This window comes from Nicotiana tabacum, chromosome 12 (assembly GCF_000715075.1).
Source record: "Nicotiana tabacum cultivar K326 chromosome 12, ASM71507v2, whole genome shotgun sequence".
Classification (NCBI taxonomy): domain Eukaryota; kingdom Viridiplantae; phylum Streptophyta; class Magnoliopsida; order Solanales; family Solanaceae; genus Nicotiana; species Nicotiana tabacum.
In genome coordinates this window covers 19,493,630-19,565,718 of record NC_134091.1, presented here as the reverse complement: position 1 = coordinate 19,565,718, position 72,089 = coordinate 19,493,630, and the positions used below count along the sequence as shown (strand labels likewise).

The 72,089-nt window shown below is 36.7% G+C and overlaps 3 protein-coding genes across 4 annotated transcripts; 1 reads left to right on the top strand and 2 right to left on the bottom strand.

Moving 5' to 3' along the window:
- Window positions 1-3,003: 3,003 nt before the first annotated feature.
- On the bottom strand, window positions 3,004-6,445 carry LOC107824387 (bZIP transcription factor TRAB1-like). Of its 2 annotated transcripts, XM_016651129.2 has the most exons (5): window positions 6,321-6,445; window positions 4,577-5,747; window positions 3,697-3,768; window positions 3,591-3,620; window positions 3,004-3,349 (listed from the first exon to the last, which is right to left on the bottom strand). In XM_016651129.2, exons 2-5 carry the CDS (start codon window positions 5,702-5,704, stop codon window positions 3,275-3,277), a joined length of 1,305 nt encoding a protein of 434 aa, XP_016506615.1. In that variant the 5' UTR covers window positions 5,705-5,747; window positions 6,321-6,445; the 3' UTR covers window positions 3,004-3,274.
- A 38,878-nt stretch (window positions 6,446-45,323) lies between these two features.
- Window positions 45,324-50,246, bottom strand: LOC107824386 (protein DCL, chloroplastic). Its single transcript, XM_075226203.1, has 3 exons — window positions 49,447-50,246; window positions 48,325-48,439; window positions 45,324-45,832 (listed from the first exon to the last, which is right to left on the bottom strand). Exons 1-3 carry the CDS (start codon window positions 49,857-49,859, stop codon window positions 45,656-45,658), a joined length of 705 nt encoding a protein of 234 aa, XP_075082304.1. The 5' UTR covers window positions 49,860-50,246; the 3' UTR covers window positions 45,324-45,655.
- A 17,547-nt stretch (window positions 50,247-67,793) lies between these two features.
- On the top strand, window positions 67,794-69,999 carry LOC107824382 (uncharacterized). Its single transcript, XM_016651125.2, has 4 exons — window positions 67,794-67,970; window positions 68,639-68,738; window positions 68,853-69,289; window positions 69,610-69,999. Exons 1-4 carry the CDS (start codon window positions 67,794-67,796, stop codon window positions 69,997-69,999), a joined length of 1,104 nt encoding a protein of 367 aa, XP_016506611.2.
- The last annotated feature ends 2,090 nt before the right edge of the window (window positions 70,000-72,089 follow it).

Sequence of the window (72,089 nt, the reverse complement as noted above, 5' to 3'; positions counted from 1 at the left end):
ATATCTCTTGACTTTGTTATGCCTTGAGATATAAATAGTGAGTACTTTGGTTGTGACGCTTAGGCTCAAGTTTTTGACTCTTGTATAAGTATCTTAAATTGTATGATCTTAAATTTGCTTAACTGATTTGACTAGAGTGTCTTGATGAGTCCAATCGTGAGTGATTTATGTGCCATGTATGTGTGAGATTTGTGTGTTATTCTGTGCATTGTATTTGATGTCTAGAACTTGCCCCGTGTATTTGCAAAGCGAAATAGTAGTGTTGTCTAGTCTTGGAAGTGATATAGGCGTTTCTTTATTGAGCCAGATATATATAGTTTACCCGCCTAATTGTTATGTATCGTAGCTAACCCCTTTTAGCCTGTAATCATGTTTCTTTAGCAATCATATTACAAGCCTTACCCATTTATTTGAATTAACCATCTATTTGAACCTTTTCACCTTTCATGAGCACTTGAATTGTTATGAACTTTGTAAAAGTTAAATTGTGTGGGTAGTTGGTTTGGCTTTTGAGTGGAACTAATGAAATAAGGAGAAATGTGCATTGTTTTGAAAAAATAAAATAAAAGCCACTTGAATTAAAAAAATAAAGGAAAAAAAAATAGTTGAATTGCTGTGAAAAAATATTCCTTGATAGTGGTGACTCTTGATATAATTGTGCTTAAAGAAGTATGGAGTTAATATACATTGATGTGAAGGTGGAGTTATGATTTGACATAAGTGTGGGGTTTAAATGTTAAAGTGTACGTATTAAAGTACTTAGGGTGGTGTAGTCACTATTATATCCAAATGTATCCTACCCGACCCGCAGCCTACATTACAACCAATTAAAGTCCTACTTGATCCTAAACTGAATGAGCTCGATTAGTAGAGTAGTATATTATGGGCAAGCCTATGGTGTATCTTTTGTGGCATATCAATATTATTTCTGAGAGTGAGTGAATTCTTTCTATCTTGAGTTCCTAATTGTTCTTAAATTTTATTGTGTGTGGAACTAATCTCTTTTGTTGTGTGAGGGCACTTGATTCATGAAGGAAATGTAATGTCATTGACCTCTATGTTAGAGTAAGTGAGTGAGTTGTGAATAATACGTGGTACTTGTGAGTCAAATTTTGAGGTGAAGATATTACACCCTTGTGCTTAGTCTATTTTAAAGATTCTTGGTGTGATAAGTTAGGAGAATTGTTTAAAAATGTCGTATCTATATAAAGTGTAGTTTGATTGCTCGAGGACGAGCAACGTTTAAGTGTGGGGTATTGATGTTTTACTATAATTACATATTTTTAGTGCATTACTTACTTTATATTTTGGGACTTTAATGCTAAACTATACTATATTTGTGCTTAATTGAGTTTATTTTATATGTAGGTACGTTGGAGGCTGAATTTTGAGCGCACGGTGAATTAATCTTAAATAGTGTCTTTATGATGGAGGACGATTGAAGAGACAATGCAAAGGAATTGAAAGAACGAAACAGAAACGAAAACGAGAAAGGAAAAGGAAAGGTTAGGCAACTAGCACTAACTCTATGAGAAATCAGAACATTGAAATGAAGATAAGCAGTTGGGCGACGCGAGCTTTCTAGCTCGCGGTGGAGCTGGCGACGCACGGGGTAAAGCGAGAAGGAGCTTGCGGCGCACGGGCTGAGGCGAGATGGACCAGGCGTTTTGCCTCGCGAGCCGAGGCCCGTGGCGAGCGTGTTCCGGATTTTTAAAGCCTATTTTATCTCCTATTTGATTTTGGACTTGGTTATTTCATTTAGGTCTCTTCCCTACACATATAAATAGTCATTAAACATCATTATTAGAGAAGTTTTTGCGACCGGAGGCAAGAACATCACGTGGACAACTTTTGGAGAAGAAAATCATCGAGTTCTTCATCCCTTTATCTTTTCCTTGTAATTTGTTTATACAAAATACTTGGAAAATTGTTACTACGAATATGAGCGGCTAAAACCCATAGTTCTGGGGTTATGATTTAGCCATGAATATTGTTGTTTTATGTTGAATTAACCTTGATTACAATTCACTAATATATGGTTATTTCTTCAATTCTGTGATTAATTACTTAATTGTCTGGCCAACAGTTAGGTCCTATTTACTATCTATGCTATGCTTGGGAAAACCATGTTTAGATTAGAGAAGAATTGAAGAGAGCATGATCTTAACTCTTAGGGAGGGGAGCGGATTTGTGGTTAGGATAGGAATATACCTAGTCACCGTGTTTAATTAAATATCGTAATCTTAATGCGTTCTTGATAAATTGATTCCATAGGAATATAGGCATTGATCTATTTTGAATAGACGAGTAGTACTTCAGGAGAAGGCTATGAGAGTAATTGTTCGATTAATTAGCAACCATGAATGAATTGTACGAAAGGGAGAGTTAACTAAAACACAATAGGATTGGTGAATCGATCACAACCCTGAAATATTTGTCTCTACTAAATACACCACAATTTTACTACTTGATAATTTAGTTACTACTTAGAATTATAGTTTAGTATAATCACATTCTTGAACTCGATTTTGGCTTGACCGAATAACAATCTTGGTGATTTTAGTAGGTAGTTGATACAAGTCTTTATGGGTTCGACATCCGACTTATTATTTTATTACTTGTACGACCACGTATACTTGCGTGTGCATTTGAAGCAACATCGATCACCAATGCGCTTGAACCTAGAGGTTTCAAACACCCACATCCACCCCATAAGTTTTTAGTTGATTTGCTGAAAATTATCTGAAAAAATAATTCTTTTCTTAAGTCGATGGTAGTTTCACCTCAAAATTTATGTTTTCTCTTTTCCTGAAAATGTCGTGTTCAGACTACACAAAGATGCTTGTCCAAATTAGCAATCACAGAAAACTCTTCACTCCAAAACGCCCCGCAGAAAAACATTTGGGTTTGGGCAACATCTGAATTCCTTTCTCACTTTTTAATTACTTTGAAGTCGTTAACTTTCAGCCTGTCAAAGCAGTACGCTGGATTCCAAGTCACTTCTACAGAACACATTACAAGAGGATATGTTAATAATATATAGATGTATTTTCATGTGTATCTGCTATCAACTAAGTATTTCTACATTCTGGCTCTAATTTATGCATATGATGCCCAACAAGGGAGAATTAAGAAATTAACAGAATGAAAAAGCTACAGCAAAAAGACAACTCTTCTCTTCTGAGCTACAGTTGACACATATTTCCTTTATGAACAGACACCTACTATAAGTTTGTAAATATGGCTAATATCGCTAATCTCTGAACCCCTTTCTTTACCATGGACCAGTCTGTGTCCGTCTTAAGCATCGCCTTTTAGCTCCCTTTTGAAGGTTCATCATTTCCATAACCTGTATCACAATAATGCAGTAACTTCAGTTGTTAGATCCAAAATGGCTATGCTAACTCAATTCGAGAAGAAAACAATGTGATCATAGAGGTAGAATATCTTTGAGCTTCTACAGCTAAAACTTGGACAATTTCGATCAGTGTGTGCTGAATTATCTGACTATGTTTATTAAGGCAAAATCGCGTAGACAAGAAAAAAGCACGAGGGGTTTGACTTGAAAGAGGAAGAACAACTTTATATACCTGATTCTTCTGAATTTCCAACATTTCTTCCTGCAACAGAACAATCTAGTTAGTGGTGAACCATTGAGACAGACAAAAGTTGCAATGTGATTTCATATAAGATCACCTGTTTCTTTTGAAGTTCTTCGTTTTCTTCTTTTAGTTTTGCAACTTCTGCTTCTAGCTCCATAGTATACGCCTAGAGAACGAGTTAAAATTTGTAATCAGTGACCACAAGAGTGTTCATCAGATTAAAAATTGAGGAATTGTTAAGTGCATATGCATCCTTTGAAATTTAAGGAATTCGATGTGCTAGTTTTTGGTCATTTCTACATTTAGGAAGACAAAAGCACAGGAGGCAGAACTATTTAAAGGTTACAACTTATAACAGTGTTAGTCATACAAATTTTGGTTGCTTTGTGTAGCACAAGTTGCATTACATTTTATTAAACCGAATCTTTGAACCTTTCAAATCTTGTCACATTACATCTCAAATACCATTCTGCTGCATACGATATCCAATCTTTTTTAGAGTTAAAAGATGCACCTCGAAGTATAATAAAGCAGATCATTAATCATCAAATGGATGTGGTTAAATGCACCAAATAATGATATTAGCATGTGGTTAGAGAAACAGGTTAAGCAAAGTTCATGAGGACTTAACTAAGGAAGTTATAAGAAGATCGATGGAAGTATGATTAAGTTTTCTGAATAACACAACGGATGGTGTTTCTCCCCTCTCAACTAGAGCACACAGCTACATCTAAGAAAGAGTATATCAACGGATGTTTCCGAACATACTAATCAGACCTATTCAAATCACAATCTTGAAGATATCAAGATAAAAATTTACAATTTTACAGGAAGAGAAATCTACTGAAATCGTATAATATTAAGATTATACACATTAAGGACAGATGTATTGGTTTCTGGTATACACATAGCTAGAAATACAAATGCATGCAGACACCAAAGGTATATCCTATGTGTGAGATTCAGAATATTACCTGTTTTCTAGCTCTTGATCTGGCAGCTGACTCTCTATTTTTTATCATTCTCCTCTGCCTCCTTTCAACAACCTTCTCCACAGTACTGTATTTTCGGCCTCTTATACCACCATTAAAGACATAGGGAAGTGGAGATACAGAAGGTGTATCTCCATTGCTCTTCCCAAGTCCATCTGATGAAACAGCTGGAGATGCTGTCGCAACAGTAACACCTCCGGCTCCTAAACCAACCATACCTATTCCTCCACCCGTTAAAGCAGCACCTTGGACGAAATTAGAATTGATCGCCGGATCAGAAATACCAACCATTCCTCCCCTCATTCCAGGACTGCCCAACTGACCACTATTTGGTATAGCCATAGGGGCAGCATATGCCAAAGCAGGCTGCTTAGGGAAAAGGGGTTGCTGATGTGGCTGTTGTTGCTGTGGTTGTGGTTGTTGTTGTTGCAGTTGCTGCGCCCTTAGCTGTTGTTGTGTTGATCTAACCCCATTCACATTCAGTGGCAAATTAGCAGCCTGAATACCAGTTTCACCCGTGTTCCTATTAGTTTGTTGATGTTGATATCCAAATCCAAGCCCCGTATTATTTCCAGCATAGGACAAATCAGCAAAGATTCCTCCAACATTATTCGATTTCGCGACTAACTGTGCATCTTCCCTCACAACTCCAGCTCTAACTAAGAACTCCTCAAGTGTTATCTCCCCTAAAGTTTGTTGCCTCTGAGGCAAATTTGTTGGCACCCCAACACTATTTCCATCTTTTCCACCACCATATTCCTTTGACATATCCCTCCAAACTTCATCAACAGTCTTATGACTCAGTGTTCTGGGTAAAGTCAAAGATCCTTGCCTTTGCAAATGCCCACTTTGAACACCACCAACTTCTTGCCCATTAATCCCAGACCCTCCCATTGTTTGACTTTCCTCAGCATTCCATATATTCTTTAGCAACTCATCCATATTCATTGAACCAAAATCCTTTCCGCTCCCTCCCGTCGTGCTCAAAAACTCATCGAACGTTAATGAATAGATAGATGGCTGCCGCGGCAACTGAAAGTTCCCCGGCTGCTTCCCACCCTCACCAGGTGGCTCATTTCCAAAGTTCTTGAAATTAAAATTACTCCCCATTTCACTAAAAATAATAGTCTCCAATCAAACTTCAAAACTCACTCTGTTATTCAAGAATCACAAAAACTATGTCAGATCAACAAGTTATTTCACTTCCCTCTAAGGCCTTTTCACTAAGATGCTGTTCAACCCCTCACACAAATGTACATATATCTACATACACACAGTTTTTCACAAGTGTATAATAAAACTGAAAGCAAATATACCTGGAAATAGATACAAAATGAAACTGAACCTAAACTTCACCAACCCCTAAAAAGAAAAATAATTAAAAACAGAATTCTACTTGAAATTCACTTCATTTCCACTTAGTTGACTGAACTTTCAGTTCACACCAATAACCCCAGAATACAAAGTACAAACTCCACACCAACCAATTCAACAAAAGCATAAACTTTAAATATCCACTTCAAATGTACAAACTCAAGTCAAAAATCACAAAGCTCAAAACCAGAAAGCTGAAAACTTTGAAGGTAAGAAACCAAGAAAGCTAATCAATGACTACTTATCCATAAATAGAAAATATTTAAGGAAGCACCAATAACAAGAAAGAATAAAACTTTTCTTTTTTTGAGAAATTTTTTAAATGGGAAGAACAGTGTGTTTTCATGTTTACCTTTTCTGTTTTTCTGGATATATTTTTTTCTTTCTAAACTTGCAGACTACTAGACGTTTCTTTCTTCTTTGGCTGCGAGTGGTTCTTAGAAGTGCCAAGTGTCTCACTAGGACTTTTTAATAAAGCAAAGGCCGGTAACCCAAAATATATAGTTTCGGATAATAAATTAATGGGCGTGTGGGGCCCAAAGGTATAAAACTTGGGCCAATTATTAATGGAGTAGGAGATGGTTGGTGTGACTTTAGGCCAATAGTGGAAAGAAAGGTGGGTTGATCAGAAACCGTCCACGTAGAAGGAAATGAACGGTTGAGATGAGTTTATTTGGTTTTTGTCAGATAGGTGGGATGGGATAGGGATGCACGCCCAAAAGTGTTTGCAGTAATGACCATTTCCCTTGTGTGTAGGGCAATTGGTGTTTAGGAATTGGTTAATACTATAATAGGGAAGTGACTTTATGGATTTCATTAAATTTGGCACTTTCTTATTGGCTAATTGTGGTTGAGATCTTGATTGAAGTTCAAGTGCTTTTATTACCAAGTTTCTTGAAGAATAATTGAATAGTTAGTGGTCGTTTAATTACCTCATTTAGGAAAATAATTTTAGTATAAAATTCGGAATTATTTTATACTGTGTTAGATTGGCACTTTATTTCTGATAAAACACCAGGATAACTTAAAGTGAAACCAAAAAAAGTAACAAAATAGTTTGGCGAACATTATTGTTGCATTGCAATCTCTTCATTATAATCTCCGCATAATATTGTCCACGGAGAAAAGAGTATTGTGATGTTTTTGACCAAACTTATTTATATTATTTGTTATTACAGCCTATTATTGTTTCACTAAAAAAGATACGAAACAATTTAGAGAACTTTTTACACTATTAACGTAGCTGTTTGCCTTCTTTCTCAATAAACATGGTAATTCTTACTATAGATGGCTATGTCCCTAGTTTTGAGGAAGTAAATAAAAAAAGTTATTTTCATTATGTACGACTGTACATATAATTTATGGAGAATGTCTATGGATGGAATATATATATGGATAAAATTGTTTTTATCTATTCATAGTGTAACAAATTTTACATAATTAAGTCAGCTAAAAACTCAATTGTGCGATGAGTAACATTTTGGAATTGTTAAAATTATATTGAACGGTAAACATTTTACATACCATTTGTGATGGAAATTGGAACTCTCTGATTGGTATTCTAGACGATTTCCAAGTTATTTTAGCTGCTTAACAACATCAGATATAAATGCTAACTGCAACAGTGCTAACTACCTTTCTGGAAATCAGATTAAGAACGATACGAATTAAATTATTGCACATCAAATGCTTATAATCAGTGTTTTAACTTTTAATTAGAGGAAAATCGTGCGAATTTAACTCAAATCGAATAATATTATGCCATGTTAAAAGTGTCATTAAGCTGGATTAACCTAACATTATGTTACCAAACTTTAAATTAGGAAAAGTGCATATTATATAAGGCAAATTAATCAGAATAAAACATTTCTTTTCCATGGTTGTTCTGGAACGTTTAGATCCGCTTGTATTATAATGAGTTTGAACTCTACCTTTTAATCATATCTGCACAAAACTATTTTCAAGTTAAGACTACAACTTTTCTTTAGACATGATATATAAACACAATCAATCATTTGGAATTTTCTCTAGACCTATCTCTTCTTGAGTACGACATGTGAAGTTCAAGACACATAGACATGTGTTAGCCTTTGCAAACTTTCAACTTAAAGTGCAAGGCCATATAATGATATAAAACACTCGTTATAGTAAAAGAATATTCTTGGGCAGATGTCCAAAAATGGGTAACCTAATTAAGCAAAGAACAAACTCAATTAATGCTAGCACAATATGGGTCTTCTAAAAGTGTCTACTCACCCAGACAAGAAGACATTTTCTGATTTTCCTTACCAAACAGACATGATTTAAAGGTTTGTGTTAAAAGTACAAGACTAGATTAAATTAAGCTTAAGTAGTATCTGTTTTTGTTAAACTTAAAGTCAAGCATTTGAGGGCTTACATAAGCATTACCTAAACTAGAACTTATCTAAAAAAAATGTTATTTTCCTTGTCAATCTCTTAGATGTGGTTTCCCATTATTGTTAAAGAAGCATTATTTTATAATCAATCACACCAAGATACTGACATGACACTCTCTAGATGGCACCTTTACTTTAATTTGAGTAGTCTATATATGGTCAGATACTCAGAATCTGTATTCACTTTCTTGAATTAGTATATATGTATATAATTAATCTTTAAGAAACTGAAAAAGTACATGATCTTAAAATGAAAAAAGATAGGTGGAGGGGAAGCAAAACCAAAAACTCCTACATAGAGTGCACTTTGAGAATATAGATGGCATACCATCAAATCTCTATGTTGTTGATTCAATTAGTTTGAGTAAATATGCTATTAGAGATGATAGTTTTTAATAAAGTATTTAAAAGATTTTTGAATACACAATTGACAATCAAAATAACGAACCACAACAACAAACATAGTGTAATCCCATAATGTGGGGTCAGACGGGGTAATGTATACACCGACCTTATTCCTATCTTCTGAAAGTAGAGAGACTGCTTCCAATAGATTCTCGACACAAGGAAAGAAGAAAAAGAAGCGGTAACTATTGGAAAAATTGGATTATTATGAAAAATAAAAGGTTTAGCTTGAGGCGTGTCAAAGACACTGTCTTTAAGGATATTTCACTCAAACCGTGATAAATAAAATTAGACGTATCCCCCAGGATTCAACAAGCTCTTCTAATACAAACTAGGAGCAGAAACAACAAAGATTGAATAAAAAAAAACCAGCACAAAAGAAAAGAAGAAGAAAATGTTCACTCTTGTTTCTCTGCTATTTTTCCCTTCCTTTCCTTCAACGTGAAAGTAGAGTATATATATATATATATATATATATATATATATATATAGATAAGTGAGCGGGGTATTGTTGGTATTATTAATCTTGATAATGCAAAGTCAAAGATTTCTTTGTGGTCCCTTTTTCTTCTTTACTTGTTTGTCTTTTGTGAAAGATAACATGTCCCTCATTAGTCGTGGAAAGTAATTTCCTTCTCTTTATATTGAATTGCTCTTTGTTGGGCTTGTAAAAAGCTAGTAAAAGGGAGTGGTCTCACGCACATAGAAAATTAGTCCTGAAGACAAAACGGGTCGATTTGTGAAAACCCAGCGAAATTGGATTAAGAGTTTAATAACTCAACCTCACATTCCTTGCAGTCTTGCACTGTATGCACACACACCATTGGAAGAGACATAATTTAATAGTGCATATTTGATCTACTAATGACTTGTTATTACCAATATGAACCTACTTCATGGGATATCCAATCACATAGGTTGGGTTACCATCATTGTTGATACATCTCAAATTGGCAGAAGTTTCAATCCCTCGATGTTTCACTTACAAGTCAAAAGATCGGCCAAATCCTCTTTTGTCTACACTTAATATGTATAAAAATTTCTCTATAAGCAATTGCTTTATCACATTATGTCTCAAGAGAATGTGTCTACTCTTCCCATTGAGAGATTTATTTTCTTACAATGGCTATTGCGCCTCGGCAATCACAATTCATCGACACAAATATTGTCGGCTTAATTCCTAGTGGAATATTCACCAAAAGGTTGCTTAATCAACCTCATTGCCAAGCAATTTCAATACTGTAACACCCCACCAAAAGGTGATCACACAACATCTGAATCAAAGATTCAATATCATCATTGTATCCTTTTAATACAATAAAAAATCCAGATACAGAATACTAACTCATAGTATTTCCCGAGTAAGGCACAAAATCATCTCAAATGAAATGAAACTTGACTTCTATACAAGTGCCTTTTGAAACATCTTTAACACATATTCAAATACCAAAGTAAAAAATTTCAAACATAGAAGCAACTTTAACGTCTATAGAAATATCTAAAGTATGCAACGAATCATAATTTAATAATTTCTTCACCCAAATAACCAAGAGACCTATAATAAAATAACTAATCAGAAATACAACGTATATTTTTGTATCTTCCAATACAAATTTTCGTCACAAAAAAATCTCATTTTTGTATGGCTTCATCATTATAATTTTAATAAATAATTTTTCTCACATTTTTCCTTCTTAGGATCAAGCTATATAACTCTAGACACCACAGTCCCCCACATTTCTGAAAATTTTAGGTTAAGGAGATAATCTGTCACGACCCAAAATCCAACTAGTCATGATGGCACCTAACCCAACCCGCTAGGTAAGCCAATTATTAACTATCCAATTTCAATAACAATTATTAAAGCAATTTAAGTAAAAAAATCTTAATCTTATACATTCCCCAAGAACTGGTAGTACATATCATGAGCTTCTAAGATTAGAATTTACAAAACTGGTATGAAATAAAGACATCATATGTTCGAAATGTACATAAATAGATTCTTATAAATCTAAGGCTACCGTGAACAAGAGACAGCTACAACCAGAATGTAGGTACTTCTTCAATTCCAGCTCCCGTCGAGTACAACAACATCAACATCCAATATTTGCATGCAAGGTGCAGAAGTGTAGTATGAGTACAACCGTCCCCATGTACTCAATAAGTAATAAACCTAACCTTAGGCTGAAAGTAGTGACGAGCTTGTACCAAGGTCAAAGTCCAACTCCCATAAGCAACAACAATTTATAACAACATAAAGCAAGTAATAAAAGGAGTAACCCAGATATAAAATGCTCAGCTGAATCATGATTTCTGAAAATAGTTCTGCCTTTCAAGTACATCAGTGAAAAACCCAAATCGTTTATTGAAGTTGCCAAAAATATAAGTAAGTTGAAAACAGTAATTTTCCCAAAAATCCTTTCCACAATAAATAAGATATTTCATTTTCTTTAAAGATAGCCAGTGACAAATGCATCATTATGCCTATAGGACAGTATGTGTGAAGTCATGAAATACATGATACCGTACAACATGAGAAAAATATATCTCTATACCTGTATGTCATGTGTGCATGTCAATGCGATGCAACTCAGTGATAAAAACTATATGCATACTCTCAGAGTATCAATTCACTCAGTCCTCCCAATCACTCAGTCCTCACAGTCACTCAGTCCTCCCAATCACTCGGCACTCGCACTCAGTAGGTACCTGCGCTCACTGGTGGTATGTACAGACTCCGGAGGGGCTCCTTCAGCCCAAGCGCTATAATCTTCACGGATAACTCACGTGCTGCACGGACAAATCATGTACTATAGTATCAATATCTATATCCGCACGGACAACTCACGTGCTATAATAAAGCCTATAAGGCCTGCTGCAGGCGGGCAACCCCGATCCGCATAATAATAAAGTATATAAAGCTAATATGTCCTGCTATTGTGTGCAGCCCGATCTCATAATTATTCTCACAATCAGGCCCTCGGCCTCACTCAGTCATCAATCTCTCCATTCTATCGGGTTCACAATGTCATGAAACTAGCCCAAAATGATGATATGGTGAATCAATAAATAGCAACAGAGACTGAGAGATGATATGAAATGAATGAACATGACTGAGTATGAAATTTTATTTTAAACAAATAATTCAACAACAATATGACCTTTGTGGGTCTCAATAATACTGGCACATAGCCTCAGCATAATTTTTAATATGATTCTCATCTCAATTTCTTTAACACATAAAATTACATAGAAAATACCAAGATCATTTGACTACAAAATTTTACAGAACCAATTACATCACAATTTCTATAGTGCATGCCCACACGCCCGTCACCTAGCATGTGCGTCACCTCCAAATAATTCACATAATACGTATATTCAGGATTCACACCCTCATCTCCAAGATTAGAAGAGTTACTTACCTCGAACAAGACGAATCCAATACCGAGCAAGCTAAACAATGCTCCAGAAATCTCATTCTGCGTGTATCGATTCCTGAACGGTTCGAATCTTGCCACAATAAATTTGATTCAGTTCACACAATTTATAGAAATTAATTCCATATCAAAATACTAATATTTTTCTACAAAATCCGAAATTACACTCCAAAAATTACCCGTGGGGCCCACGTCTCGGAAACCGACAAAAGTTATAAAATCCGAAAGCGCATTTAACCACGAGTCTAACCATACTAATTTTACCAAAATCCGACCTCAACTCGACCTCCAAACCCTCAAATCTTATTTTCAAATCCCTAGGTTCAAATCCCCGATTTACACCTCAAAAACAAGTAATCTAGTCGGATTATTCGATGATAATTTAATATTATGGAGTAGACATGATCACAAGTGACTTACCTCAAGATTTCCAGTGATTTCTCGCTCAAGAATCGCCCAACCCGAGCTTGAAATGCCCAGAAATGGCAAAAACTCGGAACTCCTCCAATTTTATTCTGTCCAGGGCCTGTCGCACCTGCGACCATATTAGCCGCACCTACGGTCTCGAAGGTGCGACGAAATATCCGCATATGCGATCGCCCAAAATGCTCCCTCCGCTTCTGCGCGTTCCTTTTCGTACCTACGACCTCATTGCCCCTCTTCATGTCTGATCACTTCTGCGATGCCTGGTGCGCACATGCGGCTTCTCACATGCGATCAGACATCCACAGGTGCAAAAATATCAGAAATAAAATTTTCAGCAGTAGTTTTAAGTCCGAATTTGATCCGTTAACCATCCGAAACTCACCCGAGGCCCCCGGGACCTCAACCAAATATACCAACAAGCCCTATAACATAACACAAACCTACTTGAGGCCTCAAATCATATCAAACAACACTAAAAGCACGAATCACACATAGATTCAAGTCTAATAAATTTCGAAATTTTCAAATTCTACAAACGACGCCAAAACCTATCAAATCATGTCCGATTGACCTCAAATTTTGCACACAAGTCACATTTGACATAACGAAGCTATTCAAATTTTCAAAATCGAATTTCGACCCCGATATCAAAAAGTCAACCCCCGGTCAAACTTTCCAAAAATTCAACTTTTGCTATTTTAGACCTAATTCCACTACATACCTCCAAATAATTTTTTGGACATGCTCCTAAGTCCAAAATTACCATACAGAGCTACTGGAATTATTAGAATTCGAATTAGAGGTCGTTTACACATAGATCAACATCCGGTCGACTTTTCCAACTTAAGTTTTCCATTTAAGAGACTAAGTATCTCATTTCACTCTAAATTCTCTCTGGACCCGAACTAACTAACCTGATAAGTCATACAACAACTATAAAGCACAAACGAAGCAATAAATAGAGAAACAGGGCTGTAATACTCAAAATGACCGGTCGAGTCGTCACATTCTCCCCACTTAAATATACGTTCGTCCTCGAACATGCCAAGAGTTATTTTCGAGCCATTAAATAACTATTCCATCTTACCATGCACGTACCCGGGGTTGATCCCACGTCACCCTATTCCACATAGGCCTGATAGCACAATACAACTAAAAATCCTTAATTTAATCTTGGCCCAAAAACCTTGGAATTCAATTCCTAACATTTAGAATTTCTTTTCAAGACACGAATCTTACATTTACACACTGTATGAGTCTGAACAAGCTGCATCGAGCCATAACCATGACCACAGATATAATCACCTAACATATTACACACTCTCATGCTCGTAGCACCTTTACTGATCACAGTAACTACTCCAAACCAACCAAGCACTAGTATTAAATCCCATATCAAACAAAACCTCATCCCAAAACCTTCGTACTCTATTGATAATAAAAGAAATACGTACAATCTTGTAACCCCTTATCAGATCCAGAAGTCATGGAGCTCTCTCGCTCCAACCAGAGCCATAATCACTTTCTAAGCTGACTTTTAATATTATCCTCCCGAATATACCGTAATCGAACCCGATAGTACACATTCTAGTTCCAATGACCTTATATTATTAAACACAACTATCCCACAGAAATGCCATACCAATATAACTCAGAGCCACAAATCGTATCATGCGTGCACCAATACGCAACAATTCAAATGTACTCAGTCATGAAAATGACTCAAATGAGAGAACTGCCCCGCAAGATTAACAAGTACCGCCACAACAAAATGCTGAAAATCCATCACACCGTAGAACCATCACATAATTCTAACACAAGGTTCATACCTTAACATAACTTCGCTACAATGCGTGACCTCATCCAAACGCTGGTCCATATTATCTACCTCGAGCCACCCTGCTTAAAATCAATAACCATAGAGATGCAAATGACACAATGCCACACAAAACCTGAAAGAACCTAACCAATACGCAATCAATCATGCAATACCCAAATACTCATCTCGCTCAAATTTCGCCATAAGGCCCCCAATAGAACCGCACCATGTGTGCATATCCAATGAATCACAACTCCTCGTAGCATAAAAGGGTAACTCACAGATCATTTCAGAACACGAATAAGCTCAACATCAACTGAATAGCACATTTCTTAACAATAGCAGTATGGAGCCAACCAATCCGACCCGGTGTAGAATACTCATCCTAATTGGGCCTACCAATGGACCCCAAAATCAACTCTGGTCACCCACAAATAGATAAATAACCCTCCAAAAATCCACAACGACTGAGTCATAATACATACTATCATTTGGCTAGCTTCGGCCACGACTTCACAATCCACAACCATAAAATAATCTGCTCCTGTAAACTCTCAGTCTCCAAATCCATAGAATACATGAATCACCATTTCGGATTCCATCTCTACAACCCGAATGTCTAACACATATCTCATACACGATCTTCCTACAAGGAATACTTCACATATTCTTTCGTGCCATATAGAAACATCTTAAAATTAATAGTCGATCAACCAGGAGAGTGCCGCAATATCTATGACATATCCATAATTCAAAACATAATGCGCCTTCTGAAATGTACACTCTACTCATGCAATACCAAATAGTTATAGCATTTATCTAAGCATCGAAAACCGTCCATGCCATCTAAGAATTTATGACCTCCCCTTCAAAACTAAACTGTGACCTTGCACACACCAACCTTAATCCCACACAACACACCGCAACTATCATGCCATCATATGAAAAATACGAGAACCTCATAATCATTCTGAGTCACAAGTAGAATAAATATCCGATCATCCAGAAGCCTTCCATTTGATCCCATCCAGTAGAAAATCACAATACTCAACATGCTACCTCACACCGGTAGAAAATATCCATCTCAAACCATGGTGGAAACTATCCAGAACACTTTGAAATTCATTTTCACATAACCAAGCTATTAGAATTGAATTCCTCTAACTCGACCTAGCCACGCAGGTCACCAAACCCAAGAATATTGCCACCAAAACATTTGTAAAATCTTACCACATTGTGATTACCCAAAGAACTGATCCTACCATTACCGTACTAGTCCAGCCTACTACCCAGCTGTCCTTTTTTCTCTGAGTTTCTTCTGAATTACCCTCAAGTGACATTTCTCCTTATAAGAACACTATGATCCTTACCCAAAGCTCACTATAAGACAACCTTAGCATAAAACCACACCGTCCTAAGACCCATAAACCGTTGTATTCTTCTTAAGCACCCCATAAATACCACAACCGAGACATCCACTCTGAAAGACCTTGTGTGAATTTAAAATTATTCTTCTTCCCTTTTATTATACTGAAATGTAGAATCCATAGTCATATAAAATTACCGCAAGTCCCGATACCATCCAATGTAAATAACTGATTCTAGCGATATACGAATCCGGAAAAAAAAAATTCAATTGCCACTTATACCTTTTTGTTTTTTTGAATCCATTAGCACCTTCTCGAGAGTCACTCATTTTGCTTAAATCTAAAAATTGCACCACCCAAACGGGCTGAAAGACACGTGCCCCATTAGCACAACAACACTTAAAGAGGTAATCCTGCCTTAACACCACTGATCAAATTCATACTCTGTGCGCGCTGTATCGTTCAGAAATAACAACTCACTCATCCCGTGATTTTTCTATACTCCTAAAGTGTCATAACCCGTCTCCAAAAATTTCCTTACTTGAGTCATTCTCGAACTCCACCTCTGCAAGTCATCACTGATTCCCAAGTATACCTTAGACCAAAACAAAAACTTAACATATAACCATGAATTGAATTGTCAATAGCAGGCTCCCCCACTTGGCTCAAAGCCATAGATTAAAACACTCGATAATTCACAGTACCCATATTGTATTACTGCCATAACACCATGGTCAGTTCAATAAAAATTCCTCTCAAGCTCATACCACACCAATCATAAAAATACCTCAATCGTCCGCTAAGCTCGCATCCATTCCCTTAACACTCAAGTCAACTTTCTCAACCAGATTCAAATTCAAGTCCCAACGCATACGCCCCGCTGGCAGAAAGAAACTCTCTATTCACATCATAAGAAATATACCTACGTAGATTACTCCGCAAGAGATAACCCACCTGCTTAGTCTCAAATTGGAATCTTGTTATATCCTTTCGTAGCCACAATTACTATGAAATCACTTAATCTTTATGAGTTCAAACTCATTAACTAAACACGAGAATTTAATTTTTTCCAAAATTTAACAACGTGAAAGATCTGTCAAAATATTCACACTCGAGATTGTACGTCATATCAAAATAAAAATCAAGCACCCAATGGCCCTCTTTACATTCCAAGGAAACACTTCCCGTCACATTCAATCCATCTTAACACATCTCGCACATCATCCCTGAAATCACAAGCCATCGATCCACAGCTGATACCGAGCGCTCACATGCGCACACGAATGCGTGGAAGGAATTCAAAGAGTTATATTTCAAGCTAAATCAATTCCGCACGATAAGGAAAGAAAGATGAAAAATTATCCTAAATGCCATGTAGCCTCTCGAAGATAAGTATGGACGTCATGATACCGATCCGCAAGACTCTACTAGATACTTGCTCATGACTCGTAAAACCTATGAACCTAGAGCTCTGATACCACCTTGTCACGATCCAAAATTCAACTAGTCGTAATGGCACCTAACCCAACCTGCTAGGTAAGCCAATTATCAACTATCCAATTCCAATAACAATTATTAAAGCAATTTAAGTAAAGAAAAATCTTAATCTTATACATTTCCCAAGAACTGATAGTATAAATCATGAGCTTCTAAGATTAGAATTTATAAAACTGGTATGAAATAAATACATCATCAGTTCGAAATATACATAAACAGATTCTTATAAATCTAAGGCTACCATAAACAAGAGGCAGCTACAACCAGAACGCAGGTACGTCTTCAATTCCAGCTCCCGTCGAGTACAGCAACATCAACATCCAATATCTACACGCAAGGTGCAGAAGTGTAGTATGAGTACAGTCGACCCCATGTACTCAATAAGTAACAAACATAACCTTAGGTTGAAAATAGTGACGAGCTTATACCAAGGTCAGAGTCCAACTCCCATAAGCAACAATAATTCATAACAACATAAAGAAAGTAATAAAAAGAGTAACCCATATATCAAATGTTCAGCTGAATCATGATTTCTGAAAATAGTTCTACCTTTCAAGTACATCAGTGAAAAACCTAAATCGTTTACCGAAGTTACCAAAAATATGAGTAAGTTGAAAATAGTAATTTTTCCAAAAATCCTTTCCACAATAAATAAGATGTTCCATTTTTTTTCCAAATAGCCACATCATTATTCCCATAGGCCAGTATGTGTGAGAAGTCATGAAATACGTGATACCGTACAACATGAGAAAAATACATCTCTATGCATGTATGTCATGTGTGCATGTCAATGTGATGCAACTCAGTGATAAAAACCATATGCATACTCTCAGAGTATCAATTCACTCAGTCCTACCAATAGCTCAGTCCTCCCAATCACTCAGTCCTCACAGTCACTCAGTTCTCCCAATCACTCGGCACTCACACTCAGTAGATACATGTGCTCACTGGGGGTGTGTATAGACTCCGGAGGGGCTCCTTTAGCCCAAGCGCTATAATCTGCACGGACAACTCACGTGCTGCACGGACAACTCACGTACTATAGTATCAATATCTATATCCACACGGACAACTCACGTGCTATAATAAAACCTATAAGGCCTGCTGCAGGCGGGCAACCCCGATCCACATAATAATAAAGTATATAAAGCCAATATGGACATGCTGCGGCGTGCAGATCAATCCCATAATTATCATCACAATCAGGCCCTCGGCCTCACTCAGTCATCAATCTCTCTAGTCTCTCGGGCTCATAATATCATAAAACTAGCCCAAAATGATGATATGATGAATCAATAAATAACAACAGAGACTGAGAGATGATATAAAATGAATGAACATGACTGAGTATGAAATTTTATTTTAAACAAATAATTCAACAACAATATGACCTTTGTGGGTCTCAATAATACTAGCACATAGTCTCAACATGATTTTTAATATGATTCTCAGCTCAATTTCTTTAACACATAAAACTACATAGAAAATGCCAAGATTATTTGACTACAAAATTTTACGGAACCAAGTACGTCATAATTTCTATAGTGCATGCCCACACGCCCATCACCTAGCATGTACGTCACCTCCAAACAATTCACATAATACGTATATTCAGGATTTATACCCTCAGTTCCAAGATTAGAAGAGTTACTTACCTCGAACAAGACGAATCCAATGCCGAGCAAGCTAAACAATGCTTCAGAAATTTTATTCTGCGCGTATCAACTCCTGAACGGCTCGAATCTAGCCACAATAAATTTGATTCAGTCCACACAATTTATAGGAACTAATTCCATATCAAAGTACTAATATTTTCTCATTACACTCCAAAAATTGCCCGCGGGGCCCACATCTCGAAAACCGACAAAAGTTATAAAATCCGAAAGCCCATTCAATCACGAGTCTAACCATACTAATTTTACCAAAATCCGACCTCAACTCGACCTCCAAACCCTCAAATCTTATTTTCAAATCTCTAGGTTCAAATCCCCGATTTACACCTCAAAAATACGTAATCTAGTCGGATTATTCGATGATAATTCAATATTATGGAGTAGAAATTATCACAAGTGACTTACCTCAAAATTTCCCGTGATTTCTCGATCAAGAATCGCCCAACCCGATCTTGAAATGCCCAAAAATGGCAAAAGCTCGGAACTCCTCCAATTTTATTCTGTCCAGGGCCTGTCGCACCTACGACCAGATTAATCACATCTGTAGTCTCGTAGGTGCTACGAAATGCCCGCATCTGCGATCGCCCAATATGCTCCTTCTGCTTTTGCGCGTTCCTTTTCGCATCTGCGATCTCGCATGTGCGAAAATTTCTTCGCACCTACGACCATTGCCCTTCTTCACGTCTGGTCGCTTCTGCGATGGCTGGTGTGCACATGCGGCTTCGCACCTGCGATCAGACTTCCGCAGGTGCGAAAATACCATAAGCAAAATTTCCAGTAGTGATTTTAAGTCCGAATTTTATCCGTTAACCATCCAAAAGTCACCCGAGGCCCACGGGACCTCAACCAAATATACCAACAAGTCCTATAACATAACATGGACCTACTCGAGGCCTCAAATCACATCAAACAACACTAAAAGCACGAATCACACATAGATTCAACCCTAATGAACTTTGAAATTTCTAAATTCTTCAAATGACGCCGAAACCTATCAAATCACGTCCGATTGGCCTCAAATTTTGCACACAAGTCACATTTGACATAACTAAGCTATTCAAATTTTCAAAATCGGATTTTGATCCCGATATCAAAAAGTCAACCCCCCGATCATACTTTTCAAAAATTCAACTTTCGCCATTTCAAGCCTAATTCCACTACGGGCCTCCAAATAATTTTTTGGACACGCTCCTAAGTCCAAAATTACCATACAGAGCTACTGGAATAATCAGAATTCGAATCTGAGGTCGTTTACATATAGATCAACATCCGGTCTATTTTTCCAACTTAAGCTTTCCATTTAATAGACTAAGTATCTCATTTCACTCTAAATTCTCTCCGGACCCGAACTAACTAACCCGATAAGTCATACAACAACTATAAAGCACAAACGAAGCAGTAAATAGGGAAACATGACTGTAATACTCAAAACGACCGGTTGAGTCGTCACATAATCTTTTCACAAATCATAAAGAGTTCTACTCTATAAATAACAAAATATAGTTTTACCCTGGAGATTATTCTTCTATTTAGCTATATCTTTAAATTCAGAAGAATATACAGACATACCACTAATTTTGATATTTTCTAACACACACACACACACACACACACACACACACACACACACACACACACACACACACACACACACATATATATATATATATATATATATATATATATATATATATATATATATATATATATATATATATATAATTAGGCAAATAAAACTTACCTCACAAAAGAAAATTTCATGTCATAACTTTTTATGGTGGTAGACACTGACTATAAATTTTATCGGAAAAATTATTTAAATATGGGAAACTTACTTAAGGTTCCTACTTTCCATGATATATGCCATGACATTATCAGTATGTCATCGAAGGAACTAAAATAAGTAACATATGCCTTTATGGACATGACTCAGTCTGTATTTCACGATTATTCACTTGTAAAAAGATTTGCAGAAGCTACCTTTCATGATCCTTATCATGTATGTAAATTATTGATGAGTTGAATCATCCACTTTATCTTAATCAATCAAATTCACACAGTTTATGCTGAAGTTGAACACACTAATTCTCGAAGAAATTACCTTGAGGTATGAATGCCAGTAGAAAGAATAAAAGAATATTTTCTTGAGAGCTTTTAGAATAAAGTGGGTTCTTAATTAAATATAACTTTTTACCCCTAATTGAATTAATCTACACTTGCGTAGGCTTAGGTACATTTAAATACTAGAAAAGTGTACCTTAGTTTTGTTGTGCATTTTGTCCTCCACAATGCAATAGTGTATAAAATTGAAGCAACGACTTGCGAAGAGTGCAGTCCAAAGTGGAACCAGTAACAACGACATACGGTACTAATATAATAATAGTATTTATTCAAATAACATCTACTATTCCCGAGATTCAAGAATTGATGGAGAAAGCTTATATTTCTTTCGCGTTAGCCATTTTGAATAGCATGTAACGACCATTAGAATCGATATTCTCCATAAGCATGCACAATGTAGAAATATCCTTAAAATTATTGGAAAAATTGGATGATTATGGAGAATAAAAGATTTAGCTTGAGGCGTGTCAAGAACACTGTCCTTAAGAATATTTCGCCCACACGGTGATAAATAAAATTAGGCGTATCCCACATGATTCAACAAGTTCTTCTAGTACAAACTAGGAGCAGCAACAACAAAGATTGAATAAAAAAAAACCCAGCACAAGAGAAAAGAAGAAGAAAATGTTCACTTTTGTTCCTCTGTTATTTTTCCCTTCCTTTCCTTCAACGTGAAAGTAGAGGCGGATCCAGGATTTGATGGTTGCGGGTGCCACTGTATTTAATGTAAACTTATCAGTAGTCAAAGAGGTTAAATTTATTAGGTATACATGTATTTGGCCAGTTCGCTATATTTTAAATTAATTTGGTTCGGTTCGGTTCGATCCATTTTGAGTTAATTTGGTTTGCTTTACAAGATCTTTTGGTGTATAAATAAACACATGATAATTAAACTGAATATATTTTATCCTTTCAAGGAAAAAATACTATTAACTACATAAAAAAGAAAAATGATTAAAAACATATTCAAATTAAAAAAATTGAGAGCTAAACCGAGAAAACATAGGCAAATATACTTTTATAATCTAAAGAACTACTAATAAAAATGAGATTGTATATAGGGAAAATATCATCACGAAGATGAAAGAAATTAAGAAAAAGAGGAGAAAAGAAAACAATCCGGAAAGAAGGAACACAAAAAGTACTCACAACATAAGTTAAAGTAGGATTGATCCTGGGCATTGGGCTTGGGAAGGATTACCTTAACCACGGCACCTACAGCCATTTTGACACTTTGTGTGCCACAAATTATTTATATACTTTTTCTACATGAAATACTAGTGAAATACCACTGAGTACATGAAATTCTATCCGAGCGACCGGTGGCGTACCACCCCATCACCTCTACATATATCTGCCCCTGCGTGAAAGTAGAGTATATATATGATAAGTTGATAGAAGTTATAAATGTCAACTTTTATAGCTTATAAAAGCTATTTTGAACCCATTGCAATGTCTGACCCAATTGTCAAAAGCCAACGTTAGAAACTATGAATAATTAGCTATTCAAGAGTAATATCAAATTTCAGTTACAAAATCATTATTATGTTTGAAAATTTATTCAAATTGTAATCAAATTAATTACATAATGAAGACACATTAACATAATATTAAAAGAATGAACCTAGACATCAATTTGAATATTTCTTTTTGAGTTATCAAAATTATTTTTCTAACAGTAACAATAGCATGATAAGATAATAAAATAACCGACGAGAAAGAAATCACATACAGTAAAAGCAATCAGCGGATAAGAAAATATGAAAAATACGAGGCTAATACTAATACTATCAGCATGTTAAATAGACACGCACACCTACCAATATAATGTAAAAACATACAGGAAAATCCAAACATTTTGATTTCTTTTGGCACCTCAATACCTAGACTACATATATGACGAAGCTTTAATTTTCTATGACAATTACATCAAGAATTATTTGTATCACAAATATATTTCCAAAGAAAGGCAACTCTATAAAACAGGCAAAGGAACACTCCGGCCAATAAATATAAATGTGATTTTTGCCATCTGGTACATCGTAATAGGCCATGCAACCAATAATTTGTTTGGTTCACCAATTAGAAGGAGACACACATAAAGACGTAGAATTAGGGCAATTAGACGTATTTTTTAATTGAGATAAGCTTTAACTCAAACAATTTTATGAAGAGATAAGGGAACAAACATTTACTTTGATAGAAAATGAACGATATATAAACTGATGAAGATTGTACAAGCATCAACATCAAATTTCAATATTTGAAGGCTCTATAATTGGATCTCATGTCCTTATTCTTTTAATTTCCTTTGTTTTCTTTTTGGCCATTCTCTTGGCTGAAAAGGGAAAACGAAGAAGAAGAAAAATAAGAGAGAAGAGCTTGATGGACTATGATCTAATTATACAACCAATGAAATATTGGCAATTGTTAGCAAACGACAAAACTTTAGCTATATCCCTTTTGTGGATTTCTTTATGCCAGGTTATTAATTTATAGCACTAAGACCATTTAGTTACACGTGTCAATCGGTTATTATTTCTCTAAGAAAACCAAGCAACTGTTTTCTAAGTCCATCAATCGTTTTCATTAATTTCCCACGTGCGTGGGAAGAAGAAGCATATTATACGTTTGTGGACACTTTTATACACAGTCCCAAAAGTTCAGTTTACTTCTGTGACGACAATGTCGTTAAGTGACAAAATGGCAGTTATATCTACATATGACATGATAAGTAAAGGATATACCTCATACTTATTTGGGATCTTTGTTAAGATTAATTATTCACTTAACTTAGCTTAGTCACTAACTTAATTATTGGAGCAGAGTTGTTATTGTTAGCTGTAGTTAGTGAAGTGGTCAGTAGTTAGTTAAATGGCAGATATAGAAGCTTTAGTTAGTGGACTTCATTTTTCTTAGCATTCTCGTTTTGTATATAGTGGACTCTCCACTCAAATTTTATTTTTAGAGAAATGAAATTCTAGAACCTTCACTCTCTCTCCTTCCTCATTCTCTTCACTGTAACCTCCCATGGTGTAGAAGTCCAGTTCTCATCACCATTGAAGCTTAGCTGAGGTTTAAGCTATTGTTACATTGACGAATTTAATATGGTATCAGAGCAAGGAGCGTAAGTTTGGACTCGTCTCTTTGAATCTGTTAGTTCTAATTCCGTCAATCTCGATCTCAATCAGATCGCACACATGCAAGTTCATTTTTCATCAATTTCAAACTTCTCTGTTTCTGTAATCACTTGGAAATTGCTTCTAGATCTGTAATCATTGTTTTCTAGTTCTCAATCACTTAGAAATTTTATACTGTACGAGATGACTATTGTTGAAGATGATAATCAATCTACACAGACCATGGTTGAACCGCCTAATTAGTCAAGTGTTGATATCAGTAGTCCCTTGTATATGCATCCATATGATAATCCCAGAGCAGCGTTGGTTCCTGTTCCATTTGATAGTTTTGGATATCGATCATGGAGAAGGGGTGTAATGCGAGCCCTATCAGTGAAAAATAAGCTGGGATTCATCAACGGGGAATGCAAGAGATCAGATCCAGACTCATCGAAATTTCGACTATGGGAAAAATGCGATGACATGGTTACCTCATAGATTCTAAACTCTTTAACTAAGGAGATTGCATATAGTGTTGAATATGTGACAGATGCATTTGAATTGTGGAAAGAACTTGAAGATCGATATGATCAAACAAATGGAACAAAACTCTACCTAATCCAAAAGAAAATCAATGATCTATCCCAAGGAGCCCTTGATATCACTGGTTACTACACTAAAATGAAGAAGCTATGGGAGGAACTCAATACTTTGATTGTCAAATTTCATTGCACTTGTAATTGTACATGTGGAGCTAAGGAAAGCATGCACAAAGCTGAGCACGATAGGAAGTTGATACAGTTTCTCATGGGATTGAATGAGACATACACTGTAGTTCGAGGCTGTCACGACCCAAAATCCCACCACAGGCGTCGTGATGGCACCTAGTCTCTAAGACTAGGTAAGCCGATTTCTATTACATTTTAAAGCCATTTTTTTTGAATTAAAATCTAACAGCGGAAATAATTACAATACACAACCTCCCAAGACTGGTAGTACTGAATCATGAACTCTAACTGAATACATGGAATGATCACGAGGACCGAATATACAATATTGTTTGATTACAAACTAACAGTACAATGAAATAAAAAGACTCCAAGGGACTGCTTATGATCGCGCTTTAACTCTGCTCAAGTCCGATATCTTCAATACCTGGCTCTGCACAAAAATGTGCAGAAGTGTAGTATGAGTACGCCACGGTCGATACCCAGTAAGTATCAAGACTAACCTCAATGGAGTAGAGACGAGGTACAGTCAAGACACTCACTGGTCTAATAACCTGTGCAATATAATATACAAAATAATAGGAAATAAATAATAATAGAACAACATGGAACAACCAATGATATGCACAACAGACAACAAGAATACCATTAATATCGCTCAACAATTAATATGTACAATTACACCCAATTAAATCAAGTCCTTCAAATAAATATTTTTCACATATAATTCTTCCAGATAGCTCTCTTTCAAATATAATTTTCTCAAATAATTATTTTCCAAATATAATTCCTCAAATAAATATCTTTCAAATACAATTCTTTCATATAATACTTTCTAAGTAAAAATCCTTACAAATAAATATTTTGAATATAATTCTTTGAATAAATCTTTTCAAATATAATTTCCTCAAATAAGTATCTTTCAAATACAATTCTTTTATATAATACTTTCTAAGTAAAAATCCTTTCAAATGAATATTTTGAATACAATTCTTTCAACTAAAAAGTCACCATGTGACACCTCATTTCATAATCATAAAAATACGGGTCTCAGCCCATTTTCATATTTTTCGTAAACGCGGGTCTCGGCCTATTTTCATATTTTCACGGCACCTTATGCCCATAATTAAATCATCATAGTTTTCCAGCACCTCGTGCCCTCATTTAATCTCACAACTGGACGGACAATTCACGTGCCAAATATCATTACCATTTTATCACAGGACCTCGTGCCCATATTTCATATCACAACTGCACGGACAATTCACGTGCCAATTATCATCATTATTTACTCACGACATCTCGTGCCCACATTTTAATTTATAATCCGCCTGGCAATAGTCACAGGTTCTCAATTTCAACATAAAACAGATTGTTATCAATTTACTATCAACAAGACCAATTGCACAAGGCATATAAATAAACACAAAAAAAATCACAACATCGCATAAAAATCATCTACACCACAATCCCACATCATCACATATCATCTCCGACAATAGCCACCCTTATCGCTCCTATTGCCACCTTTATCACTCCTATAGCCACCCTTATCGCTCCGCCCAGACAATATCAATAGCTACCCTTATCGCTCCTATTGCCACCCTTATATCAACATAATATCAACGGTGAAATGCCACCCTTATCTCCCCAAAATAGTAACTCACACAACACAATAATTTACAAGGAAAATTAACACGACAATATAATAAAAATCAATTCATATCACAATTTGCCCAATGGCCACAACCAAATTTTAAAGATATAACAAAATCAATTAGTTTCACAACAAATAGCCCAAGGCTCCACACAATGTATATAACACCCAAAAATAATTAATAGAGATATAAATTAGTCAGCATAAAACAAAACCTTCATTAATACAAATTTAGATAATTATATTAACACTTATTCTTAAGCTCGCTTAAATTAATTATTTGCATAAGAAAATTCATATTGGAATTAATTTCCAAGAAATATTAAACCAACAATACTCACAAAATTTCATAAATATTTCTAGTAACAATCACATCAAATTATTATATAAAAAAATTTTCAACAATAAGGATTTAGGCATGGCAAACAAATGATTTAATAATTTTTCATAATTTTCTAATTTACTACGCAATAATGCTAAAGACTTTATTTCAATGAATTTTGCACGTATAAGCCCGAGTACGTACTCGTCACCTCGCGTACACGGCTTTTTCATATTTCACAAATGGCACATAAGACTCAATGCCTAAGGGGTAATTCCCCCACTCGAGGTTAAGCAAGAAACTTACCTCTTTGATGTTATGCCGATATTTCAAAATACCTTCTTGCTTGAATTGACCTCCGGATAGTTCAAATCTATCCAAATTAATTGTATAACTTCATTAAAATTCATCGTAAATAATTTCGGATAATAATACGTCGACTTAAAAATTTATTCCAAAATGTCAACAAAAGTCAACGCGGGACCCGCATCTCGGAACCCGACATAATTTTTACGAAATCCGAACACCCATTTTGATACGAGTTCAACCATACCAATTTTATTGAATTCCAATAACAACTCGACTTCCAAATCATAAATATTCGTTTTTGGAAGATTTTTACAAAAATCTTTATTTCCTTCATTTAAATCCGAACTAAACGATGAATATAATCATAGATTCATAAAATATAATCACTTTAGGATATAGAACACTTATCCAAGTCAAAGTCTTGAAAAACTCCTCCAAAATCGCCCAAAAATCGAGCTCCAAAATCTAAATCGAAAAATGGCGAAATGACCATTTTTGGTCCTTAACATTCTGCCAAGTTTCGCATCTGCGGACTGATTTTTCGCATCTGCGGCCTCGCTTTTGTGAGCCAAGATGCGCATCTGCGATGATCACTGCCCAGCCATAAGCTCGCACCTGCGGAGCCATTTCCGCTTCTGCGCTGATCGCAAGTGCGCAGCATTTCTGATTTTGCGCTGCCTCGTCGCTTCTGCGTAGCAACCATCGCACTTGCGATTGCACAGGTGCGGAAGAATGTCCGCATGTGAGACCTTCATCCAGCTCTGCCCAGCTCGCTTCTGCGACGAAATCCTCACTTCTGTGAGGTCGCACCTGCACCCAAAATTTCGCAGGTGCGAATCCAACAGCTGTTGCCATTTTCCAATAGCTTCTTTCAAGTCCGAATTGCTCCGTTAACCTTTCGAAATTCACCCGAGGCCCCCGACACCTCAACCAATTATACCAACATGTCCCAAAATACAATACGAACTTAGTCGAAGCTTCAAACCATATCAAACAACGCCGAAATTACGAATCGCGCATCGAATCGAATTATAAGTTTTCAAATCTTCCAACTTCTATATTTTGCGTCGAAACGTATCAAATCAATCCGGAATGACTTCAAATTTTGCACACAAGTCATAATTGATGTAAGGGAGCTATTCCCATTTCCGAAATTGAAATTCGACCTCGTTATCAAAATTTCACCCTTCGGTCGGATTTTTTTAAAATCTTATATTTTCCAACTTTCGCCAAAAAGTGTCGAATTGTCCTACGTACTTCCAAATCCAAATCCGAACATACGCTTAAGTCCGAGATCATCATACGAAGCTATTTCCATCACCAAAATTTTATTCCGGGGTCGTTTGCTTAAAAATCAACTCCCCTGTCAACTCTTTCCATTTAAGCTTCAAAATGAGAAGTTTTCTTTAAATTAAATTCCGAATCTTCCAAAAACCAAACTCGACCACACACGCGGGTCATAATACATATTGCGAAGCTTCTCGAAACTTTAAGTCACTGAACGAGGCGTAATTTTTAAAACGACAAGTCGGGTCGTTACATTCTCCACCTCTTAAACAAACGTTCGTCCTCGTACGTTCTAAGAATTATTCTGAGGTTACCAAATTGATGGTTTTACTTTTACACATATACTCACGGTTGATTCCACGCTACCGCATTTGAGATAAGCGTGACAACATCATCTCATTTGAGTTTATTTCTTTTATCCATATTTGTAAGCCTTAAGATCAAATTTCTTACTCTCCAAACATTTCAAAAGGTCTAATTTTCACAACAACACACGATATTAGTCTCAACTGGCTATAGCCACTCGTGCCTACGCACAATTTCTTGATAGTGTTGAAATACTTCAAAAATATTTCTGGGGTGTTACATTCTTCCCCCGCTTAGGATCATTCGCCTTCAAACACATAACACATTTATCTCTTCCTTAGCAATTCTCAATCCTTCAAATTTTACTAACTCCCTATTTTTTCAGAAAATTCGGCAGAGTCTCCCCTGTAATTGGGCCTATCCACTGCCAGAGTAACACCAAAATAACTAACAACACATCCATAATGTATATATCAATAACATAATCTCAGAGTTATAAACACTGCATTATCATAATGATATCAGGACATGAAGCACATCATATGTATGCTCATCATCACATATCTGGTCTTAAAAACTGCTCATAATTAATTCCAGCATCATCAATTAATCTCATATTAACCACCACCTCATTCCGAATTTTCACAACACTTACAACAGAATGTGAGGCATGAAGATCTCATGATTGCTTACTTCGATTAATGAGTCACATTTAACGCCACATAGGCACTCATCTCATAGGTTAAAACTCAATATTTACAGCACCAAAATGGCTGAATATGCACAGAAAAATATACAAGAATTATCAAATAAGCCTAACAGGCATGACTCCCTATTAATACTATTGTACAATTAAATTTCACAAAGGGAATTTTTTTTTAAACTCATAAATATTTCACCACAAGGACCTCGTCCTAACATAACTTCCATCGCGGCTTGCAGCCCGATTTAAATATTTCATATCATGTCTAAAATGTGAGGATCTCGTCCTCAACTCCGAATCACAAGTATTTTGCACATTGCGCCAACTGAAATTTTTAATTTTCTTTCTTTCTTCTTTTCAATATCGGTAGGGAATATAATTCACAAAAATTAGAATCAATTATTCCAACACACATTAAACCCACTGTAATGAATAATAAAAATTATTTTTAGACTTATAACCCTCAATGGTGTACAGAAATAAAATAACAGACACGGGCTCACATCTTTAAATCTCCCAACAGGGATAAACATATAAGTGGGTCACAAATTTACGAAGCTCACCATAAGTGGAGCATAATAGGAGGACTCACCTCAATATTCAGAACCGAATCAAATTAAGAAAAATATTCTTTTATAATAAAATCAGGAATCACCTGTAACGACACCATCTGGTGTATTGGCCCCAGCCAAATCATAGTGATTATATCAACGGGTCAGGCCTCCACCTCTTAGGCGCCCACTACCCGCCTGTCCTCCACCTCTAGCTGACTGTGCACGTGGAGTATCAACTGGAATAAAGCTTGTGGCTGGAGTGTTCAGATGAAATCTACCCCTCCCAAGTTTAGGACAATCTCTCATGATATTCCTAGTATCACCACACTCATAACAACCCCTCTGAGGTCGCGGCTGCTCGTACTGCGTCTGTGCCGGATAACTGGAATAACCACTGTAAGAATCTCGTGTCGGTGGTCACTATAAACTGGAGCACTCCGAGTAATCTGATGTCGGACTGAGCTGACCGACTGCTCGAGCCTCCGCTATAATGGGTTCTAGCTGAAGAGTAAAATCCACTGAACCCTCCAGATCTTCGAGACCTTTTGGCCTCCTTAGACTCCCTTTCCTCGCCTAAAACACCCTCAATCTTTCTTGCAATCTCCACTACTTGTTGAAATGGAGTATCAGTTTTCAATTCTCGAGCCATACATATTTTAATATCATAATCGAGCCCCTCAATAAATGTTCGGACATGTTCTCTGATTGTCAGAACTAAGATCGGTGCATGACGGGCTAACTCACTGAACCTGATAGCATATTCTGACACTGTCATAGTGCCCTGACGCAACCATTCAAACTCTGTGCACCATGCATCTCTGAGAGTCTAGGGAACAAACTCTTTCAAGAATATTTTCGAAAATTGAGCCCAAGTTGGTGGTGTGGCATCGGCTGGTCTACCTTCTTCATAGATTTGCCACCACCGATACGCTGTGCCTGACAGTTGAAATGTAGTAAAGGAAACTCCGCTCACTTCCACAATGCCCATGGTGTGGAGAATACGGTAACAATTTTCTAGAAATTCTTGGGCATCTTATGTAGCTGTGCCACTGAAAGTCGGTGGACTATACCTCTTAAACTTTTAAGTCTCTTTTGTTCTTCTTCTGATGCCTCTAGCCTGACCTCAGGCCGAACCGGAATAACAGGTTGTACCGGTACTACACCCGAAACCTGACCAACATGAACCTGCTGCTCTGGAATTGTGGTAGGAGTCTGAGCTACTCCCCGTATCTGCGAAATATTTAGTGCAACAGAGATCAATCTCGCCTGAGTTAATGTACCAAACATACTCAGGAACTGTGCTAAGGTCTCCTGAAGTCCGGGAGTAGCAACAGGTGCTTCTGGTACCTGTCCCCCAACTGGACCTACTAGTGGCTCCTCAACTGTTGTTCTGACAGGTGCTCTAGTCGTAGCATGTGCCCTTCCTCGACCTCTACCTCAGACTCTATCTCGGCCCCAACCTCTTGCAGCCCTAGCAGTATGAGCGGATGCCCGCTCAGCTAACCCGGTAGCACGTCTCCTCATCATCTGTGAGAGAATAGAGATATAATGGCTCAAATTCTAAATTCAACAAATTCCGCACAACAGGAATGAAAGAAATGGAAATTTCCTAGCAGTTCTATAGCCTCTCGAAGATAAGTACAGACGTCTCCGTACCGATCCGCAAGATTCTACTAGACTCGTTTGTGACTCGTAGAACCTATGAACCTAGAGCTTTGATACCAACTTGTCACGACCCAAATTCTCACCACTGGCGTCGTGATGGCACCTAGTCTCTAAGACTAGGTAAGCCGATTTCTGTTACATTTTGAAGCCATTTTTTTTGAATTAAAATCTAACAGCGAAAATAATTACAATACACAACCTCCCAAGACTGGTAGTACTGAGTCACGAACTCTAACTGAATACATGGAATGATCACGAGAACCGAATATACAATACTGTTTGATTACAAATTAACAGTACAATGAAATGAAAAGACTCCAAGGGACTATGACGGCCAAGCAGCTCTACCTTGAATCCTTATGATCGCGCTTTAACTCTGCTCAAATCCGATATCTTCAATACCTGGCTCTGCACAAAAATGTGCAGAAGTGTAGTATGAGTACGCCACGGTCGGTACCCAGTAAGTATCAAAACTAACCTCAATGGAGTAGAGACGAGGTACAGTCAAGACACTCACTAGTCTAATAACCTATGCAATATAATATACAAAATAATAGAAAACAAATAACAATATGACAACATGGAACAACCAGCAGACAACAACAATACCACATTAATATCGCTCAACAATTAATATGTACAATTACACCCAATTAAATCAAGTCCTTCAAATAAATATTTTTCACATATAATTCTTCCAGATAACTCTCTTTCAAATATAATTTTCTCAAATAATTATTTTCCAAATATAATTCCTCAAATAAATATCTTTCAAATACATTTCTTTCATATAATACTTTCTAAGTAAAAATCTTTCCAAATAAATATTTTGAATATAATTCTTTCAATAAATCTTTTCAAATATAATTTCCTCAAATAAGTATCTTTCAAATACAATTCTTTTATATAATACTTTCTAAGTAAAAATCCTTTCAAATGAATATTTTGAATACAATTCTTTCAATTAAAAAGTCACCATGTGACACCTCATTTCATAATCATAAAAATACGGGTCTCAGCCCATTTTTATATTTTTCGTAAATGCGGGTCTCAACCCATTTTCATATTTTAACGGCACCTAGAGCCCATAATTAAATCATCATATTTTTTCGGCACCTTCTGCCCTCATTTCATCTCACAACTGCACGGACAATTCACGTGCCAAATATCATTACCATTTCATCACAGCACCTCGTGCCCATATTTCACATCACAACTGCACGGAAAATTCACGTGCCAATTATTATCATTATTTACTCACGGCATCTCGTGCCCATATTTCAATTTATAATCCGCCTGACAATAGCCACAGGTTCTCAATTTTAACATAAAACAGATTGTTATCAATTTACTATCAACAAGACCAATTGCACAAGGCATACAAATAAACACAAAAAAAATCACAACATCGCATAAAAATCATCTAACACCACAATCCCACATCATCACATATCGTCCCTGACAATAACCACCCTTATCGCTCCTATTGCCACCCGTATCACTCCTATTGCCACCCTTATCGCTCCGCCCAGACAATATCAATAGCCACCCTTATCACTCCTATTACCACCCTTATACCCACATAATATCAATGGTGAAATGCCATCCTTATCTCCCCAAAATGGTAGATCACACAACACAACAATTTACACGGGAAATTAACACGACAATATAATAAAAATCAATTCATATCACAATTTGCCCAATATCCACAACCAAATTCCAAAGATATAACAAAATCAATTAATTTCACAACAAATAGCCCAAGGCTCCACACAATGTATATAACACCCAAAAACAATTAATAGAGATAGAAATTACTCAGCATAAAGTAAAACTTTCATTAATGCAAATTTAGATAATTATATTAATAATTATGCTTAAACTCGCTTAAATTAATTATTTGCATAAGAAGATTCATATTGGAATTAATTTCCAAGAAATATTAAACCAACAATACTCACGAAATTTCATAAATATTTCTAGTAACAATCACATTAAATTATCTTATAAAAACAAATTCAACAATAAGGATTTAGGCATGGCAACAGATGATTTAATAATTTTATACAATTTTCTAATTTACTACGCAATAATGCCTAAGACTTTACTTCAATAAATTTTTCACATATAAGCCCGAGTACGTACTCGTTACCTCGCGTACACGGCTTTTTCACATTTTACAAATGGCACATAAGACTCAATGACTAAGGGGTAATTCCCCCACTCGAGGTTAAGCAAGACACTTACCTCTTTGATGTTATGCCGATATTCCAAAATCGCCTTCTTGCTTGAATTGACCTCCAGAAAGTTCAAATCTATCCAAATTAATTGTATAACTTCATTAAAATTTATCGGAAACAATTCTGGATAATAATACATCGACTTAAAAATTTATTCCAAAAAGTCAACAAAAGTCAACGTGGGACCCGCCTCTCGGAACCCGATATAATTTTCACGAAATTCGAATACCCATTTCGATACGAGTTCAACCATACCAATTTTATTGAATTCCAATAACAACTCGACTTCCAAATCTTAAATTTTCGTTTTTGGAAGATTTTTACAAAAATCTTTATTTTCTCCATTTAAATCCGAACTAAACGATGAATATAATCATAGATTCATGAAATATAATCACTTTAGGATATAGAACACTTACCCAAGTCAAAATCTTGAAGAACTCCAAAATCGCCCAAAAACCGAGCTCCAAAATCTAAATCGAAAAATGGCGAAATGACCATTTTTGGTCCTTAACATTCTATCCAGTTTCGCACCTGCGGAATGATTTACCGCATCTGTGGCCTCGCTTTTGCGAGCCAAGATGCGCATCTGCGATGATCACTGCCCAGCCACAAGCTCGCACCTGCGAAGCCATTTTCGCTTCTGCGCTGATCGCAGGTGCGCATCATTTCTGCTTCTGTGCTGCCTCGTCGCTTCTGCGTAGCAACCATCGTACCTGTGATTGCGCAGGTGCGGAAGACTGTCCGCATGTGCGACCTTCCTCCAGCTCTGCCCAGCTCGCTTCTGCGACGAAATCCTCGCTTCTGTGAGGTCGCACCTCCGCCTAAAAGTTCGCAGGTGCGAATCCAACAGCTGTTGCCATTTTCCAGCAGCTTCTTCTAAGTCCGAATTGCTCCGTTAACCTTTCGAAATTCACCCGAGGCCCTCGGGACCTCAACCAATTATACCAACATGTCCCAAAATACAATACGAACTTAGTCGAGGCTTCAAACCATATCAAACAACGCCGAAATTACGAATCATGCATCAAATCGAATTATCAGTTTTCAAATCCTCCAACTTCTATATTTTGCGCCGAAACGTATCAAATCAATCCAGAATGACTTCAAATTTTGCACACAAGTCATAATTGACGTAAGGGAGCTATTCCCATTTCCAAAAATGAAATTCGACCTTGTTATCAAAATTTTACCCTTCGGTCGGATTTTTTCAAAATCTTATATTTTTCAACTTTCGCCAAAATGTGTCGAATTGTCCTACGGACTTTCAAATCCAAATCCGAACATACACCTAAGTCCGAGATCATCATACGAAGCTATTTCCATCATTAAAATTTTATTCCGGGGTCGTTTGCTCAAAAGTCAACTCCCCGGTCAACTCTTTCCATTTAAGCTTCAAAATGAGAATTTTTCTTTAAATTAAATTTCGAATCTTCCGAAAACCAAACTCGACCACACACGCGGGTCATAATAGATATTGCAAAACCTCTCGAGACTTTTAGTCACTGAATGAGGCGTTATTCTTAAAACGATAAGTCGGGTCGTTATAGAGGCAGTATACTCATGATGAATCCTCTTCCTACAATTGCCCAATCCTTTTCAATTCTAATTCAAGAGGAAAGGCAGAGAGAAATCAAGACAAATAATCATTTCGCTCTAGAGTCATCAGCTTTAAATGCTAGCACAAATAGACCTGGTTTATTCAAGACAAACTATTCTCCCAGCAACAATCACAACAACAGAAACATACCTTTTTGTGATTACTGTAAGAGACCAGGGCATACCAAGGAGAAATGTTATAAGCTTCATGGATATCCTCAAAGTTTCAGTCAGAATCAGAATCTAAATACAAATCACAATCAGACCTCTAACTTCAATCAAAATCCTAGACAAGGTTTCAACTACAATCACAATTCCAATAATAACCAGAATAATAGGTTCAATAGAGGAAATAGAGCAGTGGCTAATGCATATGTAGCAACCACTGATACACAACCTGCTGAAATTGAGAAACATGCAGCTCATGATAATACTCAAAATGTGAGTCTCACTCAAGAGGAATACAACCAGTTGGTGAGTCTACTACAATAATTTCAATCAGGAGGAGGAAGAGACTGCACAACTAGTACTAATATTACATCAGGAGCAACAAACTTTGCAGGTATTATAGCTTGTACTTCCTCTATTGATTTTGGTAAACTATCATGTGAATGTTTCAAAAACAAAGCTGACTCATGGATTATAGATTCAGGGGCATCAAATAACATGACCTTTAACAAATCCCTATTAACCAAGATAATAACCATATCCTATACTTTATTAGTTGTACTTCCAAATGGCTACAAGGTAAAGGTGACAGAAATTGGTAGTGTGATGCTCACTCCTAAGATCACCCTAGACAAAGTGATGTTTGTCCCCTCTCTTAGATACAATCTGATCTCTGTTCACTCTTTGGCCTCTCATCTTAATTGTCTTGTTGCTTTTATCAAATACTATTGCATACTGCAGGCCCCTTCAATGAATAGGCCTCTGGTGATTGGTACAGTCAAAGATGGGCTGTACATCCTGTGCCCAAGCTGCTTGAAGAGCAACAGTGCAAGCCCTGCAGTAAAGACCACTAATGTCTTGTCCACAACTTCTACTTGTTGCACTTGTAACACACATTGTCCCTCTCATTCTACTGTAAATAGGTCATTGCATGGCAATAAGTGTGTTTCCTCTTATCCAGTTGCAAATAATCCATGTGGAAATACTGAAGAACAACTTTCCTTTACAAGTCCATCTTCTAAGGTTCCTAGTATATTTTCTCATTTCTGTACTAAAGGCAATATGGATGTATTGTGGCATAACAGACTTTGACATGTCCCCTTTACCAAATTGAGAAACATTACTACTATTCCTGTCAACTTCTCTCCCAAACAACCCTTCAACTGCACCATTTGCCTAATGGCTAGACAAGAAAGACTCCCATTCCCTCATAAAACCAGTACAACCAACAGAATTTTTGAACTTCTACATTTTGATTTGTGGGGTCCATATCATGTCCCTATACATGATAGATACAAATACTTTATAACTATGGCGGATGATTTTAGTAGATCTAAATGGACTCACCTTTTATCCAGCAAAAGTAATGCCCTTCAAACACTCAAAGGATTTATAAATCTAGTAAAAAACCAATTTGGTGTAACTATCAAATCCATAAGGTCAGACAATGGATTAGAGTTCACTAACACAGAAGAAAGTATGTTGTTTCAATCTAAAGGCATCATCCATCAAAGAACCTGTCCCTACACACCACAACAGAATGGTGTAGTGAAAAAAAAAACATAAATATCTCCTTGAAACAGTCAAAGCACTTCTCTTCCAATCCAAATTGCCCTTAAGATACTGGGGTGAATGTGTTCTTTGTGCCACATACATTATAAACATATTGACTTCTACTTCAACTAACAACCAAACTCCATATGAACTATTGTATAAAAGAAATCCAAAGTATTCTCACCTAAAGATTTTTGGTTACTTATGCTACCCTACTGTACCAATACTACACATGGACAAGTTTGAACCTAGAACAACACCACATGTGTTTATTGGCTATCCTTTCAACACAAAGTGGTACAAAGTCTTGAGTCTAGCCACTAGAAAGATTCATATCTCCACAGATGTAGTCTTCAATGAGTCCATCTTTCCTTTTGCAGTCAACATGAACAAATCTCCTCAGTCATCTGTCCCTCATTCAATTCCTTTCATTGAGTCTCTATGTGAACAACCCTCTAATAGTACAAATATTACACAACTGTCTGAAGATTTCAATGATCAAAGGAGTCTTGATAGCACATCCAATCCTATGTCACCTATACATGTAGCTTCCCCATCACCTTTTACAGTACCCTTTTCTTCATTACCTGATTCACCACAACATTGTTACACTGAACAGACCCATGCAGAACCTGTCCAACTGAGGCAATCTCAAAGAACTCATAAAACACCTATCTATTTGCAAGATTATGTACATTCCCTTCCTCACCTTAAAAAAAATCATGTTACCCTAAATGCCTTATTCTCTATGAATCACCACATTGCCTCTAATCTACTAACCTCTAACAGTTAGATTCTTGTGAGAAATGTTTGTCATGACAGGGAACCATCATCATATGAGGAGGAAGCCATTGATCCTGCATGGCAAGCAGCAATGACATAGGAATTTGAAGCACTATATTCCAATTACACTTGGGACCTAGTAACTCTGCCACCTGGGAAGCAAGCAATAGGCTGAAAATGGGTCTACAAGGTGAACCACAAAGCAGATGGCAGCATTGAAAGGTTCAAAGCCAGGCAGGTTGTTAAAGGCTACACTCAGCAGACGGGAATTGATTATACAGAAATATTCTCACTAGTGGTAAAGATGACAACAGTGAGAGCTTTGATAGCTATAGCAGTTAAGAAAGGTTGGTTTATATCTCAGTTAGATGTGAGCAATGCTTTCCTCTATGGAGACCTCAATAAGGAGGTGTATATGCAGGTACCACCTGGGCTTGTTGTGGATAAACCAGGATTGATTTGTAAACTGAACAAATCTCTTTATGGCTTGAAACAAGCTAGTTGACAATGGTATGCAAAGTTGACTGAGGCATTGTGTTCAAAGGGTTATATACATTCCATGTATGACTACTCACTTTTCTATAAAAGAAATGGAGAATCCTCAGTATATGTTGCAGTATATGTGGAGGATGTACTACTCACTAGAACTGACCAACAGGAAATTGCACAACTCAAAGCATTTCTACATGAACAATTCAAGATCAAAGACCTGGGGCAGCTGCACTACTTCCTGGGATTGGAGATTATGTATAAAGATGATGGGGTCATTATATCTCAAAGGAAGTTTGTGCTAGACCTGTTAAAAGAATACAATTATTTGGATTACAAGCCTTGTTCTTCACCCTTGGATCCCACTATAAAGCTGAAGGCTAGAGAAGGCACAATCTTACAGGATCCTACCTATTATAGAAAGCTAGTAGGTAAATTGAATTTTCTAACTAACACCAGATTGGACATTGCATATAGTGTCCAACACTTGAGCCAGTTTATGCAGGAACCTAGAGAACCTCATCTGAAAGCAGCATTTCATCCGCTCAGATATATGAGAAATGACCCTACTTTGGGAATTTTCATGTCAAAGGATGGAGATCACACAGTTAAAGTCTATTATGATTCTGATTGGGCAGCCTTCCCGGATTTTAGGAGGTCCATTACAGGTTATTTAGTGCTACTGGGCAACAGTCCTATCAGCTGAAAATCTAAGAAACAAGAGACTATATCTTTATCCTCTGTAGAAGCAGAGTATAGAGCTCTGAGGAAAGTAGTAGGGGAACTAGTATGGTTGAGCAGACTATTTGAAGAACCGATTATTCCTTTTTCCTTGCCTATCTCAGTATTCTGTGACAGTCAGTCTGCACTGCACATTGCAAAGAATCCAGTATTTCATGAAAGGACCAAGCATATAGAAGTGGATTGCCATTTTGCGCGTGATCAATTACAAACAGGCCTAATTTCTCTCCACCACATCCGAACAGACAATCAGCTTGCAGATGTTTTGACTAAAGCCTTGACTAGGATCAAGCACAGTGCTACATTAGGTAAGTTGGGTGTGTTCACCACACCTCCAACTTGGGGGAGGGGAGATGTTAAGATTAATTATTCACTTAGCTTAGCTTAGTCACTAGCCTAGTTATTGGAGCAGAGTTGTTAGTGTTAGCTGTCAGTTAGTGGAGTGGTCAGTAGTTAGTTAAATGACAATTATAGTAGCTTTAGTTAGTGGACTTCATTTTTCTTAACATTCTCATTTTGTATATAGTGGACTCTCCACTTAGATTTTATTTTTAGAGAAATGAAATTCTAGAAACTTCGCTCTCTCTCCTTTTTCATTCTCTTCACTGTAACCTCCCATGGCGTAGAAGTCCAGTTCTCATCACCATTGAAGCTTAACTGAGGTTTAAGCTACTGTTACATTGACGAATTTAATAATCTTTATACAAATAGTCGACAAGATTCACTATTTAATTTTTCTACTCGGTATATATAAATTATACATTGAATATACATGATTATACATGTATTATACATATATTATATATTTATTGACTATTTCTAGTTTAAACAGTTGGATAGACGACTATTTAAGTTAATTCTTCTTTTTGTGTTTGTTGCATAAAACTATACCGAACATATAATTTACCGTCTATTTTGTTTGGATAATATTGATCTTCCCCTTTGTTTCTCTTCGAGAGAGATGGAAAGAGTGTGCGTATGGGGGCGGACGGATTTAGAGGGGGCAGAAGGGGTTCACCCGAACACCCTTCACCTAAAAATTACAGTATACGTACAAGGTAAAATTTATTTTGTACCTTTATATATTATAGTTTGAATCCCCTTGACATAGCCCAAAAGTATAGCTTAGTGATCAAGAGGGTTCAAAACCTTTGTGAGTTCACTAGTTCAATTTCTATTGGCCACAATTTCTTTTAATTTTTTAACTTTTTCTTTTTGAACCCTTATCGAAAACCCTGTCTCCACTTATGCGTGTGTATGAGTGTGTTCGTGTGAGAGTTAAAAACATCTTGATTTGCCCAACTTCAAAAAATTTACCTATTCTATATAGTACTCCCCTCGGTACATAATAAGTGACATTTTAATCTTTTTATTTTGGTTTAAAATAAGTGTTCTTTTTACATAATCAAGACTGAATTAATTTTAGTTTTTTAAATTTTTTCTTATTTACATATCTCAATGTGTCAAGTTAGCAATATGCAAATTTTAATTAAGGGTAATTTAGTTAAAATACTTATTTATTTCTAGGAGTTAATATTTTATTAAGGGGTGTGACAAAGATTAAAAAAAATCACTAATTAAGAGTGCGAAATAGAAATGCAGTTGATTTGACCTTGAATCGCGTCTCTTCCTTGTTTTCTACTTTTGTCAAACCAAAAAAAATAAAAAAATAATAATTCTATTCAATCAAATTAAATAATATCCTCTCCAGAGTCTCCTATAGATAAAGCCATTTGTCAAAACCCTATCAAAAAGTATTTGCCGTAAAAGAGTCAAATTCCTCTATTTTTTTTTTTATTTTTATTTTTTTGATTGAAAGAAAATTTTGTCAAAACCCTATCAAAATTGTTTCTAGTAAACTCCTTTTGCCATTATTTTAGCTAGACACATTCAAAATCACACTAAAAACAGAGGATCAATTTATATTGCCTCCTATAGTGCCAAGTGTAATTTCCTTCTCAAGGAAACTGTTTATGTTGTCACAAGTCCTTAGATTTATCCTGCTTTCTTTGGGAGCAAACAGCTTACTCTAGATAGGATTTGTTTTTATACACGAATAGTGTTTTGACAAATTTTAATCAAATTATCTAAAATTAATTGCAGATAATTTTCGATATTAAACACGTATAGATAACTTTAAAAAAGAGGAGAAATAACCTGTTAAAAATAATGAATCTACAGTGATACCTAAAAATAGTTTATACTGCTAGTGTGAAAATTGAACCCCTTCTAGTTCTAGATAATGTGAGAGACAGTTGAATTACGCAAACTAAAATGACATAATAAGTGATTAATAAACAAAAATATCTTTAACTTTAGTGCTCAAGTGCCTAAGAAGTCACATAAGAACCAACTACGTGTCTGAATCCAACATGTCCTTTCTAGCACCGGCAAGAATAGTGGTCACTCATGCAACACCCACTTTTTATGTGAGAACTGATAATGTCAAATTAATACAAGGCAAAGGTGTAAATCTTAAAGGGGATAAAACGTAAATCTACATAGCATAAAAGAGTAGCTAGAATGGCTTCATTTAATTATTTATTTAATTTTACGAAAAAGGGTCAAAATTATCCTTGAACTATCAAAAATAACTCAAATATACCTTCCGTTTGTTTTTGGTACTAAATTTGTTCTCGCCGTCTAAAAATTGGACCATTATTGCCCTAAAGACTAACGGCTGTCACATCAGCTTTTGGACATACTTAAATATTACGGAAAAATGGTCAAAATAATCCTCAAACTATCGAAAATAGCTCAATTATATCTTCCGTTTGTGTTTGGTACCAAATATGTCCTTGCCCTAAAATCTAACGGCTGCCACATAAACTTTTGGACCTATTCAAATATTATAATCATATTGACATGCCAGTACAACATGACCAAAAAAAAAAACCTTCTCCACCCGCAAGAACTCATTTTCTGCGAGGGTCTGCTGCATTTTCTGTGAAGGCGTAGTGAAGCACTTCAGGTGGTCTGCTAGCTAGGCCAGTGAGGAGGGGAAGGATTAGGTGGTGTCTAAAAAGTGTATCTTTTTATGAGGTTTTGGGTCTACGTCTTATTTGCGGTCGGTCTTCTTTTCTTTTGTGTTGATGAAGACTGGAAGTGGAAGGGTATAGTATTTTAGAGGATGATCTCATTCTAATGGTTTTCGAGTTTTTTTATGAGAGTTGTTTTTAAAAGGATATATCTTTGTAATTAATTTGTGACCTTTTTGAGCTATGAACTTGGATAGCTAGCCATGGGAGTACTGCAATATGCAGCTTTTGTTGTTCTCTACCATTTTTGTGATAAGATTTCTGATTTTAAGTGATAAAAGTTGGTATTTTATTTCTTGTATAGTATATTAAATTTTTTTTACAGATTTGTGAATCTTAAGACTAGCCCAACTAAATTTCTCATAATAAGATTGGTGTAGCTTTAATTATTTAGAAGGAGCAACACTTAGATGAGTCAACGAATGAAAATGGAGAAAGAAATTTTATCCGTGGGGGCTTTTGTCAAGATGGCCTTCGTCTGTTGGAGATAGACTTTTGTTGTTCACATGAGCTCATGTGACGACCGTTAGTTTTTAGGGCAGTAATGGTCCAATTTTTAGACGTCAAGGACATATTTTGTACCAAACACAAACGGAGGATATAATTGAGCTATTTTCGATAGTTCGAGGGCAATTTTGACCCTTTTTCCGTAATATTTAAATATGTCCAAAAGCTGATGTGGCAGCCATTAGTTTTTAAGGCAATAATGGTCCGATTTTTAGACGACGAGGACAAATTTAATACCAAAAACAAACTGAGAGTATATTTGAGCTATTTTCAATAGTTCGAGGACAATTTTGACCCTTTTCTGTTAATTTTATAACGATGATATTCAAACAAACTTGCGCACAGGGTCGGCCTTTCCTTAAAGCAGGTAAAGCAACTGCTTTAGGCCCCATATTTGTAGGGGTCCTATTTTTTGTTATACCTAATAGACTATATCTCAAACAACAATAATAACAACAATAACAACAAGAACAACAACAACAACAAAAAATTCAGTGTAATCCTATATGACCTAATAGGCTATATAAGTTTAAATAAAGTTCGGTAAAATGAAAATATTAATTTATTTCTTTAACAAATATAGAGAGGAAGGATTTGCAACTGCTATGATTTCTGCCAAGGAAATTGCATTTGAAATGAACATCGAACCCAAATTTCGTAAGAAACGTGTGATATATAGGAAGAAACAATTTGATGAGAATGTTGATAATAAAATCTCAAAATCTCTCGAGGAGTCTTCTAGAGTTGATTAGTTTTTATACATAGTAGACAGGGTTATTTTTTCACTTCAAGATAGATTTGAACAATTCGAAACATATAAATATATTTTTGCTTTTTCTATTTAGCAGTAAAAAAACTGAGATCATTAGATGATGAAAATTTAAAAAAATATTGCCTTAATCTTGAATGTTCCTTAAAGCATACTAAGCAATCCGATATTGATGGTTTAGATTTATTTTCTGAATTAAAAGTATAAAGGAAAATAGCACAATTAGAAGATAACAGTTTAATTGATATACTCAATCAAATAAAAAGATTTGATTCTTTTCCAAATGATTATATTGCTTATAGAATAATATTAATAACTCATGTTACCGTTGCTTCAGCGAAAAGAAGTTTTTTAAGATTAAAATTGATAAAATCTTACCTAAAATCAACAATATCTTAAGAGAGGTTAAATGCTTATTACGAGAAATTGATTAAAAGAAAATTATTAATAATTTTGCATCTTAAAAAAGCAGAAAAATATACTTCAAATATATAAAAAAAATTGTTTATAAAAAAACGCTAAGGCCCTCATAAAGTTTGGCTTTAGGCCACAAAATTCGTTGGGTCGCCCATGCTTACGCACCTTGATTATTTCATATATATTTGATATCTCGCATCAGTATATGTAGTCATGTACGTACCATATAATTATACTTCCAGGTTTAGGTAATTCTATAGTCTATATACTAAAATTAACACAAATTGCGAAGAAATCACCTATTGCTTTTTTGTGTTTATGTGACTAAAATTCTAATCCTTCATATTTTCGCCCGCATTATTAACCATTAGATTGCACCTGCATTCTTAGATTTTTATGACTATTTGATATTTCTTTCGCTTTGGTTTTCTTACTTGTTGGTGTTATTGCTTGTTACTATTACTTTTTTCGCCTTTTCTTGAGCCGACAGTCTATTGAAACCAACCTCTCTACCTTCTCGAGGTAAGAGTAAAATCTGCATACATACTACTCTCCTCAGACTTGTAAGATTATACTGGGTTTGTTGTTGTGGTTGTAGATCACGCCCAAAGTGCTATCCGGAATTACTTTATTCCTACCAAAGTTTCTAGACGAGCAAGGAGGGCATAGTTTTGAGACCCCTGGTACGGAATGATAGTTATCATCGCATCCATAATTTACTACTAGTAGTAAGTCATTTGTTGATCGACTGATCTATAAATTCTAATTGATGACTTGACTTTGTTGCAGAACTCAGTATAGAACCATCTCATGTATATGCCATAGCAGATTTTTCAAAGATTTCCAATTTGTTGTATTCTGGAGCTCAGGTCCATACGGATGTTACTAATGCTTTCATTTCCAGAAAGTAGTAAATAACATGACACGAAATCTACACTGGAGCTCCTTTAGCTTATAGAAAACACAGGCACTCCTCTTAAATCCTAAAAGCCATCACAGTCTGAACTGCAATTTTTTCTTAGAAATATTGAGAAGGCAAATTTTCTTTATTAGACTTGAATTTACCAATCAACCGCAAGTCCGCAACACCTGAGAAATCAGCAATAGTCCCAAAATACGGAAAAGTATAAAACAGGGAATCTCCAACCACAAAATAAAACAAAGAAATCAAGGGAAGAGAATGGAGATTGGAGAAAAAGAAGAGAAACAGAATAAAGAAAAGGACACAATACTGAAGGCTGGAAATGCAACCTTTTACTTCAACAATTATGATGTGATAAATGCTTCTTTTGAAACAGTAAGAGACCTGGCTATCTAAAGAAACTTACACTAACTTGAATACATTGTTGATCACTGAGTAACTTTAAATTCTTCAGAGTGTAGAATTGTAGATAAAGTAGTTGGAGGGCAATTCTATGGAGTGTATATTCCAGTAAGCTTCCAATAAACACCAACTTATAACCTTCAACTCTTTGATTGACACTTCAGCATAATGTGCTCGGCAAAAGTAAAAGAATTTCCGTTGCATGAAATTCAGGGTAGTTACGAGTTCAAAATGATACATTCAGTCATTATGTCTACGCCTCCGAAAATGCCTGAGAATAAAGCTGTCAGCGTAGAGTGGATAGTTTTTTCTGATTAACCCCTTTATGCATTTCCAGTATGAGAAGTCAATCAATTCACCATCCTTCCGAACAATAAATAAACACCTTGAGCTTTCAAAATCAGGATGGTACCCTACCTGTCAAGAAAAACCAAGTGATATACAATGTTAAGAAAGTTGCATACGAGAATCATTCACGCACTCTCTCTGACACATGCGTACTTAAAATTGTAGAAACCTAATAGCACAATTTAATTACTGCAAATAGCAAGCAAATAATTCATAATTATTTTCTCAAACCTAATAGCACAATTTAGGTCCATGAGCACTTATCCTAAAACAAAGGGATTACATGTTACTGACATGTGCTTCCGAAAATTAGGTAATTCCCACTACCGACTCTTCACTAGAACCTTTATGAACACTGTAAAACCTTATAGCTAATATCTTGTTTTCCATAACTAACAAATAATTTGCTGGCCTTCTCTTCCCTATTTTGTATTTGGTCTGTCCAAGTCTATCTTGCTCTTTTTGCTGCTTTCCTCTGATCAACTTTTTTCACCACGCATTGATAATGCTTTTGCCTTCTTATTGTGGTCACCAAGATATTCCAAAAAAATCCCAAATTTCCTCAGTTTATTATACTCTAAATCAGATTCATTATTTATTTCCAGCTACAATGATAAGTTTAAAAATCCCATTAGTCATCTGCATAATTTGATTCACAAACCATTTCTCAAAATGAAGCCCAATCCACTATCCCATATCGTGTTTACTAGTGAGATACATCACTGTTGCTTCTCATGTTTCTGTCTTCACTGGACTAGCGCTGGTGAATCCTACCCAGTATCAGAATTGGATTGGATATTTCCTCGGTTTCCGAGAAGGGTTTTAATGGCGACCGGACTCCTCTTCTCTGGAAGTCTAATGGTTTGGGGACGTCACTGAGCCTACCTATTCAAGAGAACAAAGCCTAGCTACAATGGTATTTATTCTCCTGTCGAAGGAGATCCTTTCAAGAGGTTGGCCATCTACGAATTAGTGATCCAACTGGGCATCTTGCATATGAATTCGTGCTCCAAGTATGGGCTCTTGCCCTCTCTCCATAAAGGAAAACTCTTCCTCAGTGCGTAATCTCCTTGAACATCCTTCACCATGATCACTTTACATTGGATTTCCCTGAAATATTATTGCCATTGAGACTCCACAATTTCCCTGTGTTTACTTCCCTCAGTGTTTTTGTTCACTATCTGTAGATCCATTTGCTCACAACGGAACCATCCCTTTCAGCACCATCAAAGATATCACAGGCACCTCATACCATACAATAGTTGGGGACTATCCACCTATGGATTGAATTTGATACTGCTTCATCCCTAGGAAGAGGATAGATGTCCATTCCTATTGGCGGATTAGTTTTTCCTGCTATTTTTGCTACCTTCTAAATACCCTGACATCATTCTCTGCCTGTGTAAGTATAGAAATATGGTTCACTCTAGGTCCCCCTTAACCTCAAATGATAAAACAGAGTACAGTAATAGTCCTAAAAGGCAGTTTAGTGGAGCTCAATTATCATTCAATCAAGAAAACAGCAGTGCTGACCTTCCATAAACCTAAATTAAGCTACAATATTCCATGAGTATGAACAAACTCAAGAAGTAAATGAAGTTCATGGCTAGCAGATTAACAAGTTTCAGATGGTAATTGTGGGTTAGCCATATCACACAGAAAGTTCTACTTAAGGGCAACATATAATGTTTGCAATACAACCTGAAATATTTGGTACAACATTTTACCAAGTTATGAACAGTGTTTAATAAAGCTATTAAGATAGGAAATCATTTCTCAGTTCTTCACCTCAAAATAAGAATCATTTTATCTCCTTTTTTTTGTACAATCATTTTATCTCCTGTCGAGATTGCCACACTAATTTCAAGGGCATGAAGTGAAGTTATCGAGTCATTCTGTCAAGAAGCGGCATTTGTGCATGGAGAGAGAGAGATATCAACCAAGGGCCAAATAAGAAAAAGATTTTACAGTACAGCCTATGGACTGAAAGAAACCTCAGATGTTTTGATGGAGTCTCAACTCCAATCCACTTGCTGAAGGCCAGATGTCTGCTTAGTCTTTTTTGTTTGGCCAAACAGTCCTATTTAAAAGTTCTACTGTCTTTTTAGATTTGTTGAGTTCCCTCACTCTAGACTAGCCTCTTTAAGGTATATTTTTTGGTTATTGGCTAGCTCCCAGATCCTATCATAACATCTTGTAATGGAGCTAGCATCTCTATTTTTGTAATCACTGCATCTGCTTGATGCCTTTCAATGAAGCAACTTACTTTATAATAAAAAAAAGAAGCTTTTACAGTACATTTCAATATGAAGTTTCATGCATCAAAAGTATCACTAGATTGCTTATAAAAGCTTAAAATATCTTCAGGAAGAATGCATGCCACACAACATATGAGCATTTCCGCACAAGAAGCAAATATTAGAGAGTATACAAAAGATCATTAGCTATACTCATTGAGAAAGTAAGTACACCAAAAAACAGACCTAAATGAGAAGAGAGATGCTATCTGAAATAATTATGCAGGTGGATACGTAAATGAAGCAAAGAGGAGGATGTCATACAGTAATGTAATCAACTCCAGAGCCAATCTTCTCTTCACATTCGGGATGATATGGAAGTAACCTTTGTAGAATAGTTCTCTGATGATCAGGACTTAACCTATCGCCAACTGCATATCTGCAAGTTGTAGATTGAACAGATGAAATGATATCAACGTTGAGTTGGGGGTTGAACAATCACCTAATTGTAAGAATAGATGAATATATAGGGTCTGGAGGTTGAAAACTATGGCTCTGCAATATTTCATATTTCATTGGCATACCGGACATATCACTGAGGTAAGTACAATTTTGTAAAACATGCATCTTTTAATAACTATCTTATCTCTAATCTCTGCCAACAACTCCAGAAACAACTCCGTTCAAAATAAAGGAAGGGGGGGCGAAAACAGATTGACGACCAACTTAACCTTAATTAGAACGACCAATCGTAATCCACTACCCAAGATGTTTTTTTTTCTTGGTTTCTGTGATAACAACAAAACAAAGTGGTGACTTGATTAAGCAGTTCAAAGGCTCACTTCATCCATGACACCATTCATCAACCAGATGTAAACATTCACCAAATGCTTTCTTTCTTTATGGAAATGGAGCTTTAACTCATAAGGGAATAAACTGACCAGGCTTCTAGATAAGGCAGTATCTGCTGCTTTGACTACTTCTATTGCTATAAGAAAGTAGTTGCTTTCCAATAAATTTTTTTTTATAGTTACTAAACAAAGAGGATGCTAAAAAAACAACTACTCTCTCTCTCTCTCTCTCTCTCTCTCTCTCTCTCTCTCTCTCTCTCTCTCTCTCTCTCTCTCTCTCTCTCTCTCTCTCTCTCTCTCTCTCTCTCTCTCTCTCTCTCTCTCTCTCTCTCTCTCTCTCTCTCTCTCTCTCTCTCTCTCTCTCTCTCTCTCTCTCTCTCTCTCTCTCTCTCTCTCTCTCTCTCTCTCTCTCTCTCTCTCTCTCTCTCTCTCTCTCTCTCTCTCTCTCTCTCTCTCTCTCTCTCTCTCTCTCTCTCTCTCTCTCTCTCTCTCTCTCTCTCTCTCTCTCTCTCTCTCAGGCAAAGCATATTATGAATCACAAACGATTCTAACATTAGCAAATTCTGCAAAAGGTAAGTAAAACTGAGAGCCTTACTTTCCAGAATGAAGAATCATTCTAACAAAACCAACAAGCGGCACAGTATCCTCCAAAATCTGGTCCTCCCAATCGACCCAATTTTGTTCATCTCCACTCTTCTTCTCAACGTCATCATCAGACTCCTCCTCCTCCTTTACCAACTCCTCGCCGGCTGACGACGACGACGACTCCAACCCCGTCGAAATCACCGGCTTCCGCAACAGCTCCGCGTTATCGCTCCGAACCCCACCGCTTTCAGAACCGGTCTTCACCGCCGCGCAATGGCACAACCGCAAACGGGAGAAAGAGAGAGAAGACGGAGCTAGTAGTAGGTGATGATGAGAGATTGAACTAGGGTTAGGGTTTGAATTAGGGTTGTTTCTGCATAGGAAGTGAAAATTTGGGTGATTTGAAGTGCAAATTGAAGCCATTTGTTTTTCCTTGTATGAAATTTAAAAAAGGCCTTTTTGGAGTTTATTGTTTTACTTAAGTATTCAACATTTTAGCAACAGGTTAAAGAATTGGATATACTTCAGAAGTGGGTGAAAAGTCAGGGCGAAGGAGATTATCTTCTCGTGGCAAAGTATTGCGCAGAGCTCGAGTTGCTACTGCTTTACCATTCGCCGAAGAAGAAGATAAGTGTAAAACAGCAAGCTTACGGCTTTAGCGCTTTAATTGGGCGGGCCGTGTTCTGGATATTCGGATATCGGGTGTTAGAATCGGGTGGGTCTAAATTTTGTTTGGAACAAAATGTGACATGCCAAAATGAGTTTAAGACTTGTTGAGTGGATCCTAATTCGACTCGTATACTCAAAGCTACTTTTCAATTTGTTAGCTATGAGTACTCTTATCCAAATTTTGGGTTCTACAGTTGAGTTTGAAAAACCACTCCGTTATACGACATGGAAATATTCTTAGAAAAAAATACAGTAAGGTAAGATTAAACTTTATATTCAAAATAAATTGTTTATTATTTTTTTTTTGATAATTAAATGATTTTATTTACCAGTATCTGATAGAATGTATGAGTCCACCAAACTGTATAGAGACTCGGTCCTATACCAGTTCCCACAGAAATAGCTAATGAACCAGTAAGTAAATGACACGAGAGATTTTTACGTGGAAAATCCATGTTCAAGGGGATAAAAAACCATGACCTACACTGGTAGAATTTCAACTTCACTATTGAGCAATCTTTAGATTACAACCTATTGCAACCTAAAAATTAAACTCTTAATCCATCACTAACTTGCAATATACCTATTACAAGCCACTTTGCAATACACCTATTACAAAGATTTCAACTCATGACTAACTCTAGTCATGACACAAACACTAAGGGTTTATGGTTTTTCAAGGTTCCTAATTAAAGTTTCTAAATAAGCAAAGTAGGAATTACAATGAAGAACAAATACAAAGTTACAACTCAACTAAGGACATACAAAAGACTTGTTGTAGAAACTGGTCCGTAGTAGTGTTGTACTTTGTTCTTGATGCACTTGTGACTTCAATACTTGATTGTCAGATCTGGAGTACTTGAATCAATTCACAAAGTGTTCAAGTGATGTTTTATTGTAATGCTTCTTGTTAATATCCTTTGGATGACATCACTTGGATGATGTAAACACTAGGTTGGTAAAAAGCCCTTTCCAATGGGAAGTGACTGCTGCACTGTTTCTGTACTGTAGCATGTACAGTGCAAGCAGTCACTTTCCAGCTGTAGAGTTGACTTTGTACTACTGTCAGGGAAGCTCCAAGGGATCAGGTCCCTGAGTTGGTTCCTTTCTATCTGAAGTCATACAGCACACGTTAGCTTGAGTCCGTTGATAGAGATATATACCAAGTGTACATTAGGTCCTTTATCTAGTTCTTAACAATAAGTTTATTAGATCATCAAAACATAATTCTAAGATACTTTAAACCCGTCAATTTTCCCCTTTTTGATGATGACAAACTTTAAAAATTGACAACCATTTGCAGAGCACAATAAACCAGATAAAGTACTAGGAACTTCACAAGTTCCCCCTGACTCTATGCTTCCCCCTTACTCAGATCCCCCTGCTTCAATTTATCTTTCCCCTTTTGGCATCATTAAAAATATACAAGCAAGTAATCAACATAAAGAGGTCTAGCCCAGCTAACTCATGCCACATGTGTGCACACAACATGATAGAAAAGAGAAGCAGAAAAAGACAAGCATTTAACAATAAAAAAGAGTCTTCATTGAATTTAATAAAACATAAGCCTTTGCCATTACAGCAAAGGCAAGTTTGGACTGTTGAAAGCGGGAGCAGTACAGGTGAAATCCATCCACATCACAAAAAAGACAAAAATAACTACCATAAGTCATCAAAACAAAAGATAGAAACTTGACACTAGTCGCTGGAAGATTTTCTTAGGGGGCACTAGAGAAGGAAGGCTTGGAGGAGGCAAAAAGAGTGTTGAGAACAAGGTCAATCCGAGCATTTGCGGACATTTGCTCTGCGAGCAGTTTCTCTCTCAAGTTCTCCACCTGTTTTCCGAGCTCAGCATTTTCTTTAGACAGACGAGCAACTTCTTCACTTGATGAACTAGGGGGTCTTGGTGCTGCTATAGCCTGACTAAGCTGAGTCTCAAGAATGGTGTTCCTTGCCTTCAGCTTCCTGATCTCCTCTGTGGCACTATTCTGGGCGTTGATTAGTTGTGAGATCGTCAAAGTGCTTCCCATTCCTCCAACCTTTTCAATACATTCATATTACTCCAGTGTAGTTTTCGAGAAGGTTTGTTTCCTGGTCCCCATCTTGGGATTTCTTAAGGGTACATCAAAGAACTTGAAGACACGCGTGAGAAGAAAGCCATACGGAAGTCCATGGTTCCCATCTTTGAAAGCTGCCACTTTCTGTATATGTTCAATCATAATGGCAGGCGAGTTGATAGAACGGAATTCATCTAGTGCTTCCATTAAGTATAGATCAGACCTGGAAGTAATGGACCTTCTTTCAGCACGAGGGAGCAGAACCTTGTTAACCAACTCGAACAACAGTTGGTACACAGGAAGCAGAGCCTTCTTGTGTACCAGTTTCCCATGCTGGACAACTTTTTCTTTCACAATGACGCGCCTAAAATTAGATCCACAAGCACCTCTCACAGATGATAACACTTCAGATGGAACCTTGAGAATGTCCCCCAACACATTAGCGTCCAATACCATATCCACTCCATTCACTAAAACACAGACGTGGTCATCTTCAACAGTGAAGTGGTCGGCATAGAAGCTTTTGAACTTATCCTCATATACTTTGGCCACATCCTCTTTGAACAGATGGCCCCACTACTGAAATTCCACCATCTCAAGAATTTGTCTCATACCCGCCATTTTAGAAATCTCTGGATCAAAAGTGTGACCCCACAGTACATTTTGATGTCTCAACCTTTCTTACCCTAGTACACTTACACTTTTCACCTTTTTTACAGAACCGGGTTCCCCAACAGCTTCCAACTTCCTTTTGCCAGACCTGCCAATGGACTTGCCCTTTTCACTTGATTTTACCAGAATATCATCATCAGACATAGATTCTTCCTCCACAACTTGCTTAGACTTGACACTACCTTTCATAGACTTTTTACTTGGTTTTTCAACAACTTCATTTGAAGCACTCTCAACATATTGTTTCTTTTTCTGAGATCTCTCAACCATGGAACTTGGTTCCTCCTGAGCATCCTTATCCACCTCTACTACTGGAATATTTTTGTCACACACAATTTCCCCTTTCTTCATCAGCCTCTTCTTCTTCTTCTTGCTACTCCTTCTGTTTTTCTTCAGGGCAGACTCAAAAGCCTCCTTCTGTTGCAACCTTATGGTAGGTCGCTTAGAAGGGGGCTCAGGAGTGACCACGGGCTTTCTAATCTTGAAGCGAGTACTGAGAACCACATCATCCTGAGCATCCTCATCACTAGGTCTCCAACGGCTCAGCGTCAAAGTGAGGAGAATGAGCAGGGTCAAAGCTGACCTGGGAAGATGATTCTTGACATGTTTCCTCAGGGATAGGATCAGGTTCATCAACAGGGTTCCCAGTAGCTTCTTCAGGTGCAGGTGGTTCAAAGAGCACCATTGTTCCTTTTTCTCCTAAGAGCGGAGTCCCTTCCCCCTGAGACTCAGGCATGGTAGAAGGTCCTTCATCCACCAGTCCCTCAGCAGCAATGGCCAATATATTTTTAGTGGCCTCTTTTTCCTGAGACTCCATGGGAGAAATAGTGTCCAAGACTGGAGAACTTATGTACTGATCAATATCTTCCTCAAAACCCCCTTTTTCTTGTTGAGTTTCACCCTCTTTTTCATCTTTGTTCTGGTTTTTGAGAGTATCAGGCAACATAGAAGAAACGATGTTAACTTTTGAGGCTTCTGAGTCCTCAAAACTTAATGAAGGAATAGGGTCAGATGGAGTGGTGAGAGAGACAAGAGGTGAAAGGGAACCAGGTTTGGATATATCAGTGTCAGTAATGATGGAAGAGGGGATTTTTGGTGGTGTTTCGAAGGTGGCAGATGAGTCGAAGATGTTACCTTCCAAGGTGGGTAGGGTAGCTTACTCTTTAGCCATGGTAGATAGTTAGGTTGAAGATTCTGGAAGGATAGAGAAAGAGAGATGGATGATCGCTCAAGGTTAGGAATGAAGGGGTTTTAAGGAGGGAAAGGATAATTATGAGGGAAGAGAGAAACGGTTTCTGAAATGGCGGTAGGTTTGTGGGAAGATGCACCGTTACAGAGGGAAGTGAAAAGATTTGAAAGAAAAGACGTGATATACAAAGTCTGAAAAGGTGGATGACGTGGCAGTTAATTTTGTTTCTTTTGAGATACGCATGAGAAAAATACAAGACTACTAACCTGTGGTATAAGAACTAGGTTCCTGACCGGTCTTTTTAAAAGGATTTTCAACTCTCTTTTGCTGCTCATGCATTGTTCCTTCAGCTTCTATAATCATCATGCGTGTCTACCTGCAACGGTATAGAAGTGAGTTAAGCTTGGCCAAAAAACACTTTAGCTAGATTTACATGAATGTAATTTTCATAGCCATATGGAAGGAAATCAGGTTCTCAATTTAACTTGATTAACACCACTGCCATCTTGTTTCTCTCAAAATGTTCCCTGTTTAGAACTTTGGTGAAGATATCTGCAATTTGGTCTTCTATACTACAGAACTTCATGCAAATACGCCCCTTCTCCACGTTGTCTCTGATAAAATGATGTCTCACATGAATGTGCTTGGTTCTCTCGTGTTGGACAAGGTTCTTTGTCATGTTGAGTGCACTGGTATTTTCATATAACAGAGGTACACAGTCAGTGTATACCCCCCAAATCCTCCAATTGTTGTTTGATCCAGAAGAGCTGAGCACAACAGGACGTTGCAGCAACATATTATGCTTCAGTTGTTGAGAGAGCTACTGAATTTTCTTCCTTGTACCCCATGAAATCAGATAGGATCCTAGGAAATGAGCCATTCCAGATGTGCTCTTCCTGTCCACAAGGTAACCTGCATAGTCAGTGTCAGCATAACCAACAAGATTAAACTTGTCATCTGAAGGGTAATACAGAACCAGGTCCTGTGTTCCCTTAAGATATCTCATAATCATTTTAGCAGCTTTTAGATGATATTCCTTGGGATTTATTGAAACCTTGCACATAAACCTACACTGAATACAATATCTGGCTTGCTGGCAATAAGGTAGAGGAGTGATCCAATAATACCTCGATACGTTGTTTGATTTACAGGAGAGCCAGATTCATCCATGTCTACCTTGGCAGTAGTGGCAATGAGGGTATCAATCACCTTTGATGCTTTCATATCAAACCTCTTCAAAAGTTCCTTGATATATTTCTGCTGACTAATACAAGTTCCCGTCGTGGACTGCTTCACTTGAAGACCTAAGAAAAAGTTCAGCTCCCCCATCATGCTCATCTCAAACTCACTTCCCATGAGTTTTGCAAATTCCTCACAAAGTGAGTTAGCTGTCTCCCCAAAGATAATATCATCAACATATATCTGAACAATGAGCAGGTTCCTTCCTTGTTTCTTCAGAAACAGAATGTTGTCAATTTTTCCTCTTGTAAAGCCATTTTCTAAGAGAAACCTTGACAACCTTTCATATCAAGCTCGAGGAGCCTGCTTCAAACTATACAGTGCCTTGTCCAATTTGAACACATATTTAGGATGTTTATGACATTCAAAACCTGGAGGTTGCTTAACATAGACTTCTTCCTTTAGAAAATCATTCAGAAATGCACTTTTTACATCCATTTGGAACAAGGTGAATTCCATACGTGATGCAAAGGTAATGAGAATTCTGATGGTTTCCATACGAGCAACTGGAGCAAAAGTCTCATCATAATCAATCCCTTCCTCCTAATTATAACCTTGGACAACCAACCTTGCCTTGTTCCTTATAGTTTTTCCATGCTCATCAAGCTTGTTCCTGAATACCCACCTGGTTCCCATGATGGTTCTATCTGAGGGTCTAGGTACCAGGTGCCATACTTTGTTCCTTTCAAATTGATGCAACTCCTTCTGCATAGCTGTGATCCAGTCTGCATCCTTCAAGGCTTCCTTAATATTTTTGAGTTCTATTTGGGAGAGGAAGGCTGAGAAGGCAAGTGAATTTCTGGCTTTTGATCTAGTTTGGACTCCAGAATCAAGGGGGGTTATTATATTATCGAGAGATTAGAGCTTTTGTGTTTCCAATTTGGAACCTGAATCTCACTAGTGGAGGAACTAGGTAATCCTGAATGATTCCCTTGAATTCCTCTTTCTACTGCATGTGGGGTACTTTGAACTACATCAACTACTCTTTCTTCAGCTTCAGTGGTTGTGATGTGTGTACCTGGTCCCTCTTGAGTTGGAGAGGAAGAGGTTGTATTGTCTTCATTTTTATCCTTTATTTGACTCATCATATCTGCCTTTCCATTTGCCATGTCAGTGATCTCTCCTGGAACCAGCAGTGGCTCACTGTCTTGATCATCCTTGTTGCTCTTCTCACCAGATGGAAGTGTCTCGTTGAATATTACATGAACACTTTCTTCCACACACCGAGTCATTTTATTGTAAACCTTGTAAGTTTTGATTTGAGAGGAATACCCCAGAAAAATTCCTTCATCACTTTTGGCATCAAATTTTCCAAGTTGATCCTTTCCATTGTTGAGAACATAGCATTTGCAGCCAAATGTTCTTAGGTGAGTCAGCTTAGGCTTCCTTCCATTGAGCAGTTCATAGGGAGTTTTGTTCAGGAAGGATCTGACCATGCACATGTTCACCAAGTAGCAGGTTGTATTTATGGCTTCTACCCAGAAGTTTTTGTCTATCCCACTATTAATAAGCATTGTTCTAGCCATATCTTCGAGGGTTCTGTTCTTCCTTTTTACAACTCCATTTTGTTGTGAAGTTCTTGGAGCTGAGAAGTTGTGGGTGATGCCATTTTCACTGCAGAATTCATCAAACTTGGCATTGTCAAATTCTGTTCCATGATCGGATCTGATGCAAGCCACTTTTGATTCCATCTTCACTTGGATTTTCTTGACAAAGGCTACAAACACTTGAAGGTCTCATCCTTGGTTCTGAGAAACAGTGTTCAAGTGAATCTTGAGTAGTAATCTACTATCACAAAAATATATCTTTTTCCTCCTCTGCTTGGCACTCTCATAGGGCCACATAGATCCATATGAAGGAGTTCAAGTGGCTTTGATGTGCTGACATCATTATTTGGCTTGAATGAGGATTTCACATGCTTTCCTCTAGCACATGCATCACACACTCTGTGCTCCTTGAATTTTGAATTTTGCAATCCACAAACCAGGCCCTTCTGTATCAGCTTGTTCAGAAAAAAGAAGCTTGCATGTCCCAGCCTTCTATGCCATAACTCTGCATCATCATCAACTGCTTTCAAGCATCTCATATCACTACTTTGTAGGGACACGAAATCAGCAACGCAGATATTCATGTATCTTTTGGCCACTAGTACCACTTCACCAGTTACCAGATTAGTAACTGTGCACACCTTTGACAAGAACTCCACCTTGTTTCCTTTATCATAGATTTGAGAAACACTCAAGAGACTATACTTCAGACCATTTACATAGTACACGTTCTCAATTGAGTGTGAGAGAGACTTTCCAACTTTTCCAACACCAAGAATGTACCCCTTTTTCCCATTTCCAAAAGATACATTCCCTCCTTGCAGTGCTTTTAGTGAAAGGAATTCCATGGTATTCCCAGTCATATGCTTAGAGCATCCACTGTCCATAATCCATTGTTGACTACTTCCTTTCATTGTTCCCTGCACAGATAAATCAAGGGTTAGATTTAGGAACCCAAACAAGTTTGGGTCCCTTGTAATGAGAAAAGGGATGAATGAGAGCTTTTCTAGTCCATGCAGGCAACATGCTTTTTTTGTGAGTGGCACCTGGTCCTCTTTCAGTAGTTACTTTTTCAGCAAAAACTTTATTTTTCTGAACAGACTGGACTCTGGCTTGGCAATTTTTCTTGAAATTCCCATTGTTCCCACAGTGGGTACAAAGCCAGTTATCAGGTGCAACGACGTACTTGCTATGAGGGTTATAGGGAACTTTCTCTCTATAACCCTATTCCCTGCCTATTTCCACCATTATTAAAGTACATGGCATTAATAGCATCTGAGGACCAGGTCCACTTAAGAGATTTCTCAAGATCATTTTTTACTTTCTCCAATTCTGCTTGAAGCTGCCTATTTTTCTCAAGCTTAGCGCACAGACTAGTTTTCATATTATTCAGCTCATTTTTAAGTTTAATATGTGCCTCACTAGCTACTTCCTTCCCTTTTTCAGAATTTTCAGACCTACATTCTGCTTTAAGTCCCTCAATTGTTTCTTCTAGGTCTACGATTACCACTAAGAGATCATCTTTTTCTTGCTCAGTAATGGCAACTTTCTCCATTAAGGCATTCTTTTCTTTACTAAAGTTCTCTGTGGTTTGTTTCAAGTCAACTACAACTACCATTAAATCATCCCTTTCATGTTCTACACTAGCAATTTTTTCTATTAGAACATCCTTCTCATTTTTTAGATTTTTTATAGTTTCCTTCAGGTCAACTACACAAACCACCAAGTCATCTCTAATCTGCTCAGTATCTCCTAACTCTATGGTCAAGGCATCCTTATCACTCACAAGGCTATGATATGCATCAATCAAGACATTAGCTAATGACATGAGTTTCTTGGGAGAGTAGGATTTCAGATTCCTCTGAACATCACTAAAGTTTACCTCATCATTGTCATCATCTTCATCATCGTGTGACTGAGCCATCAGAGTAAATATTGAGTCATATTCATTTGCTTCATTTTTAACTGCCATCATGGAACTATCAGCTGCATCATTTTCTTCTTCTGATTCACCGGAGAAGTCTCCCCATGCTGCAAAAGCTTGCTTCACAACATTGTGAGCTGTGTTTTTTCTTTTGAAGCATTTGTCAGGAACCGGGTTCCTCTTGGCTGCTTTATCAGAGTTGTGCTTGAAATGTTCTTGCTTTAGAAGAGGACAATCCTTGATGAAATGCCCTGGCTTTCCACACTTATGACAGAGGTCATAATTCTTTGGTTTGCTAGAACTGCCTCTCTTTGGTATGCCTCCATTCCTTCGAACCATTTTCTGAAACCTTATGGTAAGGTATGCCATATCGATATCCTCCTCACTCGAATCATTGTTTTCAACTTTGAGTACCAGGTTCTTCTCCTTCTTTGGTTCTCTTCTTTCACTATCCTTCTTTCTCTTCATCTCATAGGTCTTCAGATTTCCAACCAGCTCGTCTATAGTCAGTGTTTGCAGATCCTTGGCTTCAGTAATGGCATTCACTTTGCTCTCCCAGGAGCTGGGCAAAATGCTAAGAATTTTCCTCACAAGTTTGTTCCTTGGGATGATTTCACCAAGAGAGTGTAGCTCATTTATGATAGACGTGAATCGTGTGTACATATCTTGAATAGATTCATCATCCTTCATTCTAAAAAGCTCATACTCAGTGGTGAGCATGTCAATCTTTGACTGCTTTACTTGAGTGGTTCTTTCATATGCTGTTTGTAAAGCTTCCCATATCTCCTTGGCGGATTGACAGGCTGAGATCTTGTTGTATTCATCAGGTCCTATGCCACACACCAAAATCTTCTTGGCGCGAAAGGTTTTCTCCACTGCTTTCCTGTCTGCGTCGTTGTATTATTTCCTATTTTTTGGCATTGTTACAGCAGGGTCTCCGACCTTCTTTGTTAGGACATATGGACCATCACAAATAACATCCCACAACTCGGAATCTTCTGCCATTATAAAGTCATGCATTCTAGTTTTCCACCAGCCATAGTATTGGCCGTTGAATCTCGGGGGTCTATAGGTTGATTGTCCTTCCTCGAAGTTTGGTGGAGCAGCCATGATGAGGATCCTTTCTAGGTGTTAATCTTTAAGAAAGAACCTGCTCTAATACCAATTGATAGAATGTATGAGTCCACCAAACTGTATAGAGACCCGGTCCTATACCAGTTCCCACAGAAATAGCTAATGAACCAGTAAGTAAATGACACAAGAGATTTTTACGTGGAAAAATCCCTACTCAAGGGGATAAAAAACTACGACCTACACTGGTAGGATTTCAACTTCACTACTGAGCAATCTTTAGATTATAACCTATTGCAACCTAGGAATTAAACTCTTAATCCCTCACTAACTTACACTACACCTATTACAAGCCACTTTGCAATACACCTATTACAAAGACTTCAACTCATGACTAACTCTCGTTATGACACAAACACTAAGGGTTTATGGTTTTTCAAGGTTCCTAATTAAAGCTTCTAAATAAGCAAAGTAGGAATTACAATGAAGAACAAATACAAAGTTACAACTCAACTAAGGACATACAAAAGACTTGTTGTAGGAACTGGTCCGTAGTAGTGTTATACTTTGTTCTTGATGCACTTGTGACTTCAATACTTGATTGTCAGATCTGGAGTACTTGAATCAATTCATAAAGTGTTCAAGTGATGTTTTGTTGTAATGCTTCTTGTTAATATCCTTTGGATGACATCACTTGGATGATGTAAACACTTGGTTGGTAAAAAGCCCCTTCCCAATGGGAAGTGACTGCTGCACTGTTTCTGCACTGTAGCATGTACAGTGCAGGCAGTCACTTTCCAACTGTAGAGTTGACTTTATACTGTTGTCAGGGAAGCTCCAAGGGATCAGGTGTCTGAGTAGGTTCCTTTCTATCTAAAGTCATACAACACACATTAGCTTGAGTCCGTTGATAGAGATATATACCAAGTGTACATGAGGTCCTTTATCTGGTTCTTAACAATAAGTTTGTTAGATCATCAAAACATAATTCTAAGATACTTTAAATCCATCAATATCAATATGTACAATGTCAAAAAAAAAACGAGTCTGGATGACCCCAGCCTCATACAACTTTAACAACTCAATATCAGTAGTAAAGACCAAGGCCAAAAATTCATTTCTGCTATTTTCTTCACTAACTTGCTCTATCTTGATCCCCTGCTGACAACCTCTTGCACAATCTGTCTAACTAACATTTTCGGTGTCTTCTGTATACTCTCATGTTTCGTTCCTTCCATATGTGATAAACAACACATGACAATGTCAACCTGTATAGTTGTGCACATACACTGTTTCCTTTTGCATTGTCTTTTCCCATCAATATCTTTCTTTGTCACTCCATCATAGGCCTTGCCATGCCTTGCCAGGTGAGTAACTTACTTCATATGCTTTCAGCTACTCCACACCTAAACATCAAGTGATCTATATTTTCAGCTGCGTCATTACACATAGGACAGTTTAATATATATATGTTATCCCCCACGCATGGAGCCTGTCCCTTGTAAGAAGCCTATTTTTTATAGCCATATTCAACACAAAAATCTATTTTGGAGCCCCTAAGTTGTTGCACGTCAATTTCTTTCAAGTTACTTTTTGAAACTCTCCGCATTATATAGCTTCTTAACAGAGAAATAATTCCAAGAGGCCATTTCTTGCATATTGATTCCTGCTGCTTCTATATATCCCTTGTCTTTAATGATCTTCTGGACCATCCAAGATGTAGTATTTGGAGTATTTTTCCATACTGCTTATTTCTTCCCATAATACAGGTGAACCCACTGGACCCACAACTTGTCTTTTTTCTTACAAAGATTCCATAGCATTTTACAAATTGCAGCCCTATTCCAAGTATATACATCAAGTACATTGTTTCCACCAGCAGTTTTTGGGGAGCATACTTTCTCCCATGATAGTAAAGCTTTTTTTGATGCTTCTACTCCCGTTGTCCATAAAAAGGTTCTACAGACAGTTTCTATCTTTTTTACCAGCTTCTTAGGCATTACAAATATCTACGACCAATAAATTTAGATGGAGAACAACACTATTTTGATCAACTGAAGTCTTCGTGCATAGGATAAGTACTTTGAGGTCCAGAAAGTGATCATTCCTATTAGTTTCTCCAATAGTGGTTGGCACTATGTTAGAGAGATCCTCTTGGTGCTAAGTGAAACACCCAAATATTTGAAAGGCAATTCTCCTCTACTAAAACTAACTGCTTGCATTATATCATGTTGTATGTCCTGTGGTAAATCCCCAAAGTATATAGAACTTTTTGCCATATTTGCTTTTAGCCCAGATGTTTTAGAAAATTCCATGAAGTAGATGTATACCATTTGGACAGACAAAGTATCTCCCCTGCAGAATAACAATAAGTCATCAGCAAACCCCAACTGTATAATGTTTAGCTTATCACATCTGGGATGAAAGTTGAAGTCAGGATCATTCTTCAAGGTCTTGAGCAACCTAGTAAGATATTCCATACCAAGGACAAATATGTATGGAGATAATGGATCACCTTGTCTTAAGCCTTTCTTAGCTTTAAATGGTTCCACAAGTTTCCTATTTATAAGAATTGAGTAGGACACTGTGCAAATACAAGTCATTATCCATCTAATAAACCTTCTGGTATATTCATACTCGCCAGGACTTGCTCTAAAAAAAACCATTCGATGAAATCATAAGCTTTCTGTAAGTCCAATTTAATTATGCATCTAGGTGAGATACCTTTCCTCCCGTACCCTTTCACCAGCTCATGAATTAGGATTATATTATCTGTGATAACTCTCCCTGGCACAAAGCCTGACTATATTTTATGTACTAAATAATCCATCAGGCCTTGTAGTCCGTTAGTCAAAATCTTGGAGATTATTTTATACAACATTGTGTAACAGAAAATAGGCCTCAACTCTTTAATAGTTGAAGGATGATGTATCTTTAATATCAAGGTAGCAATAGTTATATTGATAGGCAGGGATATTTCAGCTGTATTGAAGAACTGAAGCACTGCCTTGGTGATCTCCTGACTTGTGATGCCCCGTGATTTCTTAAAGAACATTGAGTTGAAACCATCACACCCTGGAGCCTTTAGATCATCAATCCCTTTGAGTGCATTGTGAACCTCTTCTACAGTGATAGGCTTAATTAGTTTCAATTGCTGGCTCTTATCTAGCACATTTCCTTCTTTTATAATGTCTGGTTGTATAGGTGGTATAGCATCAGTAGAGGATCCCAGTAACTCTTTATAGAATCCCACCATTTCCTCTTCTATTGCTTTCATTGATTGTACTACCTCTCCTGTATTGGTCACTAGACTTCTGATTTTGTTTTGGCTTATTCTATTCTTCATACTGCAAAGAATAAAGCAGAGTTAGAATCTCCCAATTTCAGCCATTGGTTTCTAGATTTCTGCTTATATATGCTCTCCTCTATTTTAACCCATTTCTCTAGCTGTTTCTTCAGTTCTTTCTCCTCATCAAAGCTCTGTAGAGGTGAGTTGGTAGTTCTCATATGTTCTTGCATCTCATTTAATTTTTTTCTAGCAGTCCTAACCTTTATATCTACTGCTTTAAATTCAGTTGTACTCGGCCTTTTTAGTTTCTTCTTAACTTCCTTCAGCTTTCTCTAGATTCTAGACATATGTTCCACTTGATGAGATTTGTTCCAAGCTCATGAAACTATTGGTAGGAAGTCCTTATGCTCTGCCAAATATTTGAAGAATCTAAAAGGCTTTGAGGCCTTTGGCTCATCCCCAAACTTGACACACAATGGAGAGTGATTTGGAAGAAAAGGATCCGTAGTCACAACATCCAGTTGGGGCATGTTAGTTACCCATTCTGCATTCACTATCGCTCTGTCTATTCTACTAAACACATTCGAGTTAGTCCATATGAAGTTTCTTCCCACTGTTCTCATTTCAGACATCCTGGCAACTATCAAGAATTCATTAAAGTCTTTAATTTCATTTTTCTGAACTGGACTACCATTGATTCTATCATCCACTGATAGTATATCATTATAGTCATCCATACACAACTAAGGCTTTAGTTGATGTTGACTCCAGCTTAGCAAATCCACCCATAAATTTTTCCTTGTCTCTACTGTATGCAGGCCATATATAGTTGTGATATGAGTGCCTCCCCATGAATCTACTGAGGTTTATGCCCAAGCATAGTAAATTTGACTTCATTGGGATCCCAAACAATCCATATCCTGCCTTTACCACCAACATCATAGTTTGCACACCATTCACACTTATAAGCTATTTTTTGTATAATTTTGTGAGAATACTTCTCTTGTACTCTATGTTCTATTATAGCGATTATACCAATATTATGTTCCCTAATATATATTTGTATCTTCTTCTGCTTATAGGCTTTATTTAAGCCTCTAACATTCAACTAACCAACTTCACTAGAATAGTTTTTCTGGCAAACCATCTTCCAGGACTCCCCCATGGCTACATTGTCCTCCTTCCATCCTACTAGTCATATTGTTTATCTGGTTAGGATGTATCTCATTGAGTACATTAAAGCCATTACCCATTGCTACTACTCTTTCTGTAGTTTCTTGGGCATTTTTTAGTAGCAGACTTTTCTCTAACTGCATGCCATCCTTCATTCTTCTCAGCTGGTAACTTTTGCACAGGATTTTGTACTTGCCTAGTATGACTTGTCTCTGGCTCTATATCCCTCATATTTACTTGTTCATCTTCCTTTGTGGATCCTTGGTTTCCCTGTTCCCTTGGCTTCCATTCCTGTTTCTGCTTCTGTGGCTTAATCATTTATTGTTGTGGTGGCTTGGCTTGACAAATGTGGCCCAATTGTAAATAGGTGCTACAGTACACAGGCTTCCAATCATAGGTAATTGCTTGCTCGAACTGTCCATTTAGGTCTTTAACTATTATTTTTGTAGGCAATGGCCTAGTGATGTCCATTTCCACGAGAATTCTGGCATAAGAGATCCTCTTTACTTTAGTTGTACACTCATTAACATAGATTGGATTCCCTAGCCCACTTCCTATACGACTTACTGAATCCATTCCCTAGCAATTCAGTGGCAAGTTAGGAAGTTTAACCCATAGGGGAAGTATTTTCAATACCTCTTCTTTGAAATCAAAATCAGGGGTCCAAACCTTGGTAATTACCGATTTACTATTGATTGTGCAAGGGCCTGAGTATAGCACTTCATTACTCTCTTCTACACTTCTGAATTTCACCACAAAGAAACCATCATTATGGTAATACACTTTCGGCTTAGCGACAAAGTTCCATTGCGAGGCAATGAATCGCTCTATAGCTCCAATACTCGGTGTATCTCCAACCGCATACAAAATAACTGCCATCTTCCACTTCTCAGTTTTCTTTTCAATTTCAGCTTGTTGTAATTCAACAATTTTCTCACCATTTTGAATCATTGGCGCAACATAGGTAAGCCACATCTCCTAGCAGCAAGCGTATTTCTAGCGATCAAATTCGCCCGGGATTTGCCTTCATTAGCATTTATTCCACCAGTAGTTTTGGGTTCCTAAACCCTAAGCCTCCAGTCTCTATATTGACTTCCTTCCCTGTCTTCACACACTGCATATCATCCTTAGAGCTCTTATTCAATTGCAATTGCGCTCCTATCACCTCATTTGTCGTTTTCCTGCCCGCAGTTCCTTCAATTATAATCAATTACCTCCCTATGTTAGTATCATCAGTATTTTCTCCTTCAGCCTTTTTGTTCCCCAAATTGTTCAAATTCAGTACCTCAGCCTATTGAAATTCAGCTTGTTTGGTCGTGTACTGTGAATTCAAATTCCTACTTATACCTGGTGTCGTCGTCCTTCGAATCTCCATTGATTTTGGGGGTATTCGCCCCTTTTTCACGAATTAGGTTTCCTTGAACTGGTGTCGATTTGCCTGATTCCCCATTCAGACTCGCCGATGCAATGAATTCTGCTAACTGACCCTTCGTATTGCTTTTCTTAGGTCTTCCCATCCTTCCCATTGCCGGAGGCGTAGGTTAGTAGAGCACATTAAAGTACGCCGAGAGCACGTAGAAAGAGAAAAAAATTTAACTATATTATTGGACTTGTTTATCGTTTTTAATTTTGACAAAAGTCGCTTATCAGGACTAGTAGTAGCCCAAATTTATGTATAATCAATGAGTACATCACTCAACTAAGTAACTAACCCCTCAAAATTTGTAATGATTAAACAAGTTTGACATTTACAAGTGACACTCATACATTCAGAGAGTTCGAACTTGTTTGTAAAATAGTTTTCGCTTCTTTCCTTTTTATAAATTATAACACAGTACTTAAAATTGGATATTTTGTAAATTTTGTAAGTTGAAACAACAACTACTAGTATTTAATTTAATTTCTCATAGAGAAGTGTTTCTCATTAAAAAGGAAAAAAATAACGAATAAGCAAACATATCTTCCTGGAAATTATAAGCGACTTTTGACCACAAAATCATAAACGCAAAAATGTATTGACATTAATCCGTTACAAAATAATTACAGGCCGACTATCCAAAACCGGCCATCCTTGTTCATAATGGTTGACAAATTCTTCTTCATGCCACTAGGTCAAGAGTTCGAGCTTGGTACCGTGTCAAACAAAAAAGACTATCCGAATCATTTTTCAAATTATTGTAACTAACTATGTCTTAGAAGTTAGTGACTTAAGATACCAAATTGAAGTTGAAATTATAGGAAATTTGTTTACTTTCAACCCCGAACAGGAAAAAGAAAAGGAGAAAGACTTCTAGGAAATGTGTTCAGAAGTTATTGACGTGGAGATTCATGGATCCTTCTAGGGATGTCAAATGGGCGGGTTGGGCAGATTTTGGACGGGTAGATGAGCTAAAATTTAGGTCATAGCCCAAACCGCCCAACTCTTATCAAGCTTTACTTAATATGTGACATTTTCTTTTGAATTGTATAATTATTAATAAAAAATTTTTCCTTCTATTATGGTCATATATAGGATATCATACAAAAAAGATTATTTTAAAGATATTTTGGCAAAGTTATTCATGAATCAATTTGGACTAAAAATCAGTCCAACTTTAAGAGAGGAGGAGTCAAGATGGTCTGAGTTCAATAAAGGGATTTTTTTCATTTCTATAAAATATTTCAAACCTTATTATAAAAAATGTCCATGTTTATGAATTTACCCAACCTAAACACAATTTATCTACAAAATCTATACATTTGTTTAATGTTGCAATCATCGTTTAGAGATTTTACTGATGCAATCCTCGCACCATTTATGAAGGCAACATATTCGTAGAATTCTTCTATTACGCAGATTTTTAGTGGTTATCATCGCATCCTTCTATTCTCTATTTTTTTCTGGTTTCCTCTGGTATTCCATAAACAATGGTTTTGAACAATTCAATTGTAAACAATTAGCTACAATCGAATTGAATTTCACGATATAATGTCAAAATTAGCGATTATGCTTCAATTTAATGGGCGGTGGGATAGCGTTGGGAGACACTAAGATTTTGATGTTGACGGAATTGAAGTTACTGAGGATTCAAATTATAGTCAATTGAATTCCGCAATTGCAGAGTATCTAATGATCGATACCTCCGCAAAAATCATTGAAATCAAATACACTGTCAATGAACATTATCCTCCAATAAAAATTTGGAGCGATATGGGAGTGTGAGTGCATATGGAGACAAAAAAGGAAAACAAAAATTTAGGAATATATCCGTTGTGTATAACTGTGCATGATTTCGATTTGGAAAGCAGTATGTCGAATGCGAGCATAATTGCAGGTTTGCTATGTTTTTTCAGTGCTGATGTTTTTCAATTTCAAGTGTTTTATAATTTTTCTACATATTATCTACAATTTTACTACATAATAAATGTAGTTCAATTGTTATGTCTCTACAAGAATTATTTCAAATACTGAACACATGAATATACAAAGGTCTGAATTGCTATACTTTTAATTGAGTGCAAGTTCTTCTGATTATCGTAATACTAACATGGTACAATTGTCAAGCAATTATAACATAATTGGAGAAGTATCAGGAACAATGAAGTTGATTGATATACAAACATCTCCGGCAATTGTGGAATATGAAAGTATCATCATAACAGAACATACGCCAAATATAATTGAAGTTGACCAAATTTACCAAGACAAGCAAACAATTGTCAGTGTAATGAAGCACTATTCTGTCATGAATAAGTTTCAATTTAGGGTGAAAAGGTCTAGTGCAAGAAGCTATTCACATTTTATTTGTCAATTTCATATTGTGGATAAGTTGTAGTTTTTTTTGTATATAAATTGTTTAAAATAAGTTTTTGTGCATAAACAACCTCGTATTTTGTAGCTTCAATTTTCATAACATTTTTTGAATTATTTTTATTATGTAGCTATTGCCTCGTATGTGTTGGTGACAATTGTACGTGGCACTTCAAGTCCACCCGCATAAATGAATCAGCATTATTCAAGGTTCGAAAATTCAATAGCTTGAACACATGCTCTTTGATGGACAACACATACATACAATGCAAACCAACTGCCATGGTAGTTGGCAGCATGGTGATGCCAAAATATGCAGATTCTAGGACAATATACATACCAAAAGACATACAAATTGACATGTTGTCTGATCATGGTATGAACTTAATATACATGCAATCTTGGAGAGCAAAGGAAAAGGCTTTGAAATTTTTGAGAGGTCATCGTGCTGATTCCTACAGCCGATTGCCGAGTTATTTATATATTCTGGAGAAGACTTATCCGGAGTCGGTAGTGAAATTGTAGAAGACTGAAGATGATTGTTTCTTGTATGCATTTGTTGCACTTAATACGTCTATCAAGGGTTGGGAGCATTGTAGGCCAGTTGTAGTAGTTGATGGCACCTTCTTGAAGTCGGCATATAGGGGAATCATGCTAACAGCTAGCACAATGGATATAACAGGCAATGTAGATAAGTCATAAAAATATTGTTATAAAGTTATTTTTGAGACTGTATTTTTTATATTCTTAAGTTTTATTAAATAAATTAAATTTCTTTTTGCCACCTGTGTGATAGGTAGCATATTACCACTAGCATACACCGTTGTTGATTCAGAAAAGGACGCATCATGGAGGTGGTGTTTTGAGCAATTCAAACATGCATATGGAGAAAAATCAAATATGTGTGTTGTTTCGAACCAGAATGAGAGTATCTTGAAGGAAACATTTACTATTTATATCGGCATTCCACATTATGCTTGCATGTGGCATATTTGGATAAATGTAAAGTCAAAGTTCAAGAAGGGTCATCTAAAGTTAAGTGAATTGTGCTTTGCCACGATACGATCATACACGCTTGATGAATTTAATGAAAGAATGTCAAAGATTGAAGAGATCGACACACGTGTTAAAGCATACCTATACGATATTGGCTATCACAGATGGTCTCGGGTACATGCTATAGTGAACGGAACATGGACGATAACATCAAACATTGCAGAGTCATTGAATGCGGTAACCAAAGATGCAAGAGAGTTGCCCGTAGTAGAACTATTAAAGTACATGAGGACTCTTCTTGAACGTTGGACTAATGAAAAATTATTGAATGCAAAGGGTACATTCACATACCTTGGGAAAAAATACAACAAAGAGTTGGAGGACAACGGGACATTATCACAGAAGACGAGATTAACCTATAGCCAATAACATCATATCATTGATTCCATCAAACTAAATATATATTGTTAATTGTAGAAAAGTTATTGTATTATTGTAGTTATTTTGTTTTGTATTTGTTGCTGACAACTTGTTGTGCGTTTGTAATGAAATTGTAGGTGAGGGCTTCAACAAATTACATCCATACTATGGTAGATGGTGTGAAGCGCTTCATTGTTTGCCTTCAAAACAAGAAATGTAGTTGTGGACAATTCCAACTTGATGAACCTCCTTGTGCACATGCTTTGGCGGCTTTGAGGTACAGGAACGAGTCTTATGAAAACTATTGTTATCCTTATTATACTAGGGAGAGCCTTCTGCAGACTTATGAAATACCAGTAGACCCGTTACCTGACGAAAGCAAATGGAATGTGCCACAACATATAGTTGAAGAAGTTGTAAAGCCACCTACCGGAAAAAAGCAACCGGGGCGACCTCAAAAACAAAGATACAAATCATATGATAAAGTAAATGCAAAAAAGTATAAGATTTCATGTGGCAACTGTTGATGATAATCTATCCGTTAAGACATGAAGTTGTATTTGTTCTATTCTAGAGAATTATAGTTATGGTGTAAATGTGTTGCTAATTTGAATAAACATTGTCTCATAGAATGAATACTTGCTAAACAGATTTTAACTCTTAATGCAATTGGTTTGCAATTGTTTTGTTCAAATACTGGATTTATTTATTACTTTTAGTCTTTCATAACAACACAGCTAAATTGAATAAATTATATATTTTTGTATATTAGTTGTAGAAATAATTGTAGTTATGCTGTAAACAAATTATATAGTACAAAAATCGAAATCAAGTACTAACAACTTTTAACCAAAAAAACCCACAGATGTTGTAATTCTGTGTATTAGAATTTTGGACAAAATAACAACACAAAAGGAAAAACAACTGTAACACAAATCTGCTACAAATAAATTACAGTTGACTCCTTCCTAATAAATAATTTGCCTACAACTTTACTACAATCCAGCTACATCTAAATACTTTAGCTATAATTTTTCTACTGAAAAGGGCAACTAATTCTTCTTTTTCCGGATCTGTGTTCTCTCGTTCACAGTCGATGCCCTGTTTCTTCTTGCTAATCTTCGAGTCACCTCACTTTCACTAATTTCACCAAGCTCTTGCTTTTTCATAGCATAATCCCAAAGGAGCGCTCCATAGCGTCGATGGTGTTGATCAATATCATAAAGGTCTTCCTTTGAAATCGATAGCTCTCCAATGCTGACATATTCTGCAAATGCTGCCACGTATACACCACAGTCACTGCAAAAAATAATAGGGGAAATCTTTTAGCATTCAATGTAAAATATAATTATTAAATAGATAGAAGGAAAGCAACACATACAGTGATCCTTCTTTTTGCTGGGGTATCTCACCGACCAACCATTGAATGTCAAGAGGGTCAGTAACACCTTTTTCAATGTATGCCTTTGTGTTCTTGTAGTTGATGTCTGGACGCTTGCCATAGAAGTCGGTGCATGACAAGTAGAAGGGGGTCATAATAACAAACTTGTTGACAACAGATTCAACAAGTTTGTGATTTCGTAAAGAGGCCATAGAATCATAAATATACAGAACCCTATCGGTGATGTCAAACACATCCAACAACCAATAAAATTTCTTCACAATGTTTATTGGCATAATCACAAAATTAACTTTGTCCCATGCAACATTTACAAGTAATCGGTACCCCAATATGTATTCTGCCATGTCATCCTGGGGTTTGACAACAACAAGCTTCTTATCGGCAGGGGAATTAATATACCTCTCATAAATTTGCTCAATTCTAATCTTGAACATACAGTTAGTGGTTGTAAATCGTATTTTGTTTGCAGGACCATACTTTTCTCTCTTCCTCAAATAGTATAAAATAACATCAATGTGTTGCAAAAAAATGGATTTGATTATTTATCAATGTTTCATACAATTTAACTACAATTTTAAAATAAAAAATCTACATATTTATAAAATAACAGAATACTACAACTAATCATTAAATTATGCCAAGGTATGTGTGTAACGTGTTGTTGAGTACTTGCCTGAGCTGTGCCAAAGTATAAAACCAGTTCATTTTATCAACTTTCTCCACTCCAAGATCAAACCACGGGTTGAATTGGTTATCTTTTAAAGGATGCTTGATGTTGAAAATTGTAGGAGGTCCAACAGAAGTGTAATGACCCAACTTGTCATTTTGAACATATACGCTCCTTTCAACAATTCGAAGTCTTGAGCAGCTTCGTAATGTTTATTATGACTTGAGTGAATTGTCGAGTTTGGTTTTCGGATGATTCGGAATTAAATTGAAATAACAATCCTTGTCTAGAAACTTAAATGAAAAGAGTTGACCGATTTAGGAGTATGTATGGATATTCATTTTGAAGTCTTTAGTTTAATTTGACTTGAAATAACGAAAATAGAAAATCTAAAGTTTGAAAGTTTGACCGGGATGTTGACGTTTTAATGGGGTCGGAATCATAATCTGGAAATTGAAATATCTTTGTTATGTCATTTATGACTTGTGTGCAAAATTGAAAGTCAATCGGACTTGATTTGATAAGTTTCGGCATCGAATGTAGAAGTT

What these genes read in the sequence shown, in the direction of transcription:
- LOC107824387 (XM_016651129.2), bottom strand. Translation starts at nt 5,704, where the DNA reads ATGGGGAGTAATTTTAATTTCAAGAACTTTGGAAATGAGCCACCTGGT. An exon ending in AAGAACTTCAAAAGAAACAG is followed by an intron (nt 3,621 to 3,696) that starts GTGATCTTATAT and finishes GTTCTGTTGCAG; the next exon opens with GAAGAAATGTTGGAAATTCA. An exon ending in TGGAAATTCAGAAGAATCAG is followed by an intron (nt 3,350 to 3,590) that starts GTATATAAAGTT and finishes ATTGTGATACAG; the next exon opens with GTTATGGAAATGATGAACCT.
- LOC107824386 (XM_075226203.1), bottom strand. Translation starts at nt 49,859, where the DNA reads ATGGCTTCAATTTGCACTTCAAATCACCCAAATTTTCACTTCCTATGC. An exon ending in ATGATTCTTCATTCTGGAAA is followed by an intron (nt 48,440 to 49,446) that starts GTAAGGCTCTCA and finishes TACAACTTGCAG; the next exon opens with ATATGCAGTTGGCGATAGGT. An exon ending in CTGGAGTTGATTACATTACT is followed by an intron (nt 45,833 to 48,324) that starts GTATGACATCCT and finishes TTTTCTTGACAG; the next exon opens with GTAGGGTACCATCCTGATTT.
- LOC107824382 (XM_016651125.2), top strand. Translation starts at nt 67,794, where the DNA reads ATGGTACAATTGTCAAGCAATTATAACATAATTGGAGAAGTATCAGGA. An exon ending in ACAAGCAAACAATTGTCAGT is followed by an intron (nt 67,971 to 68,638) that starts GTAATGAAGCAC and finishes ACGTCTATCAAG; the next exon opens with GGTTGGGAGCATTGTAGGCC. An exon ending in TTGCAGAGTCATTGAATGCG is followed by an intron (nt 69,290 to 69,609) that starts GTAACCAAAGAT and finishes ATGAAATTGTAG; the next exon opens with GTGAGGGCTTCAACAAATTA.